General features: G+C 47.4%; 2 protein-coding genes across 2 annotated transcripts; one reads left to right on the top strand and one right to left on the bottom strand.

The window, feature by feature from the left end:
* Positions 1-18,718: 18,718 nt before the first annotated feature.
* On the bottom strand, positions 18,719-20,808 carry LOC100191725 (uncharacterized). The gene is made up of 2 exons (NM_001137154.2): positions 19,850-20,808; positions 18,719-19,019 (listed from the first exon to the last, which is right to left on the bottom strand). The coding sequence occupies exon 1, from the start codon at positions 20,667-20,669 to the stop codon at positions 19,854-19,856; it is 816 nt and encodes a 271-aa protein (NP_001130626.1). The 5' UTR covers positions 20,670-20,808; the 3' UTR covers positions 18,719-19,019; positions 19,850-19,853.
* Positions 20,809-39,955: 19,147 nt separating this feature from the next.
* LOC100278746 (uncharacterized) lies at positions 39,956-43,485 on the top strand. The gene is made up of 2 exons (NM_001165442.2): positions 39,956-40,802; positions 43,060-43,485. The coding sequence occupies exon 1, from the start codon at positions 40,026-40,028 to the stop codon at positions 40,776-40,778; it is 753 nt and encodes a 250-aa protein (NP_001158914.1). The 5' UTR covers positions 39,956-40,025; the 3' UTR covers positions 40,779-40,802; positions 43,060-43,485.
* The last annotated feature ends 28,604 nt before the right edge of the window (positions 43,486-72,089 follow it).

The raw sequence follows: 72,089 nt of genomic DNA, 5'->3' as shown, positions 1-72,089 counted from the left end.
CGATAATCCAGCTTGAACCCCCGGATGCATAAACCTGCAAGGCAAATTTAGGCTTGGGACTTAGGTACCCAACTCTTGTTGGGTCCTACAAGGTTAGTCACAATTTCCTTAGGGACCCAAATGCAAGTTTTATCACCTTTGCATTTTGCCCCTAACTTCCTAGCAATTACTTTTCTATCCTTTCTACAAATTGCAAATGAAGCATTCAAAGCACAATAAATTGTAGAGGGTTCATTCACTACTTTTCTATGAACATTTGCAACATTTCTTTTAGGAACAACATTTCTCCTAGTAACATTTCTATCATACACATAAGAAGAACTAGGAGCAAACATGGCATGAGAATCATAACCATATGAATCAAAAGCATCATAACTTCTATTTCTAGTTTGTCTTTTATCATGATACAAAAAGGCATGGTTCCTTTTAGCACTAGTAGCCATAGGGGCCTTCCCTTTCTCCTTGGCGGGAATGGGAGCCTTATGGCTTGTTAAGTTCTTGGCTTCCCTTTTGAAGCCAAGTCCATCCTTAATTGAGGGGTGTCTACCAACCGTGTAGGCATCCCTAGCAAATTTTAGTTTTTCAAAATCACTTTTGCTAGTCTTAAGTTGAGCATTAAGACTAGCCACTTCATCACTCAATTTTGAAATGGAAACTAAGTGTTCACTATAAGCATTAATATCAACATCCTTACACCTAGTGCAAATTTCAACATGTTCAACACAAGAGTTGGATTTTTGTGCTTTTACTAGTTTAGCATTTAAGTCATCATTGATGCTCTTTAATTTTGAAATTGAATCATGGCATGTAGACAATTCACAAGTAAGCATTTCATTTCTCTTAATTTCTAATGCAAGGGATTTTTGAGCCTCTACAAACTTATCATGTTCTTCGTACAAGAGATCCTCTTGCTTTTCTAGTAGCCTATTCTTCTCATTTAAAGCATCAATCAATTCATTAATTTTGTCAATCTTAGATCTATCTAATCCTTTAAATAAGCATGAATAGTCTATTTCATCATCACTAGACTCATCCTCACTAGAAGAAGCATAAGTAGAGTTTCGAGTACTTACTTTCTTCTCCTTAGCCATGAGGCACGTGTGATGCTCGTTGGGGAAGAGGGATGACTTGTTGAAGGCGGTGGCGGCGAGTCCTTCGTTGTCGGAGTCGGACGAGGAGCAATCCGAATCCCACTCCTTTCCAATATGAGCCTCGCCCTTTGCCTTCTTGTAATTCTTCTTCTTTTCCCATTTCCCACTCTTCTTTTCCTGGTCACTATCATTATCGGGACAATTAGCAATAAAGTGACCAATCTTACCACACTTGAAGCATGAGCGCTTCCCCTTCGTCTTGGTCTTGTTGGGATGCTCCTTGCGACCCCTTAACGCCGTCTTGAAGCGCTTAATGATGAGAGCCATTTCTTCATCATTAAGCCCGGCCGCCTCAATTTGCGCCACCTTGCTTGGTAGTGCCTCCTTGCTTCTCGATGCCTTGAGAGCAATGGGTTGAGGCTCGTGGATTGGACCGTTCAACGCGTCATCGACGTACCTCGCCTCCTTGATCATCATCCGCCCGCTTACAAATTTTCCAAGAATCTCTTCGGGCGACATTTTGGTGTACCTGGGATTCTCACGAATATTATTCACCAAATGAGGATCAAGAACGGTAAAGGACCTTAGCATTAGGCGGACGACGTCGTGGTCCGTCCATCGCGTGCTTCCATAGCTCCTTATCTTGTTGACAAGGGTTTTGAGCCGGTTGTATGTTTGGGTTGGCTCCTCCCCCCTTATCATAGCAAATCTTCCAAGTTCGCCCTCTACCAACTCCATCTTGGTGAGCATGGTGACGTCGTTGCCCTCGTGAGAGATCTTGAGGGTGTCCCATATCTGCTTGGCATTGTCCAAGCCGCTCACCTTATTGTATTCTTCCCTGCACAAAGATGCTAAAAGAACAGTAGTAGCTTGTGCATTTCTATGGATTTGTTCATTTATAAGCATAGGACTATCCGAGCTATCAAATTTCATTCCATTCTCTACAATCTCCCATATGCTTGGATGAAGAGAGAATAAGTGACTACACATTTTGTGACTCCAAAATCCGTAGTCCTCCCCATCAAAGTGTGGAGGTTTGCCGAGAGGAATGGAAAGCAAATGCGAATTCGAACTATGTGGAATACGAGAATAATCAAATGAAAAGTTCGAATTGACCGTCTTCCTGTAGTCGTTGTCGTCGTCCTTTTGGGAAGAAGAGGATTCGTCGCTGTCGTAGTAGACGATCTCCTTGATGCGCCTTGTCTTCTTCTTCTTCCCATCTTTACGTCTGTGGCCCGAGCCAGAGTCGTTGGATTTATCATCTTTTGGCTCGTTGACGAAGGACTCCTTTTCCTTGTCGTTGATCACGATTCCCTTCCCTTTAGGATCCATCTCTTCGGGCGGTTAGTCCCTTTCTTGAAGAGAACGGCTCCGATACCAATTGAGAGCACCTAGAGGGGGGGGGTGAATAGGTGATCCTGTAAAACTTAAACTTATAGCCACAAAAACTTGTTAAGAGTTAGAGTAATAATGCCAAGTGGCTAGAGAAGGTCTTGCACAATACGATAACCACAAAAGATCAAACACAGAGAAGACACAGTGGTTTATCCCGTGGTTCGGCCAAGCACAAATACTTGCCTACTCCACGTTGTGGCGTCCCAACGGACGAGAGTTGCACTCAACTCCTCTCAAGTGATCCAATGATCAACTTGAATACCACAGTGTTATGCTTTTCTTTTCTTATCCCGTTTGCGAGGAATCTCCACAACTTGGAGCCTCTCGCCCTTACACTTTTGATGTTCACAAAGAATCACGGAGTAAGGAAGGGGATGAGCAACACACACAAGACTTTAAAATATCAGAGCAACAGCACGCACACAAGTCGCAACAAGAGCTCGCAACACAACTCAAAGAGTTCACAACTCCACAAGAGCTCTATATGCTATCACAATGAAACAAATGCGCGAGATCGATGTCTTGGTGCTTAGGAGTGTTGTAGGAATGCTTGGTGTCCTCCTCCATGCGCCTAGGGGTCCCTTTTATAGCCCCAAGGCAGCTAGGAGCCGTTGAGAACACATCTGGAAGGCTATCCTTGCCTTCTGTCGTCGGGCGCACCGGACAGTCCGGTGCACACCGGACACTGTCCGGTGCCCGATTTATTTCCTTAAACAGCACAGCCGACCGTTGCCGACCGTTGCAGATCTGGCGCACCGGACAGTCCGGTGCACACCGGACAGTCCGGTGCTTCCTTCCGACCGTTGGCCAGACCACGTGTCGCGCGCAGATTCCGCGGCCGACCGTTGGCTCACCGGACAGTCCGGTGCACACCGGACAGTCCGGTGAATTTTAGCCGTACGCCGTCAGCAAATTCCCGAGAGCGGGCTCTTCGGCCGAGGGAGCCTGGCGCACCGGACAGTGTCCGGTGCACCACCGGACAGTCCGGTGCCCCAGACCGAAGCAGTCCCTTGGCTGTACACAGCCAAGTCTTCTCTTATCTTCTTCTATCTGTTTCTAACATTTAGACAAATATATTAGTACACAAAACCAATGTACTAAGACTTAGAAACATACCTTTGTTGTAGATTTGCACTTTGTTCATTCATGGGCATTGGTTCACATCTAAGCACTTGTGTTGACACTTAATCACCAAAATACTTAGAAATGGGCCAAGGGCACATTTCCCTTTCAATAAGAAGATGAAGAAAGTGGTCTACTACGAGACCGACTCTTCGTCGCCCTCCACATCCGGCTCCGACGTGGCGTCCATCACTTCTAAGCGCCATGAGCGCAAGAAGTAAAGTAAGATGCCACTTTGTTATCCCCGTATTTCTAAGCGCGCTCCTCTACTCTCCGTTCCATTAGGCAAACCACCATATTTTGATGGTGAGGATTATTGTGTGTGGAGTGATAAAATGAGGCATCACCTAACCTCACTCCACGCAAGCATTTGGGACATTGGACGAGGGCTACGACTCGGACGAGGTCGCCCAAATACGACACTTTAACTCCCAAGCAACTACTATACTCCTCACCTCCTTGTGTCGAGAGGAGTATAATAAGGTGCAAGGGTTAAAAAGTGCCAAGGAGATTTGGGACGTCCTAAAGACCACGCACGAAGGAGATGAGGTGATCAAGATCACCAAGCGGGAGACGGTCGAGGGGGAGCTCAGTCGATTCGTCCTCAACCAAGGAGAGGAGCCACAAGCGATGTACAACCGGCTCAAGACCTTGGTCAATCAAGTGCGCAACCTCGGGAGCACAAAATGGGATGATCATGAAATGGTCAAGGTTATTCTTAGATCCCTTGTATTTCGTAATCCCACTCAAGTTCAATTAATACGTGGTGATCCTAGATATAAGCTAATGTCTCCCGAGGAGGTAATTGGAAAGTTTGTGAGTTTTGAACTAATGATCAAAGACTCCAAACACATCGTCAACTTGGAGCAAGGCGCCACCTCAACACCCGAGGTGCAACTCGTCGCATTCAAAGCAACGAAAGAGAAGAAAGAAGAGTCTACATCAAGTAGGTTCTCCATCGATGCCTCCAAGCTCGACAATGAGGAGATGACGCTCATCATCAAGAGTTTCCGTCAAATCCTCAAGCAAAGGAGGGGGAAGGACTACAAACCCCGCTCCAAGAGGGTGTGCTAAAAATGTGGTAAGCCTGGTCATTTTATTGCTAAATGTCCAATGTCTAGTGATAGTGACAGGGGCGACGACAAGAGGGGGAAGAAGAAGGAGAAGAACAGGTATTACAAGAAGAAGGGCGGCGATGCCCACGTGTGTCGGGAATGGGACTCCGATGAGAGCTCCACCGACTCCTCCTCCGACGAGGATGCCGCCAACATCGCCGTCAACAAGGGACTCCTCTTCCCCAACGTCGGCCACAAGTGCTTCATGGCAAAGGACAGCAAAAAGAAGAAGGTACAAACTAGAACCACCCCCGAGTATACTAAATCTAGTGATGAGGGTAGTTCTAGTGAAGATGAAGATGACTTGCTTACTCTTTTTGCCAATCTTAACATGCAATAAAAGGAAAAATTAAATGAATTGATAGGAGCCATTCATGAGAAGGATGAACTTTTGGATAGCCAAGAGGAATTCCTTATTAAAGAAAACAAAAAACATGTTAAAGTAAAAAATGCTTATGCTCAGGAAGTTGAAAATGTGAAAATTTGACTAAGGAGCTTAGCATGTGCCATGATTCAATTACCAATCTTAGTAATGAAAATGCTAGTTTAAATGATAAGATTGATAAATTGAATGAATCAATTTCTAGCCTTAGAACTAAAAATGCTAGTTTAATTTCTAAGGTTAAAGATTTAAATGTTTGCAATGATTCTATTTCCTGTCTTAGAGATGAGAATGCAATTTTAAATGCTAAGATAGAGGAATTAAAATCTTGCAAACCCTCTACATCTATTGTCGAACATGTTTCTATTTGTACTAGATGTAGAGATATTGATATTGATGCTATAATTGATCACCTTGCTTTAATTAAACAACAAAATAATCATATAGCTCAATTAAATGCAAAAATTAATGAGCATGAAATTGAAAATAAAAAATTTAATTTGCTAGAAGCATGCTCTATAATGGAAGACGCCCTAGCATCAAGGATGGCATTGGTTTCCAATAGGGAAGCAATGTCAAACTTAATGCCCCTAAAAGATTGTCTAATTTTGTCAAGGGCAAAGCTCCCATGGTTCAGGATAATGAGGGCTATATTTTATATCCTGCTAATTATCCTGAGCACAAAATTAGGAGAATTCATGCTGGGAAACCTCATACTGTTTCACATCATGCTTTTATGTATAAGAATGAGGCTTCTAGCTCTAGGCAATCAACTCATGTTAAATTTCCTAAAAAGAAAACTCCTACTGCATCAAATGATCATGATATTTCATTCAAAACTTTTGATGCTTCTTATGTGCTCACTAACAAATCAGACAAAATAGTTGCCAAATATGTTGGGGCAAACACAAGGGGTCAAAGACTTGTGTTTGGGTACCCAAGGTGCTTGTTTCTAACGTGAAAGGACCCAAGACTGTTTGGGTACCTAAGAACAAGGCCTAAATTGTTTTGCAGGTTTATGCATCCGGGGGCTCAAGTTGGATAATTGATAGCGGATGCACAAACCACATGACAGGGGAGAAAAGAATGTTCTCCTCTTACAAGAAAAACGAAGATCCCCAAAGAGCTATCACAATCGGGGATGGAAATCAAGGTTTGGTCAAAGGACTTGGTAAAATTGCTATATCACCTGACCATTCTATTTCCAATGTTTTTCTTGTAGATTCTTTAGATTATAACTTGCTTTCTGTATCTCAATTATGCAAAATGGGCTACAACTGTCTATTTACAGATATAAGTGTTACTGTCTTTAGAAGAAGTGATGACTCAGTAGCATTTAAGGGAGTATTAGAGGGTCAGCTATACTTAGTTGATTTTAACAAAGCTAAACTCGATACTTGCTTAATTGCTAAGACTAATATGGGTTGGCTCTAGCATTGCCGACTAGCCCATGTTGAGATGAAGAATCTTCACAAGCTTCTAAAGGGAGAACACATTTTAGAACTAACAAATGTTCATTTTGAGAAAGACAGGGTTTGTAGCGCAAGTCAAGCAGGAAAGCAAGTTGGCACTCATCATCCACACAAGAACATAATGACAACGGACAAGCCACTGGAACTACTCCACATGGATCTATTCGGCCCGATAGCTTACATAAGCATCGGTGGGAGTAAGTATTATCTAGTAATTGTGGATGACTATTCTCGCTTCACTTGGGTATTCTTTTTGCAGGAAAAATCACAAACCCAAGAAACCTTAAAGGGATTCTTAAGACGGGCTCGAACGAGTTCGGATTAAAGATCAAAAAGATAAGAAGCGACAATGGGACAGAGTTCAAGAACTCTCAAATCGAAAGTTTTCTTGAGGAGGAAGGCATCAAGCATGAGTTCTCTTCTCCCTACACACCTCAACAAAATGGTGTAGTGGAGAGGAAGAATAGAACTCTACTAGACATGGCAAGGACCATGCTTGATGAGTACAAGACTCTGGACCGGTTTTGGGCGGAAGCAATCAACACTGCCTACTACTCCATCAACCGGCTCTACCTTCACCGAATCCTCAAGAAGACATCTTATGAACTCCTTACCAGTAAAAAGCCCAATGTTTCATATTTTAGAGTCTTTGGTAGCAAATGTTTTATCCTTGTTAAAAGAGGTAGAAAATTTAAATTTGCTCCTAAGGCTGTAGAAGGCTTTTTACTTGGTTATGACTCAAACACAAGGGCATATAGAGTCTTCAACAAATCCACTGGATTAGTTGAGGTTTCTTGTGACATTGTGTTTGATGAGACTAATGGCTCCCAAGTGCAGCAAGTTGATCTTGATGAGCTAGATGATGAATAGGCTCCGTGCATAGCGCTAAGGAACATGTCCATTGGGGATGTGTGTCCTAAGGAATCCGAAGAGCCTACACAAGCACAAGATCAATCGTCATCTTCCATGCAAGCATCTCCACCAACTCAAGATGAGGAACAAGCTCAAGATGATGAAAAAGAAGATCAAGAGGATGAGCCATCTCAAGAGGAGGACAATGATCAAGAGGGAGATGACCATGACAAAGACAAGAAAGATGAGCAAGAAATTCAGGGTCAAAGACCGCCACACCCAAGAGTCCACCAAGCAACTCAAAGAGATCACCCGTCAACTCCATCCTTGGTGACATACATAAGGGGGTAACTACTAGATCTCGAGTTGCTCATTTTTGTGAACATTACTCTTTTGTCTCCTCTATTGAGCCATACAGGGTAGAGGATGCACTAAGAGATTCGGATTGGGTGCTGGCTATGCAAGAGGAGCTCAACAACTTCACAAGGAATGAGGTATGATATTTAGTTCCACGTCCTAACCAAAATGTTGTAGGTACCAAGTGGGTATTCCGCAACAAGCAAGACGAGCATGGTGTGGTGACAAGGAACAAAGCCCGACTTGTGGCCAAAGGTTATTCACAAGTCGAAGGTTTGCACTTTGGTGAAACTTATGCACCCATAGCTAGGCTTGAGTCAATTCGTATATTACTTACCTATGCTACTTACCATAACTTTAAGCTTTATCAAATGGACGTGAAGAGTGCCTTCCTCAATGGACCAATCAAGGAAGAGGTCTATGTTGAGCAACCTCCCGACTTTGAAGATAGTGAGTACCCTAACCATGTCTATAAACTCTCAAAGGCGCTTTATGGGCTCAAGCAAGCCCCAAGAGCATGGTATGAATGCCTGCGAGATTTCCTTATCACTAATGGCTTCAAAGTCGGTAAAGCCGATCCTACTCTCTTTACTAAAACTATTGCAAAAGACTTGTTTGTATGCCAAATTTATGTTGATGATACCATATTTGGGTCTACTAACAAATCTACTTGTGAAGAGTTTAGTAGGATCATGATACAAAAATTCGAGATGTCTATGATGGGGTAGTTGAAGTATTTCCTAGGATTTCAAGTCAAACAACTCCATGACGACACCTTCATCAGCCAAACAAAGTACATTCAAGACATACTTACCAAGTTTGGAATGAAGGATGCCATGCCCATCAAGACACCCATGGGAACAAATGGGCATCTCGACCTCGACACGAGAGGTAAATCCGTAGATCAAAAGGTATACCGGTCGATGATAGGATCTTTACTCTATTTATGTGCATCTCGACCGGATATTATGCTTTCCATATGCATGTGTGCAAGGTTCCAAGCCAATCCTAAGGAAGTTCACCTTAGGGCCGTGAAAAGAATCATGAGATATTTAGTTTACACTCCTAAGTTTGGACTTTGGTACCCCAAGGGATCCACTTTTGATTTAATATGATATTCCGATGCCGATTGGGCAGGATGTAAAATTGATAGGAAGAGCACATCAGGGACTTGTCAGTTTCTGGGGAGATCCCTGGTGTCTTGGGCTTCAAAGAAACAAAACTCAGTAGCTCTTTCTACCGCCGAAGCCAAGTACATTGCCGCAGGCCATTGCTGTGCGCAATTACTTTGGATGAGGCAAACCCTCAGGGACTATGGCTACAAATTGAGCAAAGTCCCTCTCCTATATGACAATGAGAGTGCAATCCGCATGGCGGATAATCCCGTTGAACACAGCCGCACTAAGCACATAGACATTCGTTATCACTTTTTGAGGGATCACCAACAAAGGGGGATATCAAATTTTGATTGAAACATTGCACACATAGCTCATTTGTATACCTTTGATCATATCTCTACGACTAATGTGTTTTTAAGTATATTTCTATACTAAGTCGTAGATTGAAAGGGAAATGGAGTATGCGATGTAGACAAGGCTTCCACTCCACTCTACCGGTATCTTTTATTCTTCGTCGTCACTCCACACCACTCTTCGATTGGTATAATCTTTTCACTCATATTTACTTGTACCAATGGGGGAGAAAGTAATTAGGGCTCTCAATGTCTCCGTTTTTGGCGATTAATGCCAAAGGGGGAGAAGATATTAAGTCCAAAGCAAAAGGGCTGCACCACCACCAATTTAAAACTTAAAACTTCATTTCGAAAGTTTTTCAAATTGGTATCTAACTACGTTTTCAAATAATTTTTCAATTGGTTAGTATTTTAAAAAAATTGGTAAAACCCTCTTGAAAACCAAGAGGAGAATTTCATTCAGGGGGAGTTTTGTTTAGTCAAAGGAAAAGCATTTGAAACAAGGGGAGAAATTTTAAATCTTGAAAATGCTTCTTGCAATCTTATTCATATATCTTTGACTAATTGCAAAAGGATTTTGAAAAGACTTTCCAAAAAGAATTTGCAAAAACAATACAAGTGGTGCAAGCGTGGTCCAAAATGTTAAATAAAAGAAAGCAATCCATGCATATCTAATGAAACTATAAATTGTTTTAATTCCAAGTAACCTATGCACTAACCTTATGCAAACTAGTTCAATTCTGCACTTATATATTTGCTTTAGTTTGTGTTGGCATCAATCACCAAAAAGGGGGAGATTGAAAGGCAAATAGGTTTAACCTTTTCCCAGTATTAATTTTGGTGGTTGAATGCCCAACACAAATATTGGACTAACTAGTTTGCTCTAGATTATATATTCTACAGGTGCATAAAGGTTCAACACAAACCAATAAAAGATTGAAGTTAGGGATCAAATTCAAAGGAGCAAAAAAAACCGAGTGTGCTCTGGTCTGGTGCACCGGACTGTCCGGTGCACCAGGCCCGTACAGGGTTGAACCAGCCACTCTCAGGTTTGAGCATGCGCACTCCGCTATAATTCACCGGACTGTTCGGTGCACCAGTGGAGCAACGACTACTTCGCGCAACGGTCGACTGCAAAAGCTGAAGAACAGAGAAACAATGCGCAACAGTGCGCGGCAGTCAAAGCGCAGAGTCAGAGGCGCACCGGACAGTGAACAGTGCATGTCTGGTGTGGCACCGGACTGTCCGGTGCCGGATAAGGACAAAGCCTCCAACGGTCGACAGCTCCCGAACTCTAACGGTTGGGTGACGTGGCTGGCGCACCGGCAGTGTCCGGTGCGCCCATCGACAGCAGCCCTCCCCAACGGCTTGTTGGTGGTTGAGGGCTATAAATACCCCCCAACCACCACCACCTCAAGCATCCAAGTCTGGTACGCCCATCGACAGCAGCTCTCCCCAACGACTTGTTGGTGGTTGAGGGCTATAAATACCCCCCAACCACCACCACCTCAAGCATCCAAGATTTCTGAGTATCACATTCAATACAAGGGCTCTAGCATTCACTCCTAGACACAATTCAAAAGATCAAAGCCTCCCCAAGTCCCAAATTCAACTCAAGCACTTAGTGACTTGTGTGAGAGAGATTTTGTGTTCTTTTGAGCTCTTGCCTCTTGGATTGCCTTCTTCCTTTCTCATTTGTTTTCTCAAGTGATTTGTAAATCGAAGCAAGAGACACCTAAGTGTGTGGTGGTCCTTGCGGGGTCTAAGTGACCTAGGAGATTAAGGAAAAGGCTCACTCGATCTAAGTGAACTTTTGAGAGAGGGAAAGGGTAGAAAGAGACCCGGTCTTTGTGACCACATCAACGGGGACTAGGTTCTTTAGAACCGAACCTCGGTAAAACAAATCACTGTGTTCATCCACTTTATTTCTTGGTTGTTTTGTTTTCTCCTCTCTTTCGGACTCGAATTCATTTCTATCGCTAACCCCGGCTTGTAGTGTGTGCTTAAGTTTATAATATTCAGATTCCGCCTATTCACCCCCCTCTAGGCGACTTTCAGGCTGGCTCTGGCACTGCCGTCTAGCACATGTTGGGATGAATAATCTTCATAAGCTTCTAAAGGGAGAACATGTGTTAGGACTAACCGATGTCTGTTTTGAGAAAGACAGACCTTGTGCAGCGTGCCAGGCATGAAAGCAGGTGGGAACTACTCATCAAAGCAAGAACGCGATGACGACATCAAGACCACTGTAACTACTCCATATGGATCTCTTCAGGCCCGTTGCTTATCTCAACATCGGGGGAAGTAAGTATGGTCTTGTAATTGTTGATGATTTTTCCCGCTTCACTTGGGTGTTCTTTTTGCAGGATAAATCTGAAACCCAATGTACCTTAAAACACTTATTAAGGAGAGCTCAAAATGAGTTAGAGCTCAAGGTGAAGAAAATAAGGAGCGATAATGGATCTGAATTCAAGAATCTTCAAGTGGAAGAATATCTTAAGGAGGCAGGCATCAAGCATGAGTTTTCCACTCCCTACACACCACAACAAAATGGTGTGGTAGAGAGGAAGAACATGACACTGATCGACATGGCGAGAACAATGCTTGATGAATACAAGACGCCTGAGCGGTTTTGGTCGGAAGCTGTAAATATAGCTTGCTACGCCATAAATCGACTCTATCTTCATCGCCTCCTCAAGACAACATCTTACGAGCTCCTAACTGGTAACAAACTCAATGTTTGATACTTTCGTGTATTCGGGAGCAAATGCTATATCTTGGTAAAGAAAGGTAGACATTTGAAATTTGCTCCCAAAGCTGTAGAAGGGTTTTTACTAGGTTATGATTCAAATACAAAGGCATATAGGGTCTTCAACAAACCATCAAGATTAGTTGAAGTCTCTAGTGACGTTGTATTTGATGAGACTAATGGCTCTCCAAGAGAGCCAGTTGATCTTGATGATGTAGATGAGGATGAGGTTCCAACGACCGCAATGCGAACAATGACGATAGGTGATGTGCGACCGCAGGAACAATAAGATCAAGATCAACCATCTTTCTCAACACTGGTGCATCCCCCAACTCAAGATGAGGAACATGTACCTCAAGATGCAGGCATGGATCAATGGGGAGCACATGAAGAAATATATAAAGAGGAAGAAGCACAACAAGCACCTCCAACTCAAGTCCGAGCGACAATCCAAAGGAATCACCTAGTGGATCAGATTCTAGGTGATATCAGTAAGGGAGTAACTACTCGCTCACTTTTAGCTAACCTTTGTGAGCATTACTCATTTGTTTCTTCTATTAAGCCTTTTAGGGTAGAAGAAGCCTTGTAGGATCCGGACTGGGTGTTGTCCATGCAGGAAGAGCTCAATAACATCAAAAGAAATGAAGTATGGAGCCTGGTGCCACGTCCAAAACAAAACGTTGTGGGAACCAAGTGGGTGTTCCGCAATAAGCAAGATAAGCACAGGGTGGTGACAAGAAACAATGCTTAACTTGTGGCAAAAGGTTATGCCCAAGTCGTAGGTTTGGATTTTGATGAGACTTTTGCTCCTGTAGCTAGGCTCGAATCAATACGCATCTTATTGGCCTATGTTGCTCACCACTCATTTAAGTTGTTTCAAATGGACGTGAAGAGCGCCTTCCTCAATGGACTAATCAAGGAGGAAGTATATGTGGAACAACCCCCTGGCTTTGAGGATGACAGGTATCCCGACCATGTCTATAGGCTCTCTAAGGCGCTCTATGGAATTAAGCAAGCCCAAAGAGCATGGTATGAATGCCTTAGAGATTTTCTTATTTCTAACGCTTTCAAGGTTGGGAAAGTTGATCCTACTCTCTTTACTAAGACTTTTAATGGTGATTTGTTTGTTTGCCAAATATATGTCAATGACATAATATTTGGTTCTACTAATCAAAAGTCTTGTGAGGAGTTTAGCAGGGTGATGATGCAGAAATTCAAGATGTCTATGATGGGCGAGTTGAACTACTTCTTTGGATTTCAAGTCAAGCAACTCAAGGAAGGGACCTTCATCTCTCAAACAAAGTACACCCAAGACTTACTCAAGAGGTTTGGGATGAAGGATGCAAAGCAAAAAAAAGACACCGATGGGAACAGATGGACACTTGGACCTCAACAAAGGAGGTAAGTCCGTTGATCAAAATGCATACCGGTCTATAATAGGTTCCTTACTTTATCTTTGTGCCACTAGACCAGATATTATGCTAAGTGTATGCATGTGTAGTAGATTTCAATCCGACCCCAAGGAATGGCATCTTATGGCCATGAAGCGAATTCTTAGATATTTAGTTTCTACGCCTTGCTTCGGGATCTGGTATTCAAAGGGGTCTACCTTTGACTTAATCATATATTCAGATTTCGACTATGTTGGATGCAAAGTTGATAGGAAGAGCACATAAGTGACTTGTCAGTTTCTGGGAAAGTCTCTGGTGTCCTAGAGCTCTAAGAAACAAACATCTGTTGTCTTATCCATCGCTGAGGCCGAGTATGTTGCCACAGATGAGGCAAACCCTCTAGGACTTTGGCTACAATCTGAGCAAAGTCCCACTCCTATGTGATAATGAGAGTGCAATCCACTTGGCGGATAATCCTGTTGAACACAGCCGTACTAAGCACATAGACATCCAACATCATTTTTTGAGAGACCACTAGCAAAGGGGAGATATCGATATTTATCATATTAGCACCGAGAACCAGCTAGTCGATATCTTCACCAAGCCTTTAGATGAGAAAAGGTTTTGCAGGTTGCGTAGTGAGCTAAATGTCTTAGATTCGTGAAAATTGGATTGATCTATAACATAAATGTGTTTTATGCCTTTGATCGTGTTACTTTAAACATTAATGTCTTTACTTGCTTATTTTTTGTGCTAAAGTTGTACAAGTCATCCTCGGACCTCGCAAGTCCCTATTCACATGATGCACATGTTTAGGGGGAGGATGTACTACAACTTGATCCTTTGAGGCTAACGTGTTTGCTTGAGTACTTTTGATATATTCTAAAAGTTGATTAGAAAGGGAAAAAGTGAACTTGGACAATGAAAGGGCTTCCACTGCATTCTGGTATCAATGTATCTTGTCCCAAGTTCTTATTTGTGTTCTCATTGCCTTTTGATCTTATTTGACATTTTTGTGAGGCAATGGGGTTAAAGGGCCAAATAGTTCTCCTGTTTTGGTGCTTAATGCCAAAGGGGGAGAAATTAAGGCCAAAGCAACTGGATCAGCCAACCACTTGTGAATTTCAAAATTTCAAAATTTTAGAGTTAGAACTCTTAGTATTTGATCAAAACCCTCTTATTACAAAAACTGTTCTCTTATGGGGGAGAAATTTGATTATGGGAAAAGGGGGGCGTTTTTGGTATTTGATCAAAATTACTTGTGAAAGATCTCTTGATTTGCCAAAACAAGTGTTTTTGACATAGAGATAGGGAAACGAATTAGTTTTGAGAAAATAAACCAAGTGGTGGCAAAAGTGATCCAAATATGCCAAATCCTATGTGAGATGAATTGGTCTTCAATTTCCACTCTTTAGCTTATCTTTGAAAATGTTGTTGCATTTTTAGTTGCTTTTTATGTGTTGGCATAAATCACCAAAAAGGGGGAGATTGAAAGGGAAATGTGCCCTTGGGCCATTTCTATAAATGTTTTGGTGATTAGATGCCCAACACATATTGTTTTGGCTGATATAAGCTAAGTATCAAAGAGATGCAAATGGAAAAGCAAGGTATGATTCTAGCCTTAGTAAATTGTTTTTGGTACTAACATTATTCTAATAAGTGTTAGGAACCTTGTCAAAATGAGAGAAATCGGATTGTAGAATTTTGGCTAAGTCCAACCAGACTTGCACTAGCATGAGGTGCACCGGACTGTCTGGTGTGCACTGGACAGTGTCCGGTGCCTAGACTGGCACCCCGGCGAACATGCCGCTCTCGGGAAAAACTCAGCGCGCCGCACTATAATTCACCGGACTGTCTGATGAGTCAACCACGCCCACGCCAACGGTCGACCGCGCGATCAACGGGCGACACATGGACTTCACCAACGATCGGAAGGTCACACCAGACTGTCCGGTGTGCCACGGGGCCGTGGCTGCAACGGTTATCTTCGCCGGAAAAGGAAGGAAATCGCGCACTGTTGACTTCACATTTGCAAGGGGCAGTGGTGCACCAGACTGTCCGGTGCGCCCACGGACAGAAGACAACTATGGCCTTCCAAATGGAGCTCCAACGGCTCCTTGCTACCTTGGGGCTATAAAAGGGACCCCTAGGCGCATGGAACAGGACACAGAGCACCCATTGAACATCCTAAGACACTGAGACTTCACATTCACGCATCTGGTTCATTGTGATAGAGAATCAAGCACTTTTCTGAGTTGTAACTCTGTTGTGCTACTTTCGTATGCTCGTTCTTGTCTTATGTGTGTTGGTACTACAACTCTCGTTCTTGTGTGTGTTGCTATTCCCTCCTTACTCCTGTGCTCATTCGAGATCATTTGTGTAAGGTGTTAGGGACTCCAAAGTGTGAAAATTACTCACAAAGGGATATTATTGAGATAAAGAGAATTGTGGTATTCAAGTTGATTATTGGATCACTTGAAAAGGGGTTGAGTGCAATCCTCGTCCATTGGGACGCCACAACGTGGAGTATGCAAGTATTCTACTTGACCCAACTACGAGATAAAAATCACCGTGTCACTTGTCTTTATTCTTGTGTGATTCTCTCTACCTCCATTCACTTCACTTGCATAATTGCTCTAAGTTTAATACTCATCTTGTGATGAGAAATTGAGTGAAGAAGTTTACTCCGCTTGTCCTTCTCTCTAGAACTTGGTTTTAGCTTTCTCTAATATAATATTAATCCAAGTTTGTGTTGTTAAGCTATTTTTTACAGGATCACCTATTCACCCCCTCTAGGTGCTCACAAGTATTAGCATCCTCGAGAAGGAGGGAAGGATGAGAAGTAGGACAAGTGGCTTACTCACCGCACGAGCCTCCACGATGGCTAATTGCACTTAGAGACCTGCAATTTGAGCGTCGGACGTCTGCATGACCGACGAGATGCCTCTAGCCGGCCCTATAGCTCGGCCATCGCCAACAGCGGAAGACCTAGCCATGCAAGATGGCAAATGGCAGACGAGGAAGGAAGAGGCAACGACCCTCCTGCAAAGGATAACATAACGAGCTGGGAGCTAGCACCAACCAGCCTTACAGCCACCACAGGCCGACCAACAACAACCGTGGCATCGGTGGCATCGGTCGACAAGGTCGACAACACATGTTCTCTATCATAAGGGACAACCCTTAATTCTCCGTCCGGAGAAGTGGAAGGGGAGGACGAAAGTGATATGACCTCTCCTCCAGTGCTTGAGCCCACTACCATACAAGGAAATCTTGTCACCAGGACAATGGAGGGACAAGAATTAGGCAAGTCCCCACACACTACCCACCTTTCCTACGACAAGCAACTCTTGGACCGACCTTGATGAGGACACTCCACAGTAGGACACTTGCCGTCATCCATAGCCAGCCGATAGGACCCCGAGGAGTTTGAGGTGGCAAAACCCTCCTAATTGAGTGATGCTTTTGGAAAGCACGAGAGCGATGAATGGAATCAGTTGGGGGTAAGCACGAGGCGGCCTCCTACTTATAGCACCTGACTGGCTCCTGAAAGCCAGTATCTGGCCTCGCGAATCTTACCAGCTCAACAGTGGCAAGCGACAAAAGGGACAAGGCACTGTTCGACCCTTCATCAGCCGCGAAGGGAGACACTCTCCCCTCGGGGGCTCAGGGGATACCATCGGGGATATGATCCTCGGTCCCTAGGGCCCATCGGTCAACGAGCGCATAGGGGAAGGTCTCTACAAATGGGACCCGTTGGTCAGCTGGAAGAGACGGATGACGTCTGCCCTGGAAGAACCCGCTCTGGTCGAATCCCGTGACACTGAGCCCGGAGTCGGGCGTGATGGAACCTGACAGGGGGCTGGGAGTGTCGAAGGGAAACCACTCGAGTGGATCTCGTGCCTGGCCCGATACTGACCTGTCATAAATGACCAGCCGCATTAACTACGTCTGACGACGAGCCGCAGTGGAGGCGCTGGTCCACTTCCCACTAATGACCTATCAACCCCTCGGGTCACAGAGCACTTGTGACCAACAAACCCTCGGACTATGGCACATTTATGGCCCACGCGTCCCTCGGCCTGTGCCGCACTCATGGCCTATTGGGACTAGGCTTGAGTTCGCAGACCGTTGGCAGGGCGCAAGAAGACGAGCCGCGCCGGGCCCCAGGCTACAAAGGCCAGGGGTCGGCATAGCCTGAATGATGGCGCCTGGGACCCCGCAGCCCCGTCCACCATAATAAATACAAGACAACCAGATGACCCTAGGGCCCACGAGTACGTGTGGCTTTACTAAAGGTAGAATGTTTGGTTTTACCCTTGACTTATGGCTCCTTTCTGGGGAACTGGCCGACCTCTCTCTCGGCCTATAAAAGGAAGGGGTTGGCCCTCAGGCAAGGGGTTGAGTTCTTTCATATACACACCTAGAAGGATAGACCCGAGACCAACTGACGAACAGGAGGAGGAGCACCGACGAGGATGAGGAGGACAAAGCCCCGCTGCTGAGCCAAGACTTAGCTAGGACTCCACGCTGTAGCTCTTAACTCCACTTCCACCCCGATAAGAGACTTGAGAGCCTCCCCTCTCTCACCCGCTTGTAATCCCTATTACGAGTTTTAATTATCAATGGTGTCGACAGCGTAAACCGCCGATAATTGTAAGTAGGGACGTTCTACCTGAACTATATAAATCTCGCGTCCACTACACACAACCTTCGGAGCCAGTAACACACAATAAATTTACTTGTTGGACCGAGGTTCGAAACACCGACAACGTGTGACTAGATTTAAGGTCAACAAGGCTATTTGTATTGGCCGTGATGCCTACAAAAACTACAACAACATCTAGGTGTCGTTTATATCTTAAAGACTAAATTTTAGTCTGTCACATCGGATATCTGAATACTAGTTAGAAATATTAAATATAGTCTAATTATAAAATTAATTACACAGATAAGGATTAAATGTTAAGAAGAGTCTATTGAACCTAATTAATATATTATTCGCTATATTATAATAAATATTTACTAATTATAGATTAATTAGATTTAATAAATTTGTCTCATTGTTTAGTCTTTATCTATTTAATAATTAGACTATATCTAATATTCATAATTGACATTATAATAGCAAACCAGCATGCGGCCTTTCAGCTGCATCGAGGCGAAGGCGTGGTCCCATTTAAGTCCGTTGGTGTAAAAAGACTTGTTATTCAAAGGTCGTCCACCACTTGTTTATGAAAAGACTTACATATTTAGTTTTTTTAGTTTTTCTAGATATATAGTAAAACAATCTTTAATTTAGCATAAAGGTAGTAATTGTGAGAGAAACGAAGAGTAAGATTTTCAGGGCATGTCCAAACATGTAAATGTTCTAACAGTTCATTTCATACAGCTTTAGCATTGCTATTCACACCTTGGCTGCCAAACCATTACCTCTGTATAATGGCAGCGCCAAGATAAAAGTCAAATTTGGACAACATGCAATTAGTTGAGGATCTCTGCACAAAACTTCCATAACAGCTAATGAAAAATGATCACCACTTCACTTTAGTACTCCGCCTTAGCCAAGGAATTTTCAGACACGTTTACCTGAACCTGAATGGAGTTCTGAAGACAATTCACCTGCAAAATGTTCTGTTTGTCATGACTAAACATCTTAAAAAACAGAGTTTATACAGAAGAAAAACAAAAACATTTGACTGAAATTAAAACTGATCACAAGAGAACTTTAAGGTAAAGGTTTGCATGCTTATATGCATATTCATTATACATCTACAGAACCTGGCATGTAAAACAAATACAGGAACAGCATGAATGGCCAAACACTAGTTTCAAGGTAACTGGCACTCTGTTATTGCATATCTGAAATTCACGTATGGTGTGCCATTAAACTTTTGAAACAAGAACAGTAAGGTAAAATTATGAAACAGACATTGACATCTAAGAAAAGTGACTTTTGCTAATGCATTAACATATATCTTTTCAAATTAAACAAAACTTTTTCATGACCAACACCTACCATTTATTAGATACACATTTATTCCATAGGAAACAAGATTGTTCCTATGTGCAGCAGAGTGCATTTAACACAAGTATCTCCTAATCCAACTATTCCAGTGTTGAATTGTCCACCAAAACAGGTAGCAGATTCCACACATTCAAGGTGTCATGGTTTTCATGGATCATTAAAATGATGCCACTGCAATGGTAAAACTAGATAGAGTAGCTTCGCCGAAATGCTTGAAATCTATTAGTAATACTACGAACTTTTCGTCACTCAATTGGAGACATCATCAGCATATTAGGATCTATAAGATCGACATGAAATTTGAATAACTGAATACGCAATACAAGATCGACATGAAATTTGCATCGATAATATGATACGAACAAATCGAATGATATGACATGAACGAATCGAAGTATCCAATCGAAACGTTTTGGTATCTCACCTAGTTAGTTTGGGGTGGCATCATCTCTGTGTAACTTCCTCGCCACAACGGCCCGCAGGAATGCCATGAACGCCAACACATGAAGCCTCGCCGGCAGATCACCGTGCGTGAAAATGGACCACATCGACCTCTCGAGCAGGCCAAGCGCGCTGACCAAGACCAGCTCCTCCGAGCCCACCACGGCGCGCGGCGCGGAACCGATCGTGGCGGCAAGGACGGCCTGCGCGAACTGATTCTTGTGGTCGAGGCGGGAGAGGTCGGGCACGGCGGAATCGTGAAGCCACTGGCCCCCCTCCTCGTGGTGGCCCAGCACGTGGCAGAGCGCGGCGGCGAAGAGGCGCAAGGTGCTTTCGAATGGGCGCTCCGCGGCCAGGCGCACGAAGGCGTCGCGCGCGTCTTCGAGGCGGCCTTCACGCGCATCGACGAGTGCTATGATGGTCCGGGCCACGGCAGCCTGCCCCTCCATTTTTGCGTCTTCGAGGCGGCCTTCACGCGAGCTAAGTGCGGTGTGGAAGTCCCGGCTCTTGCGCAACGTTTCGGGGATGGTAGGCAGACAGCCCAGTGCGACCGCGAGAAACGCCTGGGTCGCGTCAACGAGGAAGGAGCCCGGTGTAAGCATGGCGTCGAGCTCGCGAAGACCTGGGTGCGCGCGGACGAGGGCTAGGTGACCGGAGGCCGCGACGGGGCCGATGGGCGTCGACGGAGAAGAGGGAGAAGCCGCAAGTGGGAGGGACGAAGTGAGGCTCCGCGAGAATGCAGAGGACAGGCCCGCAACTGCGGCGGCGGCGGTGAGGGCGGCGCCGTGGAAGAAGCGCGACATGGCCGGAAGAAGCGGAGGCCAAGAGCTTGGTCTGGACTCTGGAGTCGTATCGGCTTCGGCTTGCGTTGCCGATTGAGGACGGTGCTGTCGTGCTGAGCGGAGATGGATAGCCCGCGACGGCGACAGAGATGAAGACGACGGAGGCCTTGGCGGATTTGCGTGCGGCCGGGCTATATGGTGGCTGGCGTCTGAAGCAATAATGTGAGTCGGCAGAAAAAAAATGCGGGTGGCAGTTATATTAGGGGGCAATTACCTGTATGTCATCGAAAAATATATTTATTTCTTGTATAATTGGCTCCACGTGTCGTAGACAAAAAAAATTTATCTATATACCATTCCTATATACCACTCAGTGACACACAAGGAATGAGTATAAAACCTGGTGTCATATAGAGAATTTTTCCTTATATTAGCGTGGCAGGTCATGGAACTAGGAGTCACATGGCCCGGCCAAATGGGCATCTCCAATATGTAAATCTAACATCCTAAATTATAGTTTTAAGAAGTTGCTAAAATATTTTAAGGAGTAAAAGAGTCTATGCTTCAACGGTTCTCTATTTTCTCTATTTATTGGTTACTAATTTTTAATGTTGTCCACATAAAAAAGGTGAGCATATTTTCTATTTTTAATTGAGCTAGCGACAGAAATTAGTATCAACAACCATCTTTGATATCTAGGGAAGTCGGGCTATCGACGAAAGACCAGACAGTCGCGACGACGACATAAAGACAACATAGAAGGTGCTCTGTCAGCACCTTAGCTCTGGGCTCTGGAGATGGATTTATGGTCACCCAGATAGGTGATACGGCGTGAAACGATGGCCGGAGTATGGTTTTCGTGATGGATTTAGAAAGAACATTGATTTAGGTAGTGTTTGGTTGAAGAGCCAAGTAGAACGGAGCTGTTTTATCCCAGTTTTGTTGTTGTTTGGTTACAAAGTAACTAGAACGGAATGACTCCAATTAGGGAATATTCTCTTCAGATCCGGAACCATTCCACTCAAAAAAATCAACCGAACGGAGCCGCTATGTTCTCATCCCGCTCTCACAGTCACGCTCCGTTTCGTTCACTCTGCAACCAATAAAAAATAGAGCCGTTCCATTCCAGATTACCAAACACAGAACAGAGCGGCTCCGTTCCTAAAATCAGGGATGGAACGGCTCCATTCTACTTGGCTCCTCAACCAAACACTACCTTAGTGAGCTCCTACGAGATTGGTAAATGTAGGGATGAAATTGAGTAGAGAGTTTTGTAAATTTAGGGACATGCTTTATATAACTGTTGGAGAAGAGTTTTTCTCGAAAACTTCTTAAACTCATATTTAGTGAGTTATTTACATAACTATAGGAGATGCTCGTAGCGAGGTGGGGAGCGGTAGGTTTCCATCAAATTGAAGACCAATTCGTTTAAAAATCGTTTCCCTTCTCTCTCTATACTGGCTCAAATAGAAAATGGAATGATCCCCTCCACGTACTCTTAGAATATAGAATGTAGCCGCTCTGCTCTTAAAATCTGGAATGGAATCGCTCTGTGGCTCTTCAATCAAATGGACCCTTAGGCTTATTTCGGTTCCTTTGGTCACCCTTGTAAATTTTAGTGACTAACCTTTAGTCTCAAGAATAGCATGTTTGCTTATAGAAACTAAAATTGACTAAAAAACCATTAACTATTGTGTATAAAAACAATATTTCCTAGTCTTCATGTGGCCCACTTCTAGGAGGGATAGCAGAGACCAGGTGAAGGATAAATCTGGTAAAATTACAAGTTTAATCACCTCTATGTAACTAAAGGACTAAAGTGTCGGAGGCTTCTTTTAGTCACTTTCGCATGGATTTAGAGATTAAAATGACTAAAGGTGAAAAACCAAACAGGGCCTTAAATATAGCTACTGTCACATGTGTTTCTGTATAGTACCTTTAGTTCTAGTACTTATAGCGTATAAGATAGTTTGCACACACTAAGGTTTCAGATACTAAAGTTTAGTCACGTCATATCGAATGTTTAAATGACCATTATAATTATTAAATATAATATAACTATAAAACTAATTACATAGACGAAGACTAAATGATGAGACAAATTTATTAAACATAATTAATCTATAATTAGTAAATATTTGCTGTAACATCACTTGGATGAATCATGGACTAATTAGTTTTAATAGGTTCGTTTAGTTCTCATTTATGTAAGTAGTTTCATAATCAAACTATATTTAGTATTTCTAACTAACATTCAAACATCTAATGTGATAGGGACTAAATATTAATTTTTTAATCCAAACACTACCTAAGCAATAGCTGTCGGTCCTTTAGTTGTCCTTGATATGAGGGCAAACAATATAATTGCACTAGCAATTCGATGTGCAAGGGTTTGCAAAGTCACAAGCAACAAAATATTTCACAAAAGACATTCCTCGAGTAAAACACAAAACATGGCACTTGGGTTATCCATTGTTTGTGCTAACTTGTGATTACCAATCAAGTAGATGTCTATAAAATTATAAAGCAGTCATATGACCTTTATCTAATGTCGAGTTTTTTTGTCATGCTATATATACAAGAGAGGAAAGAGAAGAAAATAAACCTTATTTGCTGGGTCAGTCAAATTGTTTATTAGTGTCCATATATTGCGTATCTCTTTTTTCAATAAAATATATACGGTATCAATAATTATCAATGGTCCATGCATGAATCACAAATCACAATGCTGTCACAAGAATCCGTGCAAACCTAACATGAATCAGGTGCTCTTGTCTTTTTATAATAATGCCCTGCAACTAACTAACTCTAAAAAGTACTGCTCCTACCTATATTTAATTTAATCACGTTAATTGATGCACAAATCGAGCTTCAAAGTACATACCCTAGCAAGAATTTGCAAACCTCAAACTCTCCCTTTGGTCTTGGTGCCTTTGAAGGGTAGTGTTGAATACCATTTGCATGGCGATGACGAAGATCACATGTGGGAGAACCTCCCTAATTATCGGGCCTACATGTATTTGTCCTCGTCCTAAGGACCTCAGACGGCTATACATGTATACCAAATAACTTAACATGATTTGTCTAAGTGTACCAAGGACTTCGAATAAACCACATATCACCAGGATCACACGATTAAGTAAACACAACTCACATACAAACATTTGCAGTGGAAATAAATTCTCTATTACAAAATGATTACAAGTTACATTATACATATCAGAGTTGATTACAAAATTGATTTAAAAGAATTACACTTTTAAATGTTATAAAACTTATTGTATGTTTGAAATAAATGTTAGCTCAAGTGACAATTCTCATAAAAGAAGTTATAGACGGGATATACCTATATAAGAAGTCCGAGTCCACCGACACTTAGCATCATCCACAACAGAACAAAGCTATTACCTGAAAAACATAGGGAATAAAACACTGTGTAGGCAATTACTAGCAAGACTTATTCCAATAAAGAAAAGACTCTCAAGGGTATGCTGGCTTTGAGACTCAAGGTAAATCTCATCAATTATCAAAGACTCATTTTTGCAAAAAAGCTAACTAATAGTACATCCTTATCCCAAGTTTTCTTTAGCAAATTAGGTTCTTTTCCTAAATCTAACTTTGCCTGATCTAGCTCATGTGCTTGGCCTATAATAGCTGCATTTTAACCAAAATCATATTTCACTTGTTATCTACGATGCGGGGCAGTGATCTAGTCTTCATATCCGAGAAGTAACGGCGATCCGAATCGATTAATACCCAGCTTGGGATCTCCAACCATACCACAAATGTAGCACTTAACCTTTGTATATGTCTACCATTTCCACGAATCCTCCACCACATGAACTGGTCCGCGCTACCCGGGAGCACATTACCCTACCATACAACCCCATTGCCAGGAGGGTAACTACCACTCCCATCATCTCCCACGCCTAGTGCGCAATTGTCTTTTCACGTTTGGAATAGCCGGGTTCATGCTTACCCATGATGAGGTATGTGACCACTTACAGCAGGCCAACAATCGGTACAGTCCTTAATCGACACAGACGGACGACCTTGTCTGCTCAGCGTCTCGTCTCGATTTATTCAAACAATTTTCTAATTTTTTGTACCTGGCAGGGGTACTCTTTTCGAATGATGAGCCCACTCCGGCCTTAGTGAATTCATCACCATAAATTTTCTTTGGTTTTTCAAACAAAAAGTCCATGACCAGTGTTACACATCATTCTTTCAAAAACAAACTGAAAGGGAAATAGGGTCAAACCTTTTCCTAAATGATTTTAGTGGTTGAATTGCCCAACACAAATAATTGGACTAACTAGTTTGCTCTAGATTATAAGTTCTACAGGTGCCAAAGGTTCAACACAAACCAATAAAAAGTCTAAGAAAGGGTTCAAATAAAAAGGAGCAAAAGAAACCGAAGGCAGCCCTGGTCTGGCGCACCGGACTGTCCGGTGCACCAGGGTGAATCCACTCGAACTGCTCAGCTTCGGGTTTCTGGAAATGGCTCTCCGCTATAATTCACCGGACTGTCCGGTGTAGCATCGGACTGTCCGGTGTGCCATGCGGAGCAACGGCTATCAGCGCCAACGGTCGTCTGCAAAAGTGAACAGTGCGTGAACAGTGCGCGGACAGCGCACGCAGAGTCAGAGCAGGCACCAGAAGGCGCACCGGACAGTGAACAGTGACTGTCCGGTGCACCACCAGACTGTCCGGTGGCCCCACATGTCAGAGCTCCAACGGTCGAACCCTAACGGTTGGGTGACGTGGCTGGCGCACCGGACAGTGTCTGGTGCGCTCGTCGACAGACAGCCTCCCCAACAGCCACTTTGGTGGTTGGGGCTATAAATTCCCCCCAACCACCACACTTCAAGGCATCCAAGTTTTCAGCCAACACATTCAATACAAGAGCTAGTGCATTCAATACAAGACACAATTAGAGTGAATCAAAATCTCTCCAAGTCTCAATTCCACTCAAAGCAATAGTGCCTAGAAGAGAGAGTTTTGTCGTGTTCTTTTGAGCTCTTGCACTTGGATCGCTTTTCTTCTTCCCCATTTCTTGTTCCTAAGACATTTGTAATCAAAACAAGAGACACCAATTGTGTGGTGGTCCTTATGGAGACTAAGTGTCCCAATTGATTGAGAAGAGAAGCTCACTCGGTCTAAGTGACCGTTTGAGAGAGGGAAAGGGTTGAAAGAGACCCGGTCTTTGTGACCACCTCAACGGGGAGTAGGTTTGCAAGAACCGAACCTCGGTAAAACAAATCACCGTGTCACACTCTTCATTTGCTTGTGATTTATTTTTGCCCTCTCTTTCGGACTCGATTATATTTCTAACGCTAACCCCGGCTTGTAGTTGTGCTTAAACTTTATAAATTTCAGATTTGCCTATTCACCCTCCTCTAGGCGACTTTCAATTGGTATCAAAGCCTGATACTTCATTAGAGCCTAACCGCTCGAAGTGATGTCGGGAGCTCACGCCAAGAAGAAGATGGTGATCGGCGAGAAGCCCGCCACAAGCCACGGGAAAGCTCCATCGGGAGAGTCCGGCAACAAAAGGGAGGAATCACCTCCCCGCGTCAAGTCACACCGGAGTGGCGGCAAGAAGAAGAAAATGAAGAAAGTGGTCTACTATGAGACCGACTCTTCGTCGCTTTCCACCTCCGGCTCCAACACGCCGTCCGTCACTTCTAAGCGCCATGAGCGCAAGAAGTTTAGTAAGATCCCCTTACGCTATCCTCGCATTTCCAAACGCACTCCTTTACTTTTTGTCCCACTAGGCAAACCACCGGTTTTTAACGGTGAAGATTATTATATGTGGAATGATAAAATGAGGCACCATATAACCTCACTCCACGCTAGCATTTGGGACATTGTTGAATTTGGAGCACAGGAACCATCTGTGGGGGATGAAGGCTATGACTCGGACGAGGTAGTCCAAATCCGGCACTTCAACTCCCAAGCCACTACTATACTCCTCGCCTCTCTAAGTCGAGAGGAGTATAATAAGGTACAAGGGTTGAAGAGTGCCAAAGAGATTTGGGACGTGCTCAAGACGGCACACGAAGGAGATGAGGTGACCAAGATCACGAAGCGGGAAACGATCGAGGGGGAGCTCAGTCGATTTATGCTCAACCAAGGAGAAGAGCCACAAGCCATGTACAACCGGCTCAAGACCTTGGTCAACCAAGTGCACAACCTTGGGAGCACAAAATGGGATGACCATGAAATGGTCAAGGTTATTCTTAGATCACTCGTTTTTCTTAATCCTACTCAAGTTCAATTAATTCGTGGTGGTCCCAGATATAAGCTAATGTCTCCCGAGGAAGTGATAGGAAAGTTTGTGAGCTTTGAGTTAATGATCAAAGGCTCCAAACAAATCATCGAGCGAGGCGCCACCTCCACACCCGAGGTGCAACCGGTCGCCTTCAAAGCGACGGAGGAGAAGAAGGAAGAGTCTACGTCGAGTAGGCTTCCCATCGACGCCTCCAAGCTCGACAATGAGGAGATGACTTTAATCATCAAAAGCTTTCACCAAATCCTCAAGCAAAGGAAGGGGAGAGATTACAAGCCCCATTCCAAAAATGTTTGCTACAAGTGTGGTAAGCCCGGTCATTTCATTGCTAAATGTCCATTATCAAGTGATAGTGACAGGGGCGATGACAAGAAGGGAAGAAGGAAGGAGAAGAAGAAGTATCACAAGAAGAAGGGTGGCGATGCCCATGTTTGTCGGGAGTGGGACTCCAATGAGAGCTCCACCGACTCCTCCGACGAGGACGCCACAAACATCGCCGTCAACAAGGGTCTCCTCTTCCCCAACGTCGGCCACAAGTGCCTCATGGCAAAGGACGGCAAAAAGAAGGTAAAATCTAGAGCCTCCACTAAATATGCAAGATCTAGTGACGAGGAGAACTCTAGTGATGATGAGGATAATTTACTTGCCCTTTTTGCCAACCTAAACATGCAACAAAAGAAAAAATTAAATGAGTTGATAGGTGCTATTCATGAGAAGGATGAACTCTTGGATAGCCAAGAGGACTTCCTTATTAAAGAAAACAAGAAGCATGTTAAGGTTAAAAATGCTTATGCTCATGAAGTAGAAAAATGTGAAAAATTAACTAGTGAGTTAAGCACTTGCCATGACACTATTTCCAACCTTAGATTTGAGAATGCTAAATTGATTGCTAAGGTTAAAAAGTTAAATGTTTGTGATGATTCTTAAAGGGATTCTTGAGACGGGCTCAAAATGAGTTCGGCTTAAGGATAAAAAAGATTAGAAGAGACAACGGGACGAGTTCAAGAACTCACAAATAGAAGGCTTTCTTGAGGACGAGGGCATCAAGCATGAGTTCTCTTCTCCCTACACACCACAACAAAATGGTGTAGTGGAGAGGAAGAATAGAACTCTACTTGACATGGCGAGGACCATGCTTGATGAGTACAAAACTTCGGACCGGTTTTGGGCGGAAGTAGTCAACACCGCTTGCTACGCCATCAACCGACTCTATCTTCACCGAATCCTCAAGAAGACATCATATGAACTCCTAACCGGTAAAAAGCCCAATGTTTCATATTTTAGAGTCTTTGGTAGCAATTGCTTTATTCTTGTTAAAAGAGGTGGAAAATCCAAATTTGCTCCTAAGGCTGTAGAAGGCTATTTACTTGGTTATGATTCAAACACAAGGGCATATATAGTCTTTAATAAGTCCACTGGACTAGTTGAAGTTTCTTGTGACATTGTGTTTGATGAGACTAACGGCTCTCAAGTAGAGCAAGTTGATCTTGATGAGCTAGATAATGAAGAGGCTCCATGCGTCGCACTAAGGAACATGTCCATTGGGGATGTGTGTCCTAAGGAATCCGAAGAGCCTCCACAAGCACAAGATCAACCATCATCTTCAAATCAAGCATCTCCACCAACCCAAGATGAGGATCAAGCTCAAGATGATGAAAATGAAGATCAAGAAGAGCCACCTCAAGAGGAGGACAATAATCAAGGGGGAGATGTCAATGATCAAGACAAGGAAGATGATGAGGGTCCAAGACCGCCACACCCAAGAGTCCACCAAGCGATACAACGAAATCACCCCGTGAACTCCATCCTCGACGATATTCATAAGGGGGTAACCACTCGATCTCGTGTCGCTCATTTTTGTGAACATTACTCCTTTGTGTCTTCTATTGAGCCATACAGGGTGGAAGACGCATTAAGGGATTCAGATTGGGTGTTGGCAATGCAAGAGGAACTCAACAACTTCACGAGGAATGAGGTTTGGCATCTTGTTCCACGTCCTAATCAAAATGTTGTAGGAACCAAGTGGGTCTTCGGCAACAAGCAAGATGAGCATGGTGTGGTGACAAGGAACAAAGCCCGACTTATGGCCAAGGGATATTCATAAGTCGAAGGTTTGGATTTTGGTGAAACCTATGCACCCATAGCTAGGCTTGAGTCAATTCGTATATTACTTGCCTATGCTACTTACCATGGCTTTAAGCTCTATCAAATGGACATGAAAAGTGCCTTCCTGAATGGACCAATCAAGGAGGAGGTCTATGTTGAGCAACCTCCTAGCTTTGAAGATAGTGAGTACCCTAATCATGTCTATAAACTCTCTAAGGCGCTTTATGGGCTCCAGCAAGCCCCAAGAGCATGGTATGAATGCCTAAGAGATTTTCTTATCGCTAATGGCTTCAAAGTCAGCAAAGCCGATCCTACTCTCTTTACTAAAACAATTGCAAATGATTTGTTTGTATGCCAAATTTATGTTGATGATATCATATTTGGGTCTACTAACAAATCTACTTGTGAAGAGTTTAGTAGGATCATGATTCAAAAATTCGAGATGTCTATGATGGGGGAGTTGAAGTATTTCTTAGGATTTCAAGTGAAGCAACTCCAAGAGGGCACCTTCATCAGCCAAACGAAGTACATTCAAGACATACTCACCAAGTTTGGAATGAAGGATGCCAAGCCCATCAAGACACCCATGGGAATCAATGGGCATTTCGACCTCGACACGGGAGGTAAATTCGTAGATCAAAAGGTATACCGGTCGATGATAGGATCTTTACTCTATTTATGTGCATCTCGACCTGATATTATGCTTTCCGTATGCATGTGTGCAAGATTCCAAGCCGATCCTAAGGAAGTTCACCTTAGGGCCGTGAAACGAATCTTGAGATATTTAGTTCATACACCTAAGTTTGGCCTTTGGTACCCCAAGGGACCCACTTTTGATTTAATAGGTTACTCAGATGTTGATTGGGCAGGGTGTAAAATTGATAGAAAGAGCACATCAGGGACTTGTCAGTTCTTGGGAAGATCCCTGGTGTCTAGGGCTTCAAAGAAACAAAACTCAGTAGCTCTTTCCACCGCCGAAGCTGAGTACATTGTCGCAGGCCATTGTTGCGCGCAATTGCTTTGGATGAGGCAAACCCGTAGGGACTATGGTTACAAATTAACCAAAGTCCCTCTCCTATGTGATAATGAGAGTGCAATCCGCATGACGAATAATCCCATTGAGCACAGCCGCACCAAGCACATAGCCATTCGGTATCACTTTTTGAGGGATCACCAACAAAGGGGGGATATCAAGATTGCTTATGTTAGCACCAAAGAACAATTAGCCGATATCTTTACCAAACCACTAGATGAGAAAACCTTTACCAAACTTAGGCATGAGCTAAACATTCTTGATTTTAGGAATTTTGATTGATACCTTGCACACATAGCTTATTTATATACCTTTGATCATATCTCTTTCATGTGCTATGACTCATGTGTTTTCAAGTGTATTTCATGACAAGTCATAGATTGAAAGGGAAATGGAGTCCTCGGCGAAGACAAGGCTTCCACTCCACTCCATCGTAATATTTATCCTTCGCCGACACTCCGCCTCACTCTCCACTTTGGTATAATCCTTCACTCATATATTATTTGCCAAAGGGGAGAGAGTTCGAAAGAGGGCTCATATTTTACTCACAAGTATCTGTTTTTGGCGATTCATGCCAAAGGGGGAGAAAGTATTAGCCCAAAGCAAAAGGACCGCACCACCACCAATTTCAAAAATGTTCAATTTGTATTTAAGAAGTTTTTCAATTGGTATCTATTTTTGATATATTTTTCAAATTGGTATGACCTCTTTTAAAATTAATATCTAAAACCCTCTTGAACACTAAGAGGAGAATTTCATTGAGGAGGAGTTTTGTTTAGTCAAAGGAAAAGCATTTGAAACAGGGGGAGAAAATTTCAAATCTTGAAAATGCTTCTCGAAATCTTATTCATTTATTTTTGACTATTTGCAAAAAGACTTTGAAAAGAACTTCTAAAAGACTTTGCAAAACAAAACAAGTGGTGCAAACGTGGTCCAAAATGTTAAATTAGAAGAAAGCATCCATGCGTATCTTATGAAAATGTAAATTGGTTTAATTCCAAGTATCCTTTGCACTTATCGTATGCAAACTAGTTCAATTCTGCACTTATATATTTGCTTTGGTTTGTGTTGGCATCAATCACCAAAAAGGGGGAGATTGAAAGGGAAATAGGGTCAAACCTTTTCCTAAATGATTTTGGTGGTTGAATTGCCCAACACAAATAATTGGACTAACTAGTTTGCTCTAGATTATAAGTTCTATAGGTGCCAAAGGTTCAACACAAACCAATAAAAAGTCTAAGGAAGGGTCAAATAAAAAGGAGCAAAAGAAACCGAAGGCAGCCCTGGTCTGGCGCACCGGACTGTCCGGTGTGCCACCGGACAGTGTCCGGTGCACCAGGGTGAATCCACTCGAACTGCTCAGCTTCGGGTTTCTGGAAATGGCTCTCCGCTATAATTCACCGGACTGTCCGGTGTAGCACCGGACTGTCCGATGTGCCATGCGGAGCAACGGCTATCAGCGCCAACGGTCGTCTGCAAAAGTGAACAGTGCGCGGACAGCGCACGCAAAGTCGGAGCAGGCGCCAGAAGGCGCACCGGACGGTGAACAGCGACTGTCCGGTGGCCCCACATGTCAGAGCTCCAACAGTCAAACCCTAACGGTTGGGTGACGTGGCTGGCGCACCGGACTGTCCGGTGCGCCCGTCGACAGACAGCCTCCCCAACGGCCACTATGGTGGTTGGGGCTATAAATACCCCCAACCACCACACTTCAAGGCATCCAAGTTTTCAGCCAACACATTCAATACAAGAGCTAGTGCATTCAATACAAGACACAATTAGAGTGAATCAAAATCTCTCCAAGTCCCAATTCCACTCAAAGCAATAGTGACTAGAAGAGAGAGTTTTGCCGTGTTCTTTTGAGCTCTTGCGCTTGGATCACTTTTCTTATTCCCCATTTCTTGTTCCTAAGACATTTGTAATCAAAGCAAGAGACACCAATTGTGTGGTGGTCCTTGTGGGGACTAAGTGTCCCAATTGATTGAGAAGAGAAGCTCACTCGGTCTAAGTGACCGTTTGAGAGAGGGAAAGGGTTGAAAGAGACCCGGTCTTTGTGACCACCTCAACGGGGAGTAGGTTTGCAAGAACCGAACCTCGGTAAAACAAATCACCGTGTCACACTCTTCATTTGCTTGTGATTTGTTTGCGCCCTCTCTTTCGGACTCGATTATATTTCTAACGTTAACCCCGACTTGTAGTTGTGCTTAAACTTTATAAATTTCAGATTTGCCTATTCACCCCCTCTAGGCGACTTTCACAAACGATTTTCAAGTTTCTAGGCAAGTCTAAGCATTATCAGTTCCTTTTATAAAACATGTATCAAGGAATAGTAATCAAAATCTAAGGAATGGTAATGCATCAATTGTTTATCACATAACCCCTATCACCTAATGTATCATATAAGGTGATAATGCATTTAAACAACAAGGAAGGGGCAAATGCATCGAGGCTTGCCTGGGATAACACTAAGTTAGTGTTGTTAGATGATACTTGCTTGGCGAGCATCTCCCATCCTGGCATTCGCTTGATTCATCTGCTTGATTGGTTCGCCGACATCGCCTCTCGGAGTAGACCATCCTTTGCACCACTTGGGGTCAACCTAGACCCTGGCCTTCACATATCGATCATTAGCGTACCTATATGATATGCGAGATGCACATGAATGAGTACGAGTATAAATAGCACGGAATAAATAATGCTACCCAAAGCAGATTAAGCACTTAGCAAGACATCACAACTTCTTATATGCAGACATTAGATACCTTTAGCTCTCAAACACAACAATCACGCTCTTTTAGATAATCGGACTTAACTCAAACATCAAGCAACAACAACTATACACACACTCTAAGTTCTTCTTAGCTAAAGCATAATATCGAACACTAACAATACTTAACTCATCAACCTTGAGCACTCAAGACTTAGAATGTGGGTAAAAACCATTCATCTAATCTTCTAAAACATTTCTTTACATTAATCAATATAGCACATCGACTAAATCTGGAAGCACACTATTTTCCCTAGCAAGAAGAGCATCAACAAACATGATCTCTGGGTTAATTAAATCTAATTAAGACATTTATTAACAATAACCAAACACAAATCTTACGCTAGAGAATAACATCAATAGATTACATTACTTTAGACTTGCTACTTTTGGACACTCCAAACTTGGAATAATGAAAGAGGTCATTTAATGAACTTTCTAAACTATTCCTCCAGGTTAATATGCATAGCACACGAGTTAACTATAATAACATATTATTCGATCTAGTAAGTAGAACATCATCAACATCACAGACTTTCACAAGCTCACAACTTTAAATCCAAAAACCTAAAGCACTTCTATGCATGTTCATCACGGAGTTCTTAGATTTCCTTTGACACAATCTATTGATGTTATTTGCTTCCAATTCAATTTGGGCAATAAAAAAATTCACTTAGGACATTAACCAATCAATAATAGAAGGTAATGATTACTAGGACAAGGCTTCGACTTTACAAAACAAGTACATTTAACATAATCAACGTGCCAGATTTATCGGATAGTTGATTGAAATACTAACCTATTATCCTCATCAAATCGACCAAACCTCACATACATGTCTACCAATTAGTCAAGTGAAATATTCCACACCCCAAACAATGTCCAGGGCCTACTACCATTATAGGATTGATTAGAAGCATCCAAATTTTATCCTGGTTCATATACTAACATATTACAAATTAGTTAAATTTAGTACACCCCACTATGCATAGTATGCCCAAGCACTCATATAAGGACACCTAGAGATCTACAAGATCCGCGATACCACTCTCTACTAACTATTTATTTGATAAAGAGAACACCTAAACAACATGAACAAAAAAATAATGGACAAATGAACCTTAAGCAAAACCACACACCCTCCACGACAGTTAACCAATCATTAGATCTAGAAAATATTAACTGCTTCACAAGGCATCGACACAATTATTTACACAAAAATTCATGATATATAAACATTACTAACACTTATCAGCTAGACGTTAGAAACATTTAGCCAACTATATGGAGTAGCGAAATCGCTTACCATTATGAAATCAGTTCCAATTTTACGGTCATGTGGCAACAAACTCTAGTCCAGGCTTTTCGTCGAGCACCTGGAAGGCGATACACCGGGTCTCACTTGCGGTAGTCGATTACCAGCACGTCGAGGTAGAGTCGAAACGAACGGGGTGACGTCGAGGTTGGCAACCCAACAGTAGCATACGACCAAGGTGATTCACATCGCACTCCATGACACGACAGTATGACACTGCTGCACGTGTTGCGGAGGCGAGCCTGGCCATGAACGGAGAAGCTTGTCCGAGCAGCCACAAACGACAACGCAGGGACATGCCGAGTGTTGGGGACTTGCTCTCAAATGCTATAAATTGAGAACAAGGCTACACCAAAACAAATTATTTGTTAATGCCCTTCGTCCTTCGAAGCATTATTTCCCCTAGTATATAATGATCTTCGGACGAAGGTCATGAAGGACATACCTTCATCATCTCAACATACATATATGTATAAATATTAACAACGAATGGAGCATGTAAAGCATAAGAAACAATGTGAACAATAACTCTATCATATATATTTCTCAGTATATAATTGTAAGTTAATATAAGGACAATATTGAATAATATTTGGTACCTTCGGCTTGACAGAAAACAAAGGTACGATCGTGACGCAAAAGCAAATGCCAAGTCAGCGTGACCAGTACGGGGGCACTGTTCATCTATTTATAGGCACAGGACACAGCCTATGAGAGATTACAATTATGCCCTTTACATTTGCTATTGTCTTATAGAAAAATCTATGAGGACTGAATATCCTTTTCCCTTTTAAGTCGGTTCCCTTTTCTGCGATTTAGCCGAAGCTCCCTTCCGCACAGCTTCGGAGCGACGGTAACCTTCGTCAAGATCAAGCTCTTCATCATGTCTGCTTTTACCATGAATCCGAAGATACCTGTCCATAAATCATACTTGGGAAACATTGTTAAATTACGTTTTTGAGGACCTTCGGAGGACGAAGGCCCCCAACAGTAGCCCCTCACAATATTAATTTGTTAGATTGCGACATGGACGAAGGCCCGAAGCCGAAGGTCCGAAAAAACACCTTCCTTCTTCCTTTGCACTTGCTGGTGGATTATCTCCATGTTTCTGATTTCTTGGTCCAACTCCTCCTCCTAGAGTGTTGGACTAGTGGTCTTCCTCTCCTGGCTTCGGGCCTCTCGAAGAGAAAGGGTCTCCTGGTTCGGGTCTAGTGGCTACAGTGCGGCAGCCCCTGTCGCTGAAGCTTTCTTCGGTGGCATGACGAAGGTCAGTGCTCGCCGAAGGTGGTCGAAAAGAGGATTCACCGAGGTGGGCGCCAATGTTGGGAACTTGCTCTCAAATACTATAAATTGAGAACAAGGCTACACCAAAACAAATTATTTGTTAATGCCCTTCGTCCTTCGAAGCATTATTTCTCCTAAGATATAATGATCTTCGGACGAAGGTCATGAAGGACATACCTTCATCATCTCAACATACATATATGTATAAATATTAACAATGAATGGAGCATGAAAGCATAAGAAACAATGTGAACAATAACACTATCATATATATTTCTCAGTATATAATTGTAAGTTAATATAAGGACAATATTGAATAACATTTGGTACCTTCGGCTTGATAGAAAACAAAGGTACGAGCGTGACGCAAAAGCAAATGCCAAGTCAGCGTGAACAGTACGGGGGCACTGTTCATCTATTTATAGGCACAGGACACAGCCTATGAGAGATTACAATTATGCCCTTTACATTTGCTATTGTCTTATAGAAAAATCTATGAGGACTGAATAGCCTTTTCCCTTTTAAGTCGGTTCCCTTTTCTGCGATTTAGCCGAAGCTCCCTTCCGCACAGCTTCGGAGCGACGGTAACCTTCGTCAAGATCAAGCTCTTCATCATGTCTGCTTTTACCATGAATCCGAAGATACCTGTCCATAAATCATACTTGGGAAACATTGTTAAATTACGTTTTTGAGGACCTTCGGAGGACGAAGGCCCCCAACAGTAGCCCCTCACAATATTAATTTGTTAGATTGCGACATGGACGAAGGCCCGAAGCCGAAGGTCCGAAAAAACACCTTCCTTCTTCCTTTGCACTTGCTGGTGGATTATCTCCATGTTTCTGATTTCTTGGTCCAACTCCTCCTCCTGGAGTGTTGGACTAGTGGCCTTCCTCTCCTGGCTTCGGGCCTCTCGAAGAGAAAGGGTCTCCTGGTTCGGGTCTAGTGGCTACAGTGCGGCAGCCCCTGTCGCTGAAGCTGAAGGTGGTCGAAAAGAGGATTCACCGAGGTGGGCGCCAATGTTGGGAACTTGCTCTCAAATACTATAAATTGAGAACAAGGCTACACCAAAACAAATTATTTGTTAATGCCCTTCGTCCTTCGAAGCATTATTTCTCCTAAGATATGATGATTTTCGGACGAAGGTCATGAAGGACATACTTTCGTCATCTCAACATACATATATGTATAAATATTAACAACGAATGGAGCATGAAAGCATAAGAAACAATGTGAACAATAACACTATCATATATATTTCTCAGTATATAATTGTAAGTTAATATAAGGACAATATTGAATAACATTTGGTACCTTCGGCTTGACAGAAAACAAAGGTTACGAGCGTGACGCAAAAGCAAATGCCAAGTCAGCGTGAACAGTATGAGGGCACTGTTCATCTATTTATAGGCACAGGACACAGCCTATGAGAGATTACAATTATGTCCTTTACATTTGCTATTTTCTTATAGAAAAATTTATGAGAACTAAATAGTCTTTTTCCTTTTAAGTCGGTTCCCTTTTCTTCGATTTAGCCGAAGCTCCCGTCCGCACAGCTTCGGAGCGACGGTAACATTCGTCACGATCAAGCTCTTCATCATATCTGCTTTTACCATGAATCCGAAGATACTTGCCCATAAATCATACTTAGGAAACATTGTTAAATTACGTTTTTAGCACTTTCGAAGGACGAAAGCCCCCAACACCGAGATACACGCCGGTGGCGTGGTTGTCGTAGGACTACACGAAGCGGACGACGATGCACGACGTGGTGAGGCATCCAGGACGACGACATCCGAGGCGCGCGGCTGTGATGGCGCAGGACCGATGACGATGTAGACGGCTCCCCGGCGGCACAAGAACTGACGACCGGAGGAGTACATGCAGCCAGAGAGAGCTGAGGAGGCACGACTGACGCACGGCGTACGACAAGGAGGCGAAGGATGGCGCGGGGACTGGCAGGGTCTTCCTCGACGACGGCAAGCTGGAGAAGATCCAAGTCATAGGCGCAGGAAAGGCGTTGGCCACGGATTGCTTGCCAACAACGTCAAGGCGTGCGCGACCGGCGAGAGGCGGGTCCCGAACGAGCGCCGCCGCGGCTGACGGGGTGAGCTGCGGGAGAAGGCGCCGGCGTGCAGAGGGGCAGGGTGACGACTGACGGCTACAGGGCTGGGGCGAGCCCACGACGGCGCCGCGGATCGGAGGAAGAGAAAGCGGCCATGGACGACGGCGAGCAGAGCCTGAGCACGGTGTCGAACTGGACGCGCGCGCCAGGGATGAGGAGCTCGGCGAGAGGCAGGGAGACGAAAGACGATGTGCAGCAGGAGAGCTCCACCGAGGGCAGGAACGAGCGGCACTTGTTAGCAGCTGGAGTGAGGAAAGCTGACGTGAGGTATAGGAGGGACATGGCTTAGGGATGGAGACGTACGGAAGAACCTCTAGGAACTGAGCGCTAGACTTCAGGGCGTATCTGTCAACAAGAGTGGAGGTTTCCAAGGATCGCGCACTAGGAATGACGTTGAAGAATATCTGCAGCCTGCAGGGAGTCGTGTCTTCTGGAAACAAGGAGGCGAGGGAATGTATGCATGATGAAAAAAATCCCACATGTCGGCTCCTTTGCGGGTACAATGCAATGTGTAATTAGGCATTTAGGCATAGGGTGGTATTGTTCCGTAATTACTGTATAGTGCCACCTCCATTTTTATTTATTTGATGCCACATAGTTTAAATTTGTGTTGGAAGACGTCAAATAAAAACAGACTGATGGACTATAGTTAAAGAAAGTAATGGTTTCAGATCTGGTGGTCATCGATGTGACAAAAGAATCATAGTCTGAGCCAAGGCCGGCCAGAAGATATGCTATTATCTCATCATCACGTAAATTAAAGCAGCACCTGCAGCAGCAAGTTCATTGGCCAGCCCCTTGATTCGACGAAAAAAATCAGCCGCAGATAGATCTCTTTTCTTGGATGTAGCCAGTTCAACTCGAATTTGCACCATGCGAGCACGAGTAGCAGAGAAGAACATTCTCTGCAAGATATCCCAGGCCTCCTTTGATGTGGAGGCTGAGATCACATCCCGCAGAACCTCTTCAGACATGGATGACAGCAGGCCGCTAAGAACCTGCTGATCCTGGTCGAACCAGCGATCATAATCTGGATTGGAGACCATGGTGATGCCATTGTCAGATGTAGATGCAATCTGCTGAGCTGGAGGGGAAAGAGAACCATCGAGATAGCCCATCAATTTGGCGCTGCGGAGAAAGGGCAGTAATTGAGCTCGCCAGAGGAGGAAGTTAGACTTCGTGAGTCGTATTGTAACAGCATGATGAATAGGAATTGGCACAAAGGAAGACGCCATGGAAGGAAGCGTGGTAGTAGTGGTGGAAGGAGAGGAGGAGGAGGTAGAGGATGAAGTTAGATTTTGCTGGAAAATTTATGGCTCTGTTACCATGTTAATGTATGGCGCCTTGACCTTCATAGGTCACGCCTTCTCATATTTATAGAAGAGGATTACATGATAATAGAGGATTACATGATAAGGACTCTGTAACAAACATAGGAGAAAAAGGAGGTGCAGCTCCACAAGACCAGGAGAGAATATCTAGTCCCCTAAACCACCTTTCTATAGATACGAACGTATTTTAGGCTCTAGTCCCTTTGTTACACTATAAATACCCGCCAGGTTTTTAGATAGGACACACTTGACAAGATATTTGAGCATCCATGGTTTCCGTTTTGTTGAGCTCTTGCTGCTTCCCGAGTATTTGGCTCCACTTGTCAGAGCCCAACACCACTCATTCAACCATTCCATTACAGTTTTTTTTACATCCGGTTACAATTTTAGCTATTCCGTTATAGTTTTAGTTATTATGTTATAGTTTTGGTTATTCTGTCACACATTCTATTTAAGTCTCAGCCATTCAATCATTTAGCAATTTATTACAATTTCAACTATCCTATTACAGATTTAGTCATTCTCTTACAGTTAGAGTTTCAGTCGTCCGATTAGAGTGGGAGGACGCATGGGGATGGTGCGTGGTGGGATGGTTGATCAACCATTCAACCATTTAGCAATTTATTACAATTTCAACCATTCTATTATAGTTTTAGTCATAATGTTACAGTTAGAGTTTGAGTCGTCTGAATATAGCGGGAGGACGCATAGGGTGGTGCGTGGTGGGATGGTTGCAGTGTGCGGGTTGATTAGAGTGTAGCACTTAGCATGCCGGTTGGCGTGCGGGAATGGGTCGGATGCACGAGTTTAATCCGATGACGGCTCGCGAGATTAGTTAGGTTTGGTCAAGATGATAAAATTTTCATTCTATCACATTAGGTAATGTGATAAATAGCGCTATATATATACAACATTATTTGTCACCCTAAGTGAAAACCGCTCGGGATTAGCGAAAACCATTTTTCAAATTTGAAATTACAAACCACTCGAAAAATAGCGAAATTCGGAGAAATTTGCTCGGTTTTTCGATAACGATAAGGTAAACCTGAGTAGTATATATATGTAAAAAGTCGCGACATAAGTCTGAACTCCTTGCTCCTCCCGCTGATTCGCTCCGCCCTCCGCCCATGTCTGGCCGCGTCCTCCTCCGCGCGGCTGCCTTCGGCCTCGCCGCCGCGGGTGCGGCGTCCCTGCATGCCGTGTCCAAGTGGACGCCTCCCGGGGAGATCCCTCCCTTCGACCTGTCCGTGAAGTTCAATCTCTTGGAATCCGCGAACGGTCTCCAGGCCGCCCTGCTCCGCGCGCACCCGCTCTTCGGTGTGCACCTCCATGACGTCCGAGCCCGCGCCGAACTCGACCTCGCGCGCGTTGACATGGAGATTGGCCATGGCGGCGATCCCGCCGCCGCCGCGGACCTCCGCCTCCTCCTCGCGCTCCTCGCCGTGCGCGACGGTCGCGCGGACGAGGCGATGCGGCTCTACGAGGAAGCGTTCCGCCACGCGCCTTTCGACCCCCGGCCCCGCGCCCTCGCGTATAACCTCTGTTTCCTCTGCGGGCGAGAGGACGAATCTGCAGCGTGGAGAAGTGCTTACGACCGCCTCGTCCCGGGCTCCATCCAGTACCCGGGATGGGAGTCCGATAAAACAAGGGAGCTCGTCCACGAGCTCGTGATCGCGGCGACGCTGGGCGGCGTGAACGTGCTCCTCGACCCTGAGTGGTACTTGGTCATGCACGTGGCCAGCAAAGCTATGGACAAGGCGCTGGTCGCAGCGCTGCAGGACAAGGCGCTATCTGCGACGGAGAGGCTTCAGTTCCGATTGCTCCGCGTGTTCCTGGACAACTTCATGGAGGTGGAGGCGGAGCTGGCCGAGGACGACTGAGGAGGCATCGTCTTCGGGGTCATCGTAAGCAAACTTGCACGGTTATATACTTGTCTCATCCTCACATCAAATGAATGAATGCCATCGCCCAAATTTGAGTTTCCAAAGAGCAGGGTGGTGTGGATCGTTCAATCTAGTTGCACAAGGAATTTTATATGCACAGGCTAATTGTTTAACGAGTTTGGTTTGTGCTCCCTGCTGGATCAATTGATCTGTCAGGCAGACAGGCCCAAACTGTATCCTTCGTTCAGAATTAATGCACAGGTTTGGTTTGTGCTCCCTGCTCGTTCAGAATTAGGACAAGGCGCTAATTGTTTGATTTTAACCTTCCTTGAACAGGTTTAGTAGGTTCAGGTAAATTAAGCACAACATAAGAGGCGATGAATAGTGTTTATGATCTATATCCTCCTCGCGGAACCATTTATTGATGCCAATGAAGAATAACATTGGCATTGCTTATGTACCATCTTAAAAAATGCATATATACTTGAAAGAAAATACATTAGTTTTTGCATGGCTGTTATATTCAATGCACTCTTTCATTTATGGGTGCATATAAGGTCTAGTTCATTGAAACAGATCAATGTCTTGTTTCATTGTTTGGGTGATATATGACAGTGTTTACAATGCATTTTTAATCAATTTGCTGGCAGTATCCTTATCACAAAAAATTCTGGATTTCTGGTAACATGATTTGTATGCGTAAACGATTTTTAATTGTCTGACTACATAAATACTACCCCACGTTCCAAAATTATATGATGTCTAGATATTTATAGATACATATATTTTGTTATACACATTATGTCTGATACATAGCTAAAGCAATGTATCTAGAAAAACTATAACTATTTATAATTTGGAATGCAAAGAGTACAATTGGACATGTCTTAGAGCATCTCCAATAGCTCCTGATTTATTAGCTTCTAATACCTTCGGATTGGAAGCTCCCTAACAACATTTTAGATCCAAATAAAAACCATTCTCCAACAGATTCCCATATATCTCCCAAAAAACATTGTAACTACTCCTGCATCTCTTCTCTTTCCTTCCGTCATCTCCTGTTTGGCTCCTTTTGCTCTGTCCGTCAGCAAGAGTATGAAAACGTTTTCTCTCAGATTGTGAAACTAGCTCAACGAGACTCAACGAAAGCAAGATTTCCCAAATGAATGCCTCCAAAACATTGGAAGAAAGCAAAAAAGCAGAGCGCAAGGTGCAATTGCTCTTTGACCCAGAGCTTTTCATTCTTGTTACAGTTCCTTCACGTCTAATTTCCCATGGAACACTGGTTGGGGAGGACTCTACTGCAAGTGAAGGATGGTCTGACGTCTACAGAAACGCAGGTCATGGATTGGTGACAGGAATAAATGCAAGAAGATCCCAGAACGCGACGGAGGCGGTGAGAGAGGTGGGCAGCGCAGTGTGCGAGGACGGCATCCGCCGGGGCTGAAGAGCCTTTGCAGGTTCCACCGCTGCTTGATGACGGAGGTTGGCTGCCAGCGCCAGTAGGTATGAGCTCTCTCGCGCCTTGGTCACCGTCGCCGCTGTGGTGCTCATGAGCAGCATCATTATCCCATACCCATGGCCATGGCCGCAAGGTCGGGGAGCTCCATTCCCGCGCCAACGCCTCGTAATGTGGCGGCGAGGAGCCGGGCGAGCGATGATGGATTTCTTCGCGCGATGGCAAGGAGCCGGGAGAAGCTGATTTCTCGAACGAGAACAAGGAGAAAAGGAAAGATTGGGAGGACAACGCTCGGCGAATACATTCGCGGTGAAGGTGATGTTTTACGCCTGCAGCGGTATAGGGAGATGGAGTAGGGAGCTGTTGGATACTTGTTTTTGCTTTTTTCCCAACAATATAATTTAGGATTAGATGTTTTGGGAGCTGTTGGAGATGCTCTTACAACCGTAAAGGCCTAAACCTCCCTTTTCTATTTGAGAAACAAATATGAGGTCTTCTTCAAACTTCAGAGAACTGCATACAGTAAAAATATTATGAAAAATAATTTGTGGAAAAAGCGAAAGTGGGGACAGGGTGTGCTTATGTGTTCCTGTTTGTGAATTATACTTGGATAACTGTTTCTTTACAAGCTAATTGGGAAACTTTATATTTGTTTTTAGTGACAATTTATACATAGTAGTGTGACATCATTTTATCGCTTAGGCAATCGTGCATACAAGATATGCATGACCCCTGTGCTTCTTGCCTTTTTATGAATGTTCTTTAGGAAAGTACAATTGCCTACTTGGTGATTAAACCTCTGCTACCTTTTCTATGCAGATGCGGTTGCCATAGCTACAAAAGCCGACAATCTTGTTTTTCTGAAGGGCCTCATAGACCGAGTTACTTTGAAGATCATGTTCGACACATCAGCTTTATGGCTCTAGATCGTAAGCAGAGTTATCAAACTAGCAGTTCTGTTAATCACAGAAGCTAGTTTAATCTTTCATAAGGATTCTAATTCAGATGCTGCTCCAAAAGAATTGCCTGATACAGGGTGATATGCTCGAAGGTGACCGTTCCAGCAGCTTATTAGTGATATGCTCAAAGGTGACTAACATTACTAGCCATATAGCTCTTATTCAGTAAGCCCTTTTTTCACTCAGATGTTAGATGAAGATGCAATAACATTTCACACACTGGTGTATAAGCCATTGTAACCTGTGTTTGCATTCGGTCAATATATGTGCTCCGATTTCTTGATAAGTGAACCTGGGTTTTTGTTGGATGTCATGTCAGCTTCTGCTTGCTCGTGTTTCAGCCTATCATGCAATGAGTGTGCATGCTATTCTTTTACATCATTATCTTAGACCTGCTTTGAGATATCAATTTCTCCCTGTGCTGATTCAACTCAACCTTCCATGGATCAATAAACTACATGATGCAACTTTTACTACAACTATCTTGTGTGACTCTTTGGTAGTGCTTTCTCTAGTAAAAATATCCATGCTAATTTGGATATTTTGAAACTGAAAGGTTGACCACCAACCAATATTATGACTGACTTAGATACACCTGTTAGAGAAATAACCATTTTCAGTTTTAATTTAATCCAGAAAATCAGTGATGTATGTGACAACATGTATGTGCATATGTGTCGGGGACCATAATTAGGGGTACCCTCAAGGCTCCTAAATCTCAGCTGGTAACCCCCATCAGCACAAAGCTGCAAAGGCCTGATGGGTGCGACTAAGTCAAGGATCGGTCCATTCGAGGGACGCGATCACGCCTCGCCCGAGCCCAGCCTCGGGCAAGGGCAGCCGACCCCGGAGGATCTACGTCTCGCCCGAGGACCCCCTCCAGCAACAGACACACCTTCGGCTCGCCCGAGGCCCAGTCTTCACCAAGAAGCAATGTTGGCCAAATCGCCACGCCAACCGACCAAATCGCATGAGCATTTAATGCAAAGGTGGCCTGACACCTTTATCTTGACGCGCGTCCTCCAGTTGACAGAGCCGAAGTGACCGTAGTCACTTCGCCGCTCCACTGACTAGCCTGACAAGAGGACAGCGCCGCCTGCGCCGCTCCGACTGCTGTGCCACACGACAGAGTGAGGCTAACAGCAGCCAAGCCCGGCCCCAGGCGCCATAGGAAACTCCGCTTCGCCCGACCCCAGGGCTCGGACTCGGGCTCAGCCCCGGAAGACGACGAACTCCGCTTCGCCCGACCCCAGGGCTCAGACTCGGGCTCAGCCCCGGAAGACGACGAACTCCGCTTCGCCCGACCCCAGGGCTCGGACTCGGGCTCAGCCCCGAAAGACGACGAACTCCGCTTCGCCCGACCCCAGGGCTCGGACTCGGGCTCAGCCCCGGAAGACGACGAACTCCGCTTCGCCCGACCCCAGGGCTCGGACTCAGCCCTGGCCTCAGCCGACGGTCTCCGCCTCGCCCGACCCAGGGGCTCGGACTCGACCTCGTCCTTGGAAGACAGACTCAACCTCGACCTTGGAGGAGCCTCCACCTCGCCCAACCCAGGGCTCGGACCGACCACGTCAACAGGAGGCGCCATCATTACCCTGCCCCAAGTTGACTCAGGCTACGGGGAACAAGACCGGCGTCCCATCTGACTCGCTCCGCCATACGAGTAATGATGGTGCCCCGCACGCTCTATGACGACGGCGGCTCTCAGCCCCCTTACGGAAGCAAGAGGACGTCAGCAAGGACTCGACAGCCCCGACAGCTGTCCTTCCGCGAGGCTCCAGCGCTCCTCCGACGGCCACGACATCACACGAACCGGGTGCCAAAACCTCTCCGGCTGCCACGATGGTATGTACTTAGGGCACTAGCTCTCCTCCGCTAGACACGTTAGCACACTGCTACACCCCCCATTGTACACCTGGATCCTTTCCTTACGCCTATAAAAGGAAGGTCCAGGGCCCTCTTACAGAGGGTTGGCCGCGCGGGGAAGGACGGGACGGCGCTCGCGTGAGGCCGCTCGCTCCCTCCCGCGTGGACGCTTGTAACCCCCTACTGCAAGCGCACCCGACCTAGGCGCAGGACAAACACGAAGGCCGCGAGATTTCACCTCTCACGCCCGTCTCCGTCCGGCTTCTTCCCCCCTTCGCGCTCCGTCTCGCGCCGACCCATCTGGGCTGGGGCACGCGGCGACAATTTACTCGTCGGTCCAGGGACCCCCCGGGTTCGAAACGACGACAGTTGGCGCGCCAGGTAGGGGCCTGCTGCGTGTTGACGAATAGCTTCCCGTCAAGCTTCAGATGGACAGTCTCCAGCAACCTTTCCAGCCCGAGACGGTGCTCCGTTTCGGGAGTCTTGAGTTCATGTCCCTTGACGGCAGCTACGACATGATACTCCTTCCCCCGCCGCGCGACAGTGACAATGGCGGCCGACAGCCCGCCCGCCGGCGGCGGAATCGACGATGTCTTCCCCGCGTGGTGGAAGAACAACATTCGAGCTCGCCCCGTCCCCTCCCCCACCGACGGAGGAGGAGGCGGGGCAACCAAGGCCAAGCAGGAGGCGGCACCTCGTCGGCTGTCGAGCGAGTCGACGGCGCCGGGGCCCCAACGGGGGGCACGTCGGGCATCGACCTCGCGTCTGAGACGAAGACGAGCGCCGTCTCCCCGCAACACACCAACCCCAAGCAAACGGACGACGCCAGCACGCTCGCAAGGGACTTGCTGGGCGTCACCTTCGTACCTGAGACGGCGGTGCAGTCTACTCCTGACGTGACTTCGTCACCGCCCGTCGACCAAGAGGTACCGACCGATTCACATCTCACGCCTTTTGGGTTCAGCCTCAACCCACCAAGCGACTTCGCTTTGGTGGACGCTCTCATAGAGGCGAGTCCAAACCCTCTGGGGTATCGTATGCGGTCACCCTGGGACCGGCTGACGGTCGTCTCGACCTACGGGCCCTCGGGGTCCGAGGAAGATGACGAGCCCGACTTTAGTTGGGATTTCTCCGGACTTGGTAACCCCAGTGCCATGCGGGACTTTATGACCGCGTGCGACTACTGCCTTTCCGACTGTTCCGACGGTAGCCACAGCCTCGGCGACGAGGACTGCGGCCCAAGTCGTGAATGTTTCCACGTCGATCTAGGGGGTCCCAACGAAGGCAACCATCTTGGTATGCCGGAGAACGGTGACCTCCCTAGGCCTGTGCCTCGCGTTGACATCCTTCGGGAGCTAGCTGTGGTCCCCGTCCCGGCGGGGGGTCATGACCCACAGCTCAAGCAAATCCGCGAGATGCATGCCAGGCTCGACGAGGGGGCAGGAACACTTGAGCCGATCCTCCGGGACATCGGGCAGGAATGGGCGGGCCAACCTCTGGCCGGAGAAGTGCGTCATCTACCCCAGGGTATCCGGCACCGCATCGCCGACGACGTCAGGGTAAGGCCGTCACCGACTTCCAGTGGAGTCGGCCAGAACCTGGCTGCAGCGGCAATACTTCTCCGCGCGATGCTGGAGCCATCAACCACCGAGGGGTGGCGAATTCAGGGAGAGCTCAAGAATCTCCTAGAGGATGCCGCGGTCCGACGGGCCGAAAGCTCCGCCTCCCGAAGGCAGGGGTACCCCTCGGAACATCGCGCCGCGACTTCCCGATTCATGCGGGAAGCCTCGGTCCACACCAGGCGCACGCGCAACACAGCGCCTGCGGCCCCGGGTCGCCTCGGCAACGAGCACCATCACCGCAACCGTCGGGCCCACCTCGACGAGAGGGTGCGCCGAGGCTACCACCCCAGGCGTGGGGGACGCTACGACAGCGGGGAGGATCGGAGTCCCTCGCCCGAACCACCCGGTCCGCAGGCTTTCAGCCGCGCCATACGACGGGCGCCGTTCCCGACTCGGTTCCGAACCCCGACTACTATCACAAAGTACTCGGGGGAGACGAGACCGCAACTGTGGCTCGCGGACTACCGGCTGGCCTGCCAACTGGGTGGAACGGACGATGACAACCTCATCATCCGCAACCTCCCCCTGTTCCTTTCCGATACCGCTCGAGCCTGGCTGGAACACCTGCCTCCGGGGCAGATCTCCAACTGGGACGACCTGGTCCAAGCCTTCGCCGGCAATTTCCAGGGCACGTACGTGCGCCCTGGAAACTCCTGGGATCTCCGAAGCTACCGCCAGCAGCCGGGAGAGTCTCTCCGGGACTACATCCGACGATTCTCGAAGCAGCGCACCGAGCTGCCCAACATCACCGATTCGGATGTCATCGGCGCGTTCCACGCCGGCACCACTTGTCGCGACCTGGTGAGCAAGCTGAGTCGCAAGGCCCCTACCAGGGCGAGTGAGCTGATGGACATCGCCACCAAGTTCGCCTCTGGCCAGGAGGCGGTTGAGGCCATCTTCCGGAAGGACAAGCAGCCCCAGGGCCGCCCACCGGAAGATGTCCCCGAGGCGTCAACTCAGCGCGGCGCCAAGAAGAAAGGCAAGAAGAAGTCGCAAGCGAAACGCGACGCCGCCGACGTGGACCTTGTCGCCGCCGCCGAGTACAAGAACCCTCGGAAACCTCCCGGAGGGGCCAACCTCTTCGACAAGATGCTCAAGGAGCCGTGCCCCTATCATCAGGGGCCCGTCAAGCACACCCTTGAGGAGTGCGCCATGCTTCGGCGCCACTTTCACAAGGCCGGGCCACCCGCGGAGGGTGGCAGGGCTCGCGACGATGATAAGAAGGAAGATCACCAGGCAGGAGAGTTCCCCGAGGTCTGCGACTGCTTCATGATCTACGGTGGGCAAGTGGCGAACGCCTCGGCTCGGCATCGCAAGCAAGAACGTCGGGAGGTTTGCTCGGTAAAGGTGGCGGCGCCAGTCTACCTAGACTGGTCCGACAAGCCCATCACCTTCGACCAAGGCGACCACCCCGACCGCGTGCCGAGCCCGGGGAAATACCCGCTCGTTGTCGACCCCGTCATCGACAACGTCAGGCTCACCAAGGTCCTCATGGACGGAGGCAGCAGCCCCAACATCATCTACGCCGAGACCCTCGGGCTCCTGCGGATCGATCTGACCTCGGTCCGAGCAGGCGCTGCGCCTTTCCACGGGATCATCCCCGGGAAGCGCGTCCAGCCCCTCGGACGACTCGATCTACCCGTCTGCTTTGGGACGCCCTCCAACTTCCGAAGGGAGACCCTCACGTTCGAGGTGGTCGGGTTCCGAGGAACCTACCACGCAGTACTGGGGAGGCCGTGCTACGCTAAGTTCATGGCCGTCCCCAACTACACCTACCTCAAGCTCAAGATGTCGGGCCCCAACGGGGTCATCATCGTCGGCCCCACGTACCGACACGCGTACGAATGCGACGTGGAGTGCGTGGAGTACGCCGAGGCCCTCGCCGAATTTGAGGCCCTCATCGCCGACCTGGAGAGCCTCTCTAAGGAGGCACAAGACGTGAAGCGCCACGCCGGCAACTTTGAGCCAGCGGAGACGGTTAAATCCGTCCCCCTCGACCCCAGCAACGACGCCTCCAAGCAGATCCGGATCGGCTCCGAGCTCGATCCCAAATAGGAAGCAGTGCTCATCGACTTTCTCCGCGTGAACGCCGACGTTTTCGCGTGGAGTCCCTCGGACATGCCCGGCATACCGAGGGATGTCGCCGAGCACTCGCTGGATATCCGAGCTGGAGCCTGACCCGTGAAGCAGCCTCTGCGCCGATTCGACGAAGAAAAGCGCAGAGCCATAGGCGAGGAGATCCACAAGCTAATGGCGACAGGGTTCATCAAAGAGGTATTCCATCCCGAATGGCTTGCCAACCCTGTGCTTGTGAGAAAGAAAGGAGGGAAATGGCAGATGTGTGTAGACTACACTGGTCTAAACAAAGCATGTCCGAAAGTTCCCTACCCTCTGCCTCGCATCGATCAAATCGTGGATTCCACCGCTGGGTGCGAAACCCTGTCTTTCCTCGATGCCTACTCGGGGTATCACCAGATCAGGATGAAAGAGTCCGACCAGCTCGCGACTTCTTTCATCACACCCTTCGGCATGTACTGCTATATTACCATGCCGTTTGGTTTGAGGAATGCGGGTGCAACGTACCAAAGGTGCATGAACCACGTGTTCGGCGAACACATTGGCCGAACGGTCGAGGCCTACGTCGATGACATCGTAGTCAAGACGAGGAAAGCCTCTGACCTCCTTTCCGACCTTGAAGCGACATTCCGATGTCTCAAGGCGAAAGGCGTGAAGCTCAATCCCGAGAAGTGTGTCTTCGGAGTTCCCCGAGGCATGCTCTTGGGGTTCATCGTCTCCAAGCGGGGCATCGAGGCCAACCCGGAGAAGATCGCGACCATCACCAGCATGGGGCCCATAAGGGACTTGAAAGGCGTACAGAGAGTCACGGGATGCCTTGCTGTCCTTAGCCGTTTCATCTCGCGCCTCGGCGAAAGAGGCCTGCCTCTGTACCGCCTCTTAAGGAAGGTCGAATGCTTCACTTGGACCCCTGAAGCCGAGGAAGCCCTCGGGAACCTGAAGGCGCTCCTCACAAACGCGCCCATCTTGGTGCCCCCCGCTGCCGGAGAAGCCCTCTTGATCTACGTCGCCGCGACCACTCAGGTGGTTAGCGCCGCGATCGTAGTTGAGAGACGAGAAGAGGGGCATGCATTGCCCGTCCAAAGGCCAGTCTACTTCGTCAGCGAGGTACTGTCCGAGACCAAGATCCGCTACCCACAAATTCAGAAGCTGCTGTACGCGTTGATCCTAACGCGGCGGAAGTTGCGACACTACTTCGAGTCTCATCCAGTAACTGTGGTGTCATCCTTCCCCCTAGGGAAGATCATCCAGTGCCGAGAGGCCTCGGGTAGAATTGTAAAGTGGGCGGTGGAAATCATGGGCGAGACGATCTCGTTCGCCCCTCAGAAGGCCATCAAGTCCCAGGTCTTGGCGGACTTTGTGGCTGAATGGGTCGACACCCAGCTCCCAACAGCTCCGATCCAACCGGAACTTTGGACCATGTTCTTCGATGGGTCGCTGATGAAGATAGGAGCAGGCGCAGGCCTGCTCTTCATCTCGCCCCTCGGGAAGCACCTACGGTACGTGCTACGCCTCCACTTCCCGGCGTCCAACAATGTGGCTGAGTACGAGGCTCTGGTCAACGGGTTGCGCATCGCCATCGAGCTGGGGGTCCGACGCCTCGACGCTCGCGGTGACTCGCAGCTCGTCATCGACCAAGTCATGAAGAACTCCCACTGCCACGACCCGAAGATGGAGGCCTACTACGATGAGGTTCGGCGCCTGGAAGACAAGTTCTACGGGCTCGAGCTCAACCACGTCGCCCGGCGCTACAACGAGACTGCGGACAAGCTGGCTAAAATAGCCTCGGGGCGAACGACGGTTCCCCCGGACGTCTTCTCCCGAGACCTGCATCAACCCTCCGTCAAGATCGACGACACGCCTGAGCCCGAGAAGGCCTCGGCCCAGCCCGAGGCACCCTCGGCTCAATCCGAGGCACCCTCGGCTCGGCCCGAGGCACCCTCGGCTCGGCCCGAGGCACCCTCGGCCCCCGAGGGTGAGGTACTGCGCATCGAGGAGGAGCGGAGCGGGGTCACGCCTAATCGAAACTGGCAGACCCCGTACCTGCAATATCTCCACCGAGGAGAGCTACCCCTCGACCGAGCCGTCTTGCTGGGAGACGGGAAGGAGCTCTACCACCGCAGCCCCTCGGGCATCCTCCAGCGATGCATTTCCATCGCCGAAGGCCAGGAGCTCCTACAAGAGATACACTCGGGGGCTTGCGGCCATCACGCAGCACCTCGAGCCCTGGTTGGAAACGCTTTCCGACAAGGTTTCTACTGGCCGACGGCGGTGGCCGACGCCATTAGAATTGTCCGCACCTGCGAAGGGTGTCAGTTCTACGCAAGGCAGACCCACCTGCCTGCTCAGGCCCTGTAGACCATACCCATCACCTGGCCATTTGCTGTGTGGGGTCTGGACCTAGTCGGCCCCTTGCAGAAGGCACCCGGGGGCTACACGCACCTGTTGGTCGCCATCGACAAATTCTCGAAGTGGATCGAGGTCCGACCCCTAAACAGCATCAGGTCCGAACAGGCGGTGGCGTTTTTCACCAACATCATCCATCGCTTTGGGGTCCCGAACTCCGTCATCACCGACAACGGCACCCAGTTCACCAGCAGAAAGTTCCTGGACTTCTGCGAGGATCACCACATCCGGGTAGACTGGGCCGCCGTGGCTCACCCCATGACGAATGGGCAAGTAGAGCGTGCCAACGGCATGATTCTACAAGGACTCAAGCCTCGGATCTACAACGACCTCAACGAGTTCGGCAAGCGGTGGATGAAGGAACTCCCCTCGGTGGTCTGGAGTCTGAGGACGACGCCAAGCCGGGCCACTGGCTTCACACCGTTCTTTCTAGTCTATGGGGCCGAGGCCATCTTGCCCACAGACTTAGAATACGGTTCCCCGAGGACGAGGGCCTACGCCGACCAAAGCAATCAAGCTAATCGAGAAGACTCACTGGACCAGCTGGAAGAGGCTCGGGACATGGCCTTACTACACTCGGCGCGGTACCAGCAGTCCCTGCGACGCTACCACGCCCGAGGGGTTCGGTCCCGAGACCTCCAGGTGGGCGACCTGGTGCTTCGGCTGCGACAAGACGCCCGAGGGCGGCACAAGCTCACGCCTCCCTGGGAAGGGTCGTTCGTCGTCGCCAAGGTTCTGAAGCCCGGAACGTACAAGCTGGCTAACAGTCAAGGCGAGGTCTACGGCAACGCTTGGAACATCCAACAGCTACGTCGCTTCTACCCTTAAGATGCTTTCAAGTTGTTCATATGCCTCGTTCCCACGCAAAGTTTAGTCATCAAGGAAGGGTCAGCCTTGCCTCGGCAAAGCCCGACCCTCCCTCGGGGGCTAAAAGGGGGGAACCCCCTCTGCGTCAAAATTTTCCTCGGAAAAAGATGTTTTCTGCCAGAATGTCTTTCGTGCTTTTCGACTACTTCGAAAGTGGATCCTGAAAACGACGGAGTACACGTAAGCAGCCAAGGCTGACCGAGCCGAGGGACTCCTACGCCTCTGGGATACGGATACCTCACTCATCACCTTCTGCGATAAGTAACTCGCGCTCGGATAGGTAATTCCGCGGACCGAACGAGTCTTCACGCTCGAAAGCTCCTTTGCCGAAACGATTTTTCGGGCCTTCTCGATTGCGTCGGTGACAGAACCCTATGGACAAGTAAGAGTGCGCGTAAGCGGCAAGGCCGACCGAGCCGAGGGATTCCTACGCCTCCGGGATACAGATACCTCACTCATCACCTTCCGTGAAAAGTAACTCTCGCTCGCACAGACAATTCTGTTACCGACAAATAAGTCCAGATACTCGAAACAAGGGGAAAAGAAACGCAGCTTTACAACACGATGATGGTATGTTTGGGCCTCGGCGGCCGCAGAAAACATACACGCACTACAAGATGATCCAATCCTGCAGGCTTGGATCTTGACAGTTGAAGGGAGCAGGAGCACCCTCGGCGTCAACTACACCTTCGGCGAGGTCCGACCTAGCCTCGGACGGCGATGCGGTTGGAGGATCTCCACTCTAAAGGACGACATCAGCACCACGCCCGGGCCATCGCTGCCAGGGTCTTCTCCAGGAATCCGGCTCGAGCAGACGGCTCGGGCCGGCCACCCCGAGGCCTCGGCCAGCTGTCCCCCGAAGACATCAGCCCGGCCCGTGGCCTCGGCAACTCGACTCCGGCGTCGGTCCCGCCAGTGGACGACCCGGCCAGGCTCTGGCCGACCAAATCTTCTTTTCGAAGCCAACTCCGCCTCTGTCCGTGCTGATATCGCTACCTCCGGCTTCGGCTCATCGAAGAGCGGCCGAGGGTTCATTTAACTAAGCAAGAGAAGCCTCGGACAGCAAGGCCGACCGAGCCGAGGAACTCCTACGCCTCCGGGATACGGATACCTCACTCGTCACCTTTGCACGAGGGAACTCACGCTTGGTGAAGCGGTTCAGATAGCCGACAGGCGAGTCTTAGTGCTCGAAATGAGGAAAAAACACGGCTCCGCGCCAAAAATACATACATGTTCAGGCCCCGACAGCCACAATGAACAAGACACCGGCATTCAAGGTGCCATTACAAACGGAACTCCGGTTCCACCTCCGCAGGTACGAACAACCCCACACGACTGGGGGGCCTGCGGAGCAACAGAAGGCCGACAGATGGCTCGCCGTCGCCCACTCCAGCAGCAGCGACAACGACCTCCGCTCCGGGTGGCCGAACCGCGACAGCAATGGCCTCAGGGCAGACGCCGCTGCAACCTTGCCCTCGCCCACGCCGACGCTCGAGGGGCGAGGACAAGTACAAAGAGCCGGAGGCCCCGAGCGTGGATGGTGGCGGTGATCCCGTCGGCGACGGGGACTTCTCGAGCCGCCTCCGCCTCGGCACCGACGACAGGAGCCGTCAGCCCACTCGGATCCTCCGGGACGAGCGGAACACCGACCTCCGCATGGAGACGCCGTACCGGAGCAAAGGCAGGACAACCCCAGAACACGAACGCCGCCCTAGCAGCGCGCGACGTCTTGGGCGGTCCTCCCGTGCGCGTGGCGCGACAACCGCCCTTGCGCGCGGGAGGGGTCACCGGGAGTCAAGCCGGCGAGCCCAACGCGCTGAAGCTGACGACGCCCACCGTCGACCAGCCCCGCGTTGTCGAAGTCCACCCCTCTCGCAGGGCCAGTGAGCGCCCTCTCCCTTGAATGCTGAAGGAGAGGCTGACCCACGAACCCGCGCGGGAGGTAGAGCTCCGGCTCAGCCCGGCCCCCGCCCCAGCCAGGATGATGAACATCCTTGAAGCTGAGGGCGAGACCAAGATCGCAGCCCGGCTTGCTTCTCCCCACCCAGGGGCTGGTGGTCACCGTCTTGGGTGACCACCGGCGAGGGGAGGCGGCCGGGCTGCATGATGAAAATCCTTGAAGCCGAACGATGGCTGAAAGGTACCAACTTCCACGAAGTTGCGTTCCTCCAACGACAAGGCGGAAGGATTGCGGGTGTTCCCCATCCGGGGGCTCGGAAGGTGGAAAGACACGATGCATAAGGTTGCGCGAAGACATGGTCGCCTTTCAAGGGGGTCACCCTCCTTTTAAAGGCGACTCTCCCTACTTGTGTCCCCAGCCGTCGCGGGCTGAGTCTTCTCCAACACGCTCCAAGGTCCTCCCCCTACGGCGCGGGGGCTGGGTCCCACGCGTCATGCAAGCTGGCCCAGAGCAGAAGAAGCCAAACCGCCGCGCGCGGTGCATGCAACTGCCCAGCGGTTACGAGCATTCCTCCACTTTCGCCCAGACCAGCGGGTGAAAGGGCGGACAACCATGCAGCCGGCATGCAACCGCGCCAAGTGGGCGCACCCCTCCAACTCCAACGCGCCCAGCATGGAGGCCCAGGCCCACACGTCATGCAACCGGCACGCCGTTTGCTACGTGCGAGCAACTGCACCGCCACTCGCGCCACTACCGCGCCTCCTCGACTATGGAACCAGTACCGCGACTCGAGGCAACCCTGCGTATGACCCAACAGTGCCAGCCCGGCGCGACTGTCAATACGGCCAAAAATGGGCCGGCAGTAATGGCGGTGGCAGGCGGGCGGAAGCAGCAGTCACGTCGTCAGCAAAGCTTACGTCCCATCCAGGGACAGCAAGGGAACCCTCTCCCACGGCGTGAAGACGACGCGCCCGTGTTCCGTTCCTCGAACGGCTCGTGCACGCGCAACGGCTGCCCCACGAACCACTCGCCCCGTCGCATTAACTCTGCAGCGGGACAGGCGACATCGTTGGCAGGAGAAGCGGGCGACGCTTCGCCTTCGCCATAATGACCGCATCAAAAAAGGTACGCCACGTCATTCGATTTCATATCCTTTTCCTTTTCCTCTTTCTCTCTCTTACAACAGGGACTGGGAAAGGGGGATACCCCGAAAGGGATCCTTCTCCGGGAAGGAAACAGGCCCCGAGCCTCCCTACTGATCAGAGGTTCAAAGGCTGGCCCCTCGGAGGGGTTCAACAGCCGCCTCAGAGCGCTTGGGCTCCGCGCCTACTACTGGTCAGAGGTTCGAAGGCCGGCCCCTCGGAAGGGTTCAACGGTCGCCTCAGGCCACTCGGGCTCCGCGCCCACTACTGATCAGGGGTTCGTAGGCTGGCCCTCGAAGGGTTCACAGCCGCCTCAGACACAGAGCGAGGGATGACCCTGGGTACGTTCGATACATAACCAAGGCTCGGGCTACGCTCCCGAGGTACCCTAGGACATTTCCGAGACCAGCGGGAACGATCTTGTAACGGAATCCCATCAGAGGGAGGCATCGAGCCCTCGGACCCCGTCAAAAGGGGACCGGGTCTGGCAGATCACCCGCAGGTACTTTTGGAGCGCGCCTCCGGGCCTCTAGCCGACCCCTAACAAATGGGGCACGGGCGTCCACTTGGATTACCCGTTAGCAGCTCGCTGGAGACACCATGTTCGGCGCCATCCAAGGGCAACATGGCGCTTTTCCCCCCGTCCTCCTTGCGGAAAGGCGACGTAGGGGCGTATGTAAAAAAGTCGAGTCTGTCCTTGACCGTCCTCTCGCCTTGTGCAGAGGCTGGGGGGCTGCTCTCGCGAACCCGGCTCCGGCCAAACCGTTGACAGCGTCAACATACCAGCCCGAGAACTTGGGACGCGACCGTGCACCCGGGCTACGGCCAGCTCGCATGAGGGAACAACCAGACCAGCCGAAGTGTTGCAAAACGCACTAAGACCTCGAAGGAGTCAAACCACTCCTCCGAGGCCTCGGGGGCTACACCCGGCGGGTGCGCTCGCGCGCACCCACCGGAACAAAACGCAACCAAGAAAGGCTGGTCCCCTTGCAAAAAAGTGCGACAAAAGCCTCCAAGCGAGTATTAACACTCCCTTCGAGGCTCGGGGGCTACTGTCGGGGACCATAATTAGGGGTACCCTCAAGGCTCCTAAATCTTAGCTGGTAACCCCCATCAGCACAAAGCTGCAAAGGCCTGATGGGTGCGACTAAGTCAAGGATCGGTCCATTCGAGGGACGCGATCACGCCTCGCCCGAGCCCAGCCTCGGGCAAGGGCAGCCGACCCCGGAGGATCTACGTCTCCCCCGAGGACCCCCTCCAGCAACAGACACACCTTCGGCTCGCCCGAGGCCCAGTCTTCACCAAGAAGCAACGTTGGCCAAATCGCCACGCCAACCGACCAAATCGCAGGGGCATTTAATGCAAAGGTGGCCTGACACCTTTATCCTGACGCGCGTCCTCCAGTTGACAGAGCCGAAGTGACCGTAGTCACTTCGCCGCTCCACTGACCAGCCTGACAAGAGGACAACGCCGCCTGCGCCGCTCCGACTGTTGTGCCACACGACAGAGTGAGGCTGACAGCAGCCAAGCCCGACCCCAGGCGCCATAGGAAACTCCGCTTCGCCCGACCCCAGGGCTCGGACTCGGGCTCAGCCCCGGAAGACGACGAACTCCGCTTCGCCCGACCCCAGGGCTCGGACTCGGGCTCAGCCCCGGAAGACGACGAACTCCGCTTCGCCCGACCCCAGGTCTCGGACTCGGGCTCAGCCCTGGAAGACGACGAACTCCGCTTCGCCCAACCCCAGGGTTCAGACTCGGGCTCAGCCCCGGAAGACGACGAACTCCGCTTCGCCCGACCCCAGGGCTCGGACTCGGCTTCAGCCCCGGAAGACGACGAACTCCGCTTCGCCCGACCCCAGGGCTCGGACTCGGGCTTAGCCCCGGAAGACGACGAACTCTTCTTCGCCCGACCCCAGGGCTCAGACTCAGCCCTGGCCTCAGCCGACGGTCTCCGCCTCGCCCGACCCAGTGGCTCGGACTCGACCACGGCCTTGGAAGACAGACTCAACCTCGACCTCGGAGGAGCCTCCACCTCGCCCAACCCAGGGCTCGGACCGACCACGTCAACAGGAGGCGGCATCATTACCCTGCCCCAAGCTGACTCAGGCTACGGGTAACAAGACCGGCGTCCCATCTGGCTCGCTCTGCCATACGAGTAATGATGGCGCCCCGCAAGCTCTATGACGACGGCAGCTCTCAGCCCCCTTACGGAAGCAAGAGGACGTCAGCAAGGACTCGACAGCCCCGACAGTTGTCCTTCCGCCAGGCTCCAGCGCTCCTCCGACGGCCACAACATCACACGAATCGGGTGCCAAAACCTCTCCGACTGCCACGATGGCATGTACTTAGGGCACTAGCTCTCCTCCGCTAGACACGTTAGCACACTGCTACACCCCCCATTGTACACCTGGATCCTTTCCTTACGCCTATAAAAGGAAGGTCCAGGGCCCTCTTACAGAGGGTTGGCCGCGCGGGGAAGGACGGGACGGCGCTCGCGTGAGGCCGCTCGCTCCCTCCCGCGTGGACGCTTGTAACCCCCTACTGCAAGCGCACCCGACCTAGGCGCGGGACAAACACGAAGGCCGCGAGATTTCACCTCTCACGCCCGTCTCCGTCCGGCTTCTTCCCCCCTTCGCGCTCCGTCTCGCGCCGACCCATCTGGGCTGGGGCACGCGGCGACAATTTACTCGTCGGTCCAGGGACCCCCCGGGTTCGAAACACCGACAATATGTGTATCACTACTCACATATTATGACTGAATTAGACTTGTTAGAGAAATATGCATTTTTAGTTTTAATTTAATCCATAAAATCATATTGATGTATGTGACGACATGTATGTGCATATGTGTATCACTACTCACATAATAAGCAGTAAACAACAGTAAAATATGCACAAATACTAAGAACAAAGTGTACCCTGCGGATGGGCCGATGCTCAAGGCCTCAGTGGCTCCATTCACATGAGACATCTCGTGTGTATGTTTGATGTAATCGTACGCAGTAAACGCGGGCAGATGTACGCAGTGCAGTCACTAGAACGACGCCGGCGACGAGGAACTTGATCAGTGCTGGTCGAGCGGACAAAGCGAGCAGTCACGAGTACGCTCCCGAAAAACCTGATCGCCCGCACACTCGTGCAAGTGTCGCTCTGCGGACGACGAATTCGGAGGCCTGCTCTCCCACACTCTCTGTGCTCGCAGAAGGTGGGACGGGGATGGGCTGTACGCAACGCGTCTAAGAATGTTTGTATGTGTGTTCTCTCGTAACCAGAAGCAGCCTCACCTCTTCCGTATATATACCCGCACAGAGGGAGGCCAACGGACAGTAACAGTCGCCATCAGAGCTACCATTACAGCCAGCCAGAAACATCATCAGTGACGGCCGTTAATAGCTGATAGCCATTACAGCTCGTCCGTTACTATCCATACAATAGGAAACGACCAGTAACGTAGACAGTAATGGATGGTCATCACTCTAGGCAAAATGCGCAACCGTTAGGAAGCAATATTCGGACCAAGGTCCAATCTACCACGGCCACAGCCCGGCTCGGCCAGCGGGGCGCGCGCATGTGGCAGTCCTTCATCCTTTTCTCAGCTTCTCAATAAATGCACCAATGGTCCACCTATTTAAGGTGATTGAATTGTCACTTGAACTTCCGATATGGTACTAAAGTACTAGTACACCGTAGCATTAAAGTGGACCTTTAGCATTGACTATTATTGAATATTAATTTAGGCCAGGCCCACATTAATTCAACAATCCTCACCAAATGCCAAGTCACACTAAAATGATCTCATCATCTCAAACGTTTGATATACTGGTGTTTCGATGGAGACTTTTAAGTTGAACATCCACCTAGAATCTAGATTACACTTAACCACAACTGCACAATGGACTAGGCCTTGAATTAGCAGTTTTGCGTGAAATAAGTTTCATCTAAACTCTTTACCAGTACTAGATTGCTGAGCACATCCCCTCTGGTTGGAGCATATAAGTCAAACTCCATAGCCTTTCATGGGTATTTAGAAACCACCCAGATCTCATAAACTGTGACTAGCAGTTAATCCATATAGGTATGTTCCTCTAAAGATGTTCTGTAGGACAACATCTTTGCTTCATAAAGCCACTTGGAACATATTAAGGTGTAAACACCAACCTACCTTACAGTAAGGAAAGATGTGCATCTGAAATGAACCTTATTAGTGGTCTTTCCTCTCAGTCTACCACTAGCTTGTTTCACCATTCTAATTCACGGGATCTCTGATCACATAGAACATGTTACCACTATGATAGACTTTAGGGGCTTGTTCGGTTATTTTCAATTCATATGGATTGGAGGGGATTGATACAGATTGAGAGAGATTTTGACTTACTAGGGATTAAACCCCCCCCCTCAATCCCCCTCAATCCATATGGATTGGGGTAGAACCGAACAAGCCCTAGGTGGGTCTCAGGCCCATCTCACTCGATGCACTATCTATCACACTACGTGATAGCCCCTTAGTAAATTGATCTGCTAGATTTTTAGACGTATGGACATAGTTCAATGCTATTACTCTGGAGTTTCTCAATTTTCTGAAAGATTTTAAATGCCTCTTTATGTGTCTTGTCGACTTCATATTATCATTAGAACTGTTTATCTTGATTATCACAGTCTGATTATCATATTTCATAGAAATAGTCGGCACAGGTTTTTCAACCACCGGTAAATCCATAAGGAGTTCACGAAGCCACTCAGCCTCAACTGAAGCAGTATCTAATGTTGTGAGTTCTGCTTCCATAGTCGACCTCGTTAAGATGGTCTGCTGCAAGACTTCCATGAAACATCGCCACCTCCAAGTGAAAACACATAAGGTGTTGGAGCATGTTCACATTCTGAAAGGGAAATAGGGTCAAACCTTTTCCTAAATGATTTTGGTGGTTGAATTGCCCAAAACAAATAATTGGACTAACTAGTTTGCTTTAGATTATATGTTCTATAGGTGCCAAAGGTTCAGCACAAACCAATAAAAAGATCCAAGTTAGGGTTCAAAAAGAAAGGAGCAAAAGAAACCGAAGGCTGCCCTGGTCTGGCGCACCAAACTGTCCGGTGTGCCACCGGACAGTGTCCGGTGCACCAGGGTGGATCAACTCGAACTCGCCACCTTCGAGTTTATGGAAAAGCCACTCCGCTATAAATCACTGGACTGTCCGGTGTGGCACCGGACTGTCCGGTGTGCCAGCGGAGCAATGGCTACAACTCAACGGTCGACTCCAACGGAAACCTGAAAAGCGCTACAGTGCACGGACAGTTCGCACAGAGTCAGAGCAGGCGCCAGAAGGCGCACCGGATAGTGAACAGTGACTGTCCGGTGCACCACCGAACTGTCCGGTGGCCCAGGCTGTTAGAGCTCCAACGGTCAAACCCTAACGGTTGGGTGACGTGGCTGGCGCACCGGACTGTCCGGTGCGCCCATCGACAGCAGCCCAACCCCAACGGTTGGTTTGGTGGTTGGGGCTATAAATACCCCCAACCACCACCACTTCAATGCATCCAAGTTTTTAGCCATTGCATTCAATACAAGAGCTCTAGACTTCACTCCAAGACACATACAAGAGATCAAATCCTCTCCCAAGTCCGGAATCACTCCAAACATTTAGTGTCTAGTGAGAGAGAGATTTTCGTGGCATTTGAGTTTTTGTCGCTTGGATCACTTTTCTTCTTCCACATTCTTGTTTTCAACACCTTTGTAATCAAAGCAAGAGACACCAAGTTGTGATGGTCCTTGTGGGGTCTAAGTGACCCAATTGATTGAGGAGAAAAGCTCACTCGGTCTAGGTGACCGTTTGAGATAGGGAAAGGGTTGAAAGAGACCAGGTCTTTGTGACCACCTCAATGGGGAGTAGGTTTGCAAGAACCGAACCTCGGTAAAACAAATCATCGTGTCATCCGCTCTATTTCTTTGGTTGATTTGTTTTCGCCCTCTCTTTCGGACTCGTTTTTATTTCTAACGCTAACCCGGCTTGTAGATTGTGCTTAAAGTTTATAAATTTCAGATTTGCCTATTCACCCCCCTCTAGGCGACTTTCAATTGGTATCTGAAAGGGAAATAGGCTTACACCTTTTCCTAATTGATTTTGGTGGTTGAATTGCCCAACACAAATAATTGGACTAACTAGTTTGCTCTAGATTATAAGGTTCACAGGTGCCAAAGGTTCACAATAAACCAATAAAAAGACCAAGAAAGGGTTCAAACAAAGAGAGCAAAAGACAACCGAAGTGTGCCCTGGTCTGGCGCACCGGACTGTTTGGTGCACCACCGAACAGTGTTCGGTGCACCAGGGAATCCGACTCCGAACTTGCCACCTTCGGGAATTCTGGGGGTCGCTCCGCTATAATTCACCGAACTGTCTGGTGTAGCACCGGACTGTCCGGTGTGCCAGCAGAACAATGGCTACATCGCGCCAACGGTCGTCTGCAGAGGACATTAAATGCGCTACAGTGCACGGCTGCACGCGCAGAAGTCAGAGCACGCGCCAGACGGCACACCGGACAGTCTACAGGACCTGTCCGGTGCACCACCGGACTGTCCAGTGGCCCAGAAGACAGAAGCTCCAACGGTCGAACCCTAACGGTCAGGTGACGTGGCTGGCGCACCGGACAGTGTCCGGTGGCGCACCGGACTGTCCGGTGTGCCATGCGACAGCAGCCTCCACCAACGGCTCATTTGGTGGTTGGGGCTATAAATACCCCCAACCACTCATCATTCATTGCATCCATGTTTTCAGCCTTCAAACACCTTACAAGAGCTATAGCATTCAATACAAGACACAACCAAAGAGATCAAATCCTCTCCCAAGTCCAAAGATCATTCCAATCAAATAGTGACTCGTGAGAGAGTGACTTGTGTTCATTTGAGCTCTTGCGCTTGGATTGCTTTTCTTCTTCATTCTTTCTTGATTCCAACTCAATTGTAACCAAGGCAAGAGACACCAATTGTGTGGTGGTCCTTGTGGGGACTTAGTGTCCCGTTTGATTGAGAAGAAAAGCTCACTCGGTCTAAGTGACCGTTTGAGAGAGGGAAAGGGTTGAAAGAGACCCGGTCTTTGTGACCACCTCAACGGGGAGTAGGTTTGCAAGAACCGAACCTCGGTAAAACAAATCACCGTGTCACACTCTTCATTTGCTTGTGATTTGTTTTCGCCCTCTCTTTCGGACTCGGTTTTATTTCTAACGCTAACCCTGGCTTCTAGTTGTGCTTAAAGTTTGTAAATTTTAGATTCGCCCTATTCACCCCCCTCTAGGCGACTTTCAATTGGTATCAGAGCCCGGTACTTCATTAGAGCCTAACCTCTCGAAGTGATGTCGGGAGATCACGCCAAGAAGGAGATGGTGACCGGCGAGAAGCCCGCCACAAGCCATGGGAAGGCTCCATCCGGGGAGTCCGGCAACAAGGTGAAGGGATCCCCTTCACACGACAAGTCGCGTCGGAGTGGCGAAAAGAAAAAGAAGATGAAGAAGGTAGTCTACTACGAGACCGACTCTTCATCGCCATCCACCTCCGGCTCCGACACGCCGTCCGTCACTTCTAAGCGCCATGAGTGCAAGAAGTTTAGTAAGATTCCCTTACACTATCCTTGCATTTCCAAATGCACCCCTTTACTTTCCGTCCCACTAGACAAACCACCGGTTTTTGACGGTGAAGATTATTGTATGTGGAGTGATAAAATGAGGCACCATCTAACCTCACTCCACGCTAGCATTTGGGACATTGTTGAGTTTGGTGCACAAGAACCATCCGTGGGGGATGAAGGCTATGACTCGGACGAAGTAGCCCAAATCCGGCACTTCAACTCCCAAGCCACCACTATACTCCTCGCCTCTCTAAGTCGAGAGGAGTATAACAAGGTGCAAGGGTTGAAGAGCACCAAAGAGATTTGGGATGTACTCAAGACCGCGCACGAAGGAGATGAGGTGACCAAGATCACCAAGAGGGAGACGATCGAGGGGGAGCTCGGTCGGTTCATGCTTCACCAAGGGGAGGAGCCACAAGCGATGTACAACCGGCTCAAGACCTTGGTGAACCAAGTGCGCAATCTCGGGAGCACCAAATGGGATGACCATGAGATGGTAAGGTTATTCTAAGATCACTTGTATTTCTTAATCCCACTCAAGTTCAATTAATTCATGGTGATCCTAGATACAAGTTCAATTAAATCGTGGTGATCCCACGCAACCTCGGGAGCAAGGCGACTCCTTCACACCCGATGTGCAACCCGTGGCATTCAAGGCAACAGAGGAGAAGAAAGAAGACTCTACACCTAGTAGGGTCCCCATCGACGCCTCCAAGCTCGACAACGAGGAAATGGCGCTCATCATCAAGAGCTTTCGCCAAATCCTCAAGCAAAGGAGGGGGAAGGACTACAAGCCCCGCTCCAAGAAAGTTTGCTACAAGTGTGGTAAGCCCGGTCATTTTATTGCAAAATGTCCATTGTCTAGTGATAGTGACAGGGGCGACGACAAGAAGGGAAAGAGAAGAGAAATGAAGAGGTACTACAAGAAGAAGGGCGGTGATGCCCATGTTTGCCGGGAGTGGGACTCCGACGAGAGCTCCTCCGACTCCTCATCCGACGAGGACGCCGCCAACATCGCCGTCACCAAAGGCCTCCTCTTCCCCAATGTCGGCCACAAGTGCCTCATGGCGAAGGACGGCAAAAAGAAAAAGGTAAAATCTAAATCCTCCACTAAGTATGCAACATCTAGTGATGAGGCTAGCTCTAGTGACGATGAGGATAATTTATTAACGCTTTTTGCCAACCTAAACATGCAACAAAAGGAGAAATTAAATGAGTTGATTAGTGCTATTCATGAGAAGGATGAACTCTTGGACACCCAAGAGGACTTCCTAATTAAAGAAAACAAAAAGCATGTTAAGGTTAAAAATGCCTATGCTCTAGAGGTAGAAAAATGTGAAAAATTATCTAGTGTGCTAAGCACTTGCTATGATGTTATTTCCAACCTTAGAAATGAAAATGCCAAATTAATTGCTAAGATTGAGAAATCAAATGTTTGTAATGATTCTATTGACAATCTTAGAAATGATAATGCTAGTTCAAATGCTAAGATTGAAAAATTAAATGCCTCTCTTGCTAGCCTTAGAAATGAGAATGAAAAATTAATTGCTAAGGCTAAGGAATTAAATGTTTGCAATGTTTCCATTTCCAATCTTAGAAATGAGAATGCTATATTACATGCTAAGATTGTTGAATTGAATTCTTGCAAACCATCTACATCTACCGTTGAGCATGTTACTATTTGCACTAGATGTAGAGACATTAATGTTGATGCTATTCATGATCACCTAGCTTTAATTAAGAAACAAAATGATCACATAGCTCAACTTAGTGCTAAGATTGATGAGCATGACTTAGAAAATGAAAAATTTAAATTTGCTAGAAGCATGCTCTAAAGTGGGAGACGCCCTGACATTAAGGATGGCATTGGCTTCCAACAGGAGGCAATGTCAAACTCAATGCCCCTCCTAAAAGATTATCTAACTTTGTTAAGGGCAAGGCTCCCATGCCTCAGGATAACGAGGGTTACATTTTGTACCCTGCCGGTTATCCCGAGCACAAAATTAGGAGAATTCACTCTAGGAAGTCTCACTCTGGCTCTAATCATGCTTTTATGTATAAGAGTGAAGCATCTAGTTCTAGGCAATCAACCCGTGCTAAATTGCCTAATAAGAAAACTCCTATTGCATCAAATGAACCTAATATTTCATTTAAGACTTTTGATGCATCTTATGTGTTTACTAACAAAGCAGGCAAAGTAGTTGCCAAATATGTTGGGGGCAAACACAAGGGGTCAAAGACTTGTGTTTGGGTACCCAAGGTGCTTGTTTCTAATGTCAAAGGACCCAAGACCGTTTGGGTACCTAAGAACGAGGCCTAAAATTGTTTTGTAGGTTTATGCATCCGGGGGCTCAAGTTGGATCATCGATAGCAGGTGCACAAACCACATGACAGGGGAGAAGAAGATGTTCTCCTCCTATGAGAAAAACCAAGATCCCCAAAGAGCGATCACATTCGGGGATGGAAATCAAGGTTTGGTCAAAGGATTGGGTAAAATTGCTATATCTCCTGACCATTCTATTTTAAATGTTTTTCTTGTAGATTCTTTAGATTACAATTTGCTTTCTGTTTCTCAATTATGCAAAATGGGCTACAACTGTCTTTTTACGGATATAGGTGTTACTGTCTTTAAAAGAAGTGATGATTCAGTAGCATTTAAGGGAGTGTTAGAGGGTCAGCTATACTTAGTAGATTTTGATAGAGCTAAACTCGACACTTGTTTAATTGCTAAGACTAACATGGGTTGGCTCTGGCACCACCGACTAGCTCATGTTGGGATGAAGAATCTTCATAAGCTTCTAAAGGGAGAGCACATTTTGGGACTAACCAATGTTCATTTTGAGAAAGACAGGGTTTGTAGCGCATGTCAAGCAGGGAAGCAAGTTGGTGTTCATCATTCACACAAGAACATCATGACGACCGACAGGCCGCTTGAGCTACTCCACATGGATCTATTCGGCCCGATAGCTTACATAAGCATCAACGGGAGTAAGTATTGTCTTGTAATTGTGGATGATTATTCTCACTTCACTTGGGTGTTCTTTTTGCAGGAAAAATCTCAAACCCAAGAGACTTTAAAGGGATTCTTGAGACGGGCTCAAAATGAGTTCGGCTTAAGGATCAAAAAGATTAGAAGCGACAACGGGACGGAGTTCAAGAACTCTCAAATAGAAGGCTTCCTTGAGGAGGAAGGCATCAAGCATGAGTTCTCTTCTCCCTACACACCACAACAAAATGGTGTAGTGGAGAGGAAGCATAGAACTCTATTGGACATGGCAAGGACCATGCTTGATGAGTACAAGGCTTCGGATTGGTTTTGGGCCGAGGCGGTCAGCACCGCTTGCTACACCATCAACCGGTTATATCTTCACCGAATCCTCAAGAAGACATCATATGAACTCCTCACCGGTAAAAAGCCCAATATTTCATATTTTAGAGTCTTTGGTAGCAAATGTTTTATTCTTGTTAAAAGAGGTAGAAAATCTAAATTTGCTCCTAAGGCTGTAGAAGGCTTTTTACTAGGATATGATTCAAACACAAGGGCATATAGAGTCTTTAATAAGTCCACTGGACTAGTTGAAGTTTCTTGTGACATTGTGTTTGATGAGACTAACGGCTCTCAAGTAGAGCAAGTTGATCTTGATGAGCTAGATGATGAAGAGGCTCCGTGCGTCGTGCTAAGGAACATGTCCATTGGGGATGTGTGTCCTAAGGAATCCGAAGAGCCTCCACAAGCACAAGATCAACCATCTTCTTCCATGCAAGCATCTCCACCAACTCAAGATGAGGATCAAGCTCAAGATGATGATGAATAAGATCAAGAGGAGCCACCTCAAGAGGAGGACAATGATCAAGGGGGAGATACTAATGATCAAGACAAGGAAGATGATGAGGGTCCAAGACCGCCACACCCAAGAGTCCATCAAGCAATTCAACGAGATCACCTCGTGAACACCATCCTCAGCGACATTCATAAGGGGGTAACCACTCGATCTCGTGTTGCTCATTTTTGTGAACATTATTCTTTTGTTTCCTCTATTGAGCCACACAGGGTAGAGGAAGCACTTCAATATTCAGATTGGGTGCTGGCGATGCAAGAGGAACTCAACAACTTCACGAGAAATGAGGTATGACATTTAGTTCCACGTCCTAACCAAAATGTTGTAGGAACCAAGTGGGTCTTCCGCAACAAACAAGATGAGCATGGTGTGGTGACAAGGAACAAAGCCCGACTTGTGGCCAAGGGATATTCACAAGTCGAAGGTTTGGATTTCGGTGAAACCTATGCACCCGTAGCTAGGCTTGAGTCAATTTGCATATTACTTATGCTACTTACCATGGCTTCAAGCTTTATCAAATGGACGTGAAGAGTGCCTTTCTCAATGGACCAATCAAGGAGGAAGTCTATGTTGAGCAACCTCCCGGCTTTGAAGATAGTGAGTACCCTAACCATGTTTATAAACTCTCTAAGGCACTTTATGGGCTCAAACAAGCCCCAAGAGCATGGTATGAATGCCTAAGAGATTTTCTTATTGCTAATGGCTTCAAAGTCAGAAAAGTTGATCCTACTCTCTTTACTAAAACACTTGCAAATGATTTGTTTGTCTGCCAAATCTATGTTGATGATATCATATTTGGGTCTACTAACGAATCTACATGTGAAGAGTTTAGTAGGATCATGACTCAAAAATTCGAGATGTCAATGATGGAGGAGTTGAAGTATTTTCTAGGCTTCCAAGTAAAGCAACTCCAAGAGGGCACCTTCATTAGCCAAACGAAGTACATTCAAGATATTCTCACCAAGTTTGGGATGAAGGATGTCAAGCCCATCAAGACACCCATGGGAACAAATGGGCATCTCGACCTTGACACAGGAGGTAAATCCGTAGATCAAAAGGTATACCGGTCGATGATAGGTTCTTTACTCTATTTATGTGCTTCACGACCGGATATTATGACTTTCCGTATGCATGTGTGCAAGATTCCAAGCCGATCCTAAGGAAGTTCACCTTAGGGCCGTAAAACGAATCTTGAGATATTTAGTTTATACTCCTAAGTTTGGCCTTTGGTACCCCAGGGGATCCACATTTGATTTAATTGATTATTCTGATGCTGATTGGGCAGGGTGTAAAATTAATAGAAAGAGCACATCAGGGACTTGCCAGTTCTTGGAAAGATCTCTGGTGTCTTGGGCTTCAAAAAAGCAAAATTCTGTCGCTCTGTCTACCGCCGAAGCCGAGTATATTGCCGCAGGCCATTGTTGCGCGCAATTGCTTTGGATGAGGCAAACCCTGAGGGACTATGGTTACAAATTAACTAAAGTTCCTCTTCTATGTGATAATGAGAGTGCAATCCGCATGGCGGATAATCCCGTTGAACATAGCCGCACTAAACACATAGCCATTGGGTATCATTTTTTAAGGGATCACCAACAAAAGAGGGATATCGAGATTGCATATGTTAACACCAAAGAACAATTAGCCGATATCTTTACCAAGCCATTAGATGAGCAAACTTTTACCAAACTTAGGCATGAGCTAAATATTCTTGATTCTAGGAATTTTGATTGATGTTTTCCACATATAGCTCAAATATATACCTTTGATTATATCTCTTTCTTTGCTATGACTAATGTGAATTTCAAGTGTATTTCATGCTAAGTCATATATTGAAAGCAAAAAGGAGTCTTCGGCGAAGACAAGGCTTCCACTCCACTCCATCGACTTACTCATCCTTCGCCGTCACTCCGCACCACTCTCCAACTTTGGTATAATCTTCACTCATATGTTATTTACCATAGGGGGAGAAAGTAGTTAGAAGGGCTCTAATGACTCCGTTTTTGGCGATTCATGCCAAAGGGGGAGAAAGTATTAGCCCAAAGCAAAAGGACCGCACCACCACCAATTTCAAAAATTTAGTCTTCCAATTTATATTTAAAGAAGTGTTTTCAAATTGGTATCTTATTATTGATAGATTTTTCAAATTGGTATACCCTCTTCAAAATCTATATCTAAAACCCTATTGAACACTAAGAGGAGGATTTCATTAAGGGGGAGTTTTGTTTAGCCAAAGGAAAAGCATTTAAAACAGGGGAGAAAATTTCAAATCTTAAAAATGCTTCTCAAAATCTTACTCTTATACCTTTGACTATTTGCAAAAGACTTTGAAAAAGAATTTCCAAAAGAGTTTGCAAAAACAAAACATGTGGTGCAAGCGTGGTCCAAAATGTTTAATAAGAAGAAAGTCATCCATGCATATTTAGTAGAAATAACTATTGGTTTCATTCCAAGCAACCTTTGCACTTACTTTATGCAAACTAGTTCAATTCTGCACTTATATATTTGCTTTGGTTTGTGTTGGCATCAATCACCAAAAAGGGGGAGATTGAAATGGAAATAGGCTTACACCTTTTCCTAATTGATTTTGGTGGTTGAATTGCCCAACACAAATAATTGGACTAACTAGTTTGCTCTAGATTATAAGGTTCACAGGTGCCAAAGGTTCACAATAAACCAATAAAAAGACCAAGAAAGGGTTCAAACAAAGAGAGCAAAAGACAACCGAAGTGTGCCCTGGTCTGGCGCACCGGACAGTGTCCGGTGCACCAGGGAATCCGACTCCGAACTTGCCACCTTCGGGAATTATGGGGGCCGCTCCGCTATAATTCACCGGACTGTCCAGTGTAGCACCGGACTGTCCGGTGTGCCAGCAGAGCAACGGCTACATCGCGCCAACGGTCGTCTGCAGAGGACATTAAATGCGCTACAGTGCGCGGCTGCACGCGTAGAAGTTAGAGCACGCGCCAGACGGCGCACCGGATAGTCTACAGGACCTGTCCGGTGCACCACCGGACTGTTCGGTGGCCCAGAAGACAGAAGCTCCAACGGTCGAACCCTAACGGTCGGGTGACATGGCGGGCGCACCGGACAGTGTCCGGTGGCGCACCAGACTGTAAAGTGTGCCATGCGACAGTAGCCTCCACCAACGGCTCATTTGGTAGTTGGGGCTATAAATACCCCCAACCACCCACCATTCATTGCATCCAAGTTTTCAGCCTTCAAACACCTTACAAGAGCTATAGCATTCAATACAAGACACAACCAAAGAGATCAAATCCTCTCCCAAGTCCAAAGATCATTCCAATCAAATAGTGACTCGTGAGAGAGTGACTTGTGTTCATTTGAGCTCTTGCGCTTGGATTGCTTTTCTTCTTCATTCTTTCTTGATTCCAACTCAATTGTAACCAAGGCAAGAGACACCAATTGTGTGGTGGTCCTTGTGGGGACTTAGTGTCCCGTTTGATTGAGAAGAGAAGCTCACTCGGTCTAAGTGACCGTTTGAGAGAGGGAAAGGGTTGAAAGAGACCCGGTCTTTGTGACCACCTCAACGGGGAGTAGGTTTGCAAGAATCGAACCTCGGTAAAACAAATCACCGTGTCACACTCTTCATTTGCTTGTGATTTGTTTTCACTCTCTCTTTCGGACTCGGTTTTATTTCTAACTCTAACCCCGGCTTGTAGTTGTGCTTAAAGTTTGTAAATTTCATATTCTCCCTATTCACCCCCCCTCTAGGCGACTTTCAGTATCAGAGCCGGTACTTCATTAGAGTCTAACCACTCGAAGTGATGTCAGGAGCATCCGCCAAGAGGGAGATTGGGATCAGTCGTGACAAGTCCGCAAGCTCGGGGAGAACCCACTTAAGGGAGTCCGGCCACAAGCACAAGGAGGAATCGTCTTCCTCCATCAAGTCCCAATGGAGAGGTGACAAGAAGAAGAAGATGAAGAAAGTGGTCTACTATGAGACCTACTCTTCGTCACCCTCCACCTCCGGCTCTGAATCGGCGTCCGTCACTTCTAAGCGCCATGAGCGCAAGAAGTATAGTAAGATGCCCCTCCGCTATCCTTGCATTTCCAAACGTACTCCATTACTTTTCGTCCCATTAGGCAAACCACAGATTTTTGATGGTGAAGATTATTCTATGTGGAGTGATAAAATGAGGCATCACCTAACCTCACTCCACAAAAGCATATGGGATACTGTTGAGTATGGAGCGCAGGTACCGAAGGTAGGGGACAAGGACTACGATTCGGAGGAGGTCGACCAAATCCGACACTTCAACTCCCAAGCCACTACTATACTCCTCGCCTCTCTAAGTCGAGAGGAGTATAATAAGGTGCAAGGGTTGAAGAGTGCCAAAGAAATTTGGGACGTGCTCAAGACCGCGCACGAAGGAGATGAGGTGACCAAGATCACCAAGCGGGAAACGATCGAGGGGGAGCTCGGTCGATTCATGCTCAACCAAGGGGAGGAGTCACAAGCCATGTACAACCGGCTCAAGACCTTGGTGAACCAAGTGCGCAACCTCGGGAGCACAAAATGGGATGACCATGAAATGGTCAAGGTTATTCTTAGATCACTCATTTTTTCTTAACCCTACACAAGTTCAATTAATTCGTGGTGATCCTAGATAGAAGCTAATGTCTCCTGAGGAGGTTATAGGAAAGTTTGTGAGCTTTGAATTGATGATCAAAGGCTCCAAACAAATCATCAAGCGAGGCGTCACGTCCACACCCGAGGTGCAACTCGTTGCCTTCAAAGCAACGGAGGAGAAGAAAGAAGAGTCTACATCAAGTAGGCTCCCCATCGACGCCTCCAAGCTCGACAACGAGGAAATGGCGCTCATCATCAAGAGCTTCCGCCAAATCCTCAAGCAAAGGAGGGGGAAGGATTACAAGCCCCGCTCCAAGAAAGTTTGCTACAAGTGTGGTAAGCCTGGTCATTTTATTGCAAAATGTCCTATGTCAAGTGATAGTGATAGGGGCGACGACAAGAGGGGAAAGAAGAAGGAGAAGAAGAGGTACTACAAGAAGAAGGGCGGCGATGCCCACGTTTGTCGGGAGTGGGACTCCGATGAGAGCTCCACCGACTCCTCCTCCGACGAGGATGCCGCCAACATCGCCATCAACAAGGGTCTTCTCTTCCCCAACGTCGGCCACAAGTGCCTCATGGCAAAGGACGACAAAAAGGAAGAAGGTAAAATCTAGAGCTTCCACTAAATATGCAACATCTAGTGATGAGGCTAGCTCTAGTGATGATGAGGATGATTTGCTCACACTTTTTGCCAACCTTAACATGCAACAAAAGGAAAAAAATGAATGAATTAATTAGTGCTATTCATGAGAAGGATGAACTTTTGGATAACCAAGAGGACTTCCTTATTAAGGAAAATAAGAAGCATGTTAAGGTGAAAAATGCTTATGCTCAGGAGTTAGAAAAATATGAAAAATTAACTAGTGAGCTTAACACCTGCCATGACACTATCTCTAACCTTAGAAGTGAAAATGCCAAATTAATTGCTAAGGTTGAGAAATTAAATGTTTGTGATGATTCTCTTG

Source organism: Zea mays, chromosome 3 (assembly GCF_902167145.1).
Source record: "Zea mays cultivar B73 chromosome 3, Zm-B73-REFERENCE-NAM-5.0, whole genome shotgun sequence".
Lineage (NCBI taxonomy): Eukaryota > Viridiplantae > Streptophyta > Magnoliopsida > Poales > Poaceae > Zea > Zea mays.
This window is presented reverse-complemented; position numbering and strand designations above follow the sequence as displayed.

Excerpts from the sequence above, each read along its gene's own strand:
- LOC100278746 (NM_001165442.2), top strand. The coding sequence starts at position 40,026 with ATGTCTGGCCGCGTCCTCCTCCGCGCGGCTGCCTTCGGCCTCGCCGCC.
- LOC100191725 (NM_001137154.2), bottom strand. The coding sequence starts at position 20,669 with ATGTCGCGCTTCTTCCACGGCGCCGCCCTCACCGCCGCCGCCGCAGTT.